Here is a 66,870-nt window from a genome sequence, read left to right on the forward strand (position 1 = left end):
ATATATATATATATATATATATATCAAGGTTGTAAAAATCGTTTGACGGTAGCTCAACGATCGACTGGTGTTAAGGGATTAATCGGTCTTGGCGGGGATTAATCGAGGATTAATCGGGGACCATAGATTATTAATAAAATATTAAAATTAATTAAATATTAATATATCTTAAGAAAAACAAGTACTTCAAAAATTAGAAAATAAGAAAAATTGTAATTTGGAAATTTAGAAATACGAAAATATAAACATTTTGGTATAATATTTGAAAATTTGAAAATTTTGGAGTAAAAAAAAGAAAGTTGGTTTTTTGTATTTTTTTCACTTTTTTGTTACATTTTTTTTTTTACTTTTTTTCGATTTTTTGACTTTTGTTGACCGATTAATCCCGCCAAGGCCGATTAATCCCATCAAACCCGATTAATCCTAAATTTCTGATTAATGCCCTAATCCTCGACGGTTGGAGAACGCCAAGCGATTAATCCACGATTAATCGTCGGTTAATCCCGATTTCTGCAACCATGATAAATATATATATATATATATATATATATATATATATATATATATATATATATATATATATATATATATATATATATATATACCCTAATAAATAAAACTCATTTTCTGCCACATGTCATGTCGTCATTGATTTGGACACATGGCATTTTAATAGATTTTTAGAATTTATTTATTTCCACATGTAATTTTTTGATTTGTTCAGATATCATAACTTATTTCGGTTATAATATTAAGAGAAATAAATGCTTCCTTGAAAAAGAATTGATATATTTATAATGTAATAAATGTCATAATTAATGAGAACTCTAAAATTGATATTGATATTAAATTTAATGTTTAAATATTGATATTAAATTTTTATTTTTAATAAACTCGTGTATTACACGAGTCTTACACTTAGTGTATATATATATATATATATATATATATATATATATATATATATATATATATATATATATATATATATATATATATATATATATATATATATATATATGAACACATATTGTGTGGATGTAGGGATTAATATGGTCAAGTATTATTTAATTTTAATAAATAATTAATTAAATCATCCACCCTTTAATTTAGGCAATTACTTTATTTAAAACCTTATTAGACCAAGAGTCGTATCCCTCCCGCTTCTATCGACCTTCTGCCCTATCAGACGACCTTAATTTATCATCGCCTTCCCAATGAGAGCTTCTCTGAGTTTAATTCTAATCGGCGATGAAATATGTTGGTAACACCAAGGAAGAACCGGTTAGCAACAATGGTTGCCAGGTTTCCTTTCCGGCGAGTTGCTAGCAACAAAGACGAGATTAATGGGTCCGTTGTTGCCGTTGTACGCCAATACCACTACTGCTGGACAACCCTAAACCTCCACAGCCGTCGTACACCACCACCACTTATGTAACAAACCCTATACCACATCAAAGTTGTTGTTTGCTGAGGTTTTACAAACCCTAAATATTTCCAGATTCTTGAGAATTCAATAAATCAAAGAGGTTCTGTGTTATCTCACTGTTAATTGGTATTTACATATGTTCTTAAATTGAAATTTCTTGGTTTTTGTATACTTTTTTTTTTCAGAATGATGAAAGTAGTGAATTATTGTCAATGGTATATGATCCTTCTAGCATCTCAACATATTGGGGTAAAAGGCCATGAACATTGTGACAGGTATCATTCAATTGCGATTTGTTTCAGGATGATTTATTTCATGTCTTGCTTGGGACGTGATAAATAAGAAGGTTAAAGAGGTAAGTATATATTTCATGTTGTTTGCTCATCTGTTTTGTGATTTTGATCTTTGTGAAATCCCAAAAACCATATAACTTCTAAAAGATTGATAGTTACTGTAAACCCATTTTGTTTTGCATTCTTAAAGAAGATATGGTCTTACCACTTCACTAGTAGTGGTAATCTGATTTGTGATTCTTATTGCTCCCTTTATTCTTACTAGTGTGTTGTATTTTTGTTATTTAGACCAGAATAAAGTTGTTTGGGCAATCGAGTTGAAGGAAATAGTAACCACTTTGGGTCCTACTTACATTAAATTATGCAAGCATTAGTCCAAATATTGTCCCCTGTTACAATCACTAAGTTGCAAAAGCATTGTGATAAGGTCCCATTATATTCAGAAGACATTGTAATATCTTTAGAAAAATGAAATTTTGGATGCAGTTTGATTGTAATATCTTTAAATAGTTGCAAAAGCTTATTCTGCATTGTTGTTGTAGGCTCTTGTAAAGAGAATTGGTCCACCTTACAAAAACAACATCATTCTTTCATAATATCAAGGTTCATTTTACAAAAGCAACATTATTCTTTCAGAATAGAAGGGTCCACCTTACATAAACAGCAATATTCTTTCAGAATAAAAGGGTCCACCTTACAAAAACAACACCATTCCTTCTTTAAGGAGAAATCTGGTAGCATGCATTCTTAAATTTTATGTTTTTGTACTTTCAAAAATTGCATATATCTTTTTCATATGAATGGTTGACATTACTTAGAGAATGAATGAAATTTGGTATTATTCTTTTAGAATGTATTTATATTTTTCATGTTTGTTATAAGTCATTAAAGAATGTATATTGTTGTTTGTCAGAATGAATATTATTATTCTTCAACTCATGATTCAAAAATTTGTTATTCTTCAAAATGTTCATTCAATCAGAATATGTATTTTATTAGAATATGTATTTTAAAATTTTGGTCCACATTCATTCTTACATCCACATAATACTTACCATCCACGTTATAACCTAGCCTAGCCCTATATATATATATATATATATATATATATATATATATATATATATATATATATATATATATATATATATATATATATATATATATATATATATATATTAAGGTGCAACTTTAATGCCAAACACCTTATGTATATTTTTGCCCAGTACTGTACAACCACCAAACTCCACCTTAAAGAACTAGAAAATCTAATAGCTTTAACTCAAATTTTCTACACAATCGGTGAGAGCTAGAATGCAATCACATTAAAACATTACCAAATTTTCTACATCCTACCATTTCAGCTGCAACACTAATTAAGTTTCCTACATATTTAAAAGCTGCGAACCGCAAAAATTTACTCACACCCATTTCTCTTTGGTGCGGATACATCAAATTCATCATAAAATGGAAAAACAAATTGACATAAAATCTTATCAAGTTCTTGATAAAATTTCGATAATCAAAACTAACCTTCAGTCTGGTGATGCTCCTGCAGGGGCAGGGCTATCAGTTGCAGAAAAAACTGTGGTATTATACGACTTTACATTGCAGAAATTCACCATGAAAACCCTTCTTCTTCAAAACCACTTTCTATTAGGAGTTTTATTTCTTATCAGTTCCGACTCCATTTTGATGTGATTCTGCACTTAGAACTTGCTGTGCCGCCTTTTTCTCCGCCTCTATTTGCTTGCAGTTGTCCTCACGGGCTTGATTAAAATTTCTCACAAACAAAAGCAAAGTTGTAACAACTGTAAACATTATCATAAAACAGAAGTTGGAGATCAACTAGTGATCACGTGAAGATAATATCACGAAAGTAGGTCGTTTTGATGATTGATTACCTTTTTCATATGGGCAACGAACAGGATCTTCTCCAAAGTAAATAATTAATGTATCCACAGTTTTATGCTATAAAAAATAAAGTTTCAAAAATTGGGGAAATGTATAGCAATCTTTGTATTTACAGGAATTTGAGATACATACCACCCCAGAGTAAAGTGTGACCAGGGACTTTACGTCAGGTTCCGCAAAAGCAAGAAACTGTTGAAGAGACTGAACATGGAAAACAAAAATAAAATAGTTAGCAGTCACTTAAACGTGAAGTTAAAGTCACAGGTACAAAAAGTCCAATAACCTGTGGATTAACTTATAACCATGGTGGAAGTTAATGGTTTTTTATTTTTTTTTGAGAAAGAGGGAGCACCCTAAGGAGAATTATTATCAGTGGAAGTTAATGGTAGCCCATGATATAAGAAAAGCAAGTTTGGTTGGAAGTTCAGATGTATGATTTGAGATTCCATTCCATTACGTGTTTGGTTGCCAAATAGATGGAATACAATTCCATTCCATTATTTTTTCTTATTGAAGGACCAAAATATCCTCATCATCATCATCATCATCATCATCATCATCATATATAAAGGTTATAAATGAAATAGATATTCAATATTTAATATTGAATTCCATTCTATTTCCTGCCAACAAATTGCATGAAAAACTGCAATTCCTTGGGATCACAATCCCCTCAAATTCCAATTCCTTCCACATATTCCATTTATGGCTCTTATCAACTTTATGTGCATACCTGCCGAAAACGATTAGACACATGTCCATCCTTTTTACACAATTTCTTTTCTTGGACTACTTTGTCTAGTCCTTTTGTAATCGCCTGCATCCCTTCTGCCATGATTTTTAACTGTATCTGGAATAGATATATCATTTTAATCAGCAAAAACAAAACTAACATAACTTCAATTTAAGGAAAAATGTAAATCCCAGAAGGATCACCTTTGATGCAGGTTCCAAACTGCCAAGTTCCTTGGAAAAGTCTAGGACTTCAGGCAGTTTGTCTGCAAGCACCTAAACATATATATCCAACACAGATACCATAAACAAAATGAAAGAAACACAAACAAATAAATAAAAAAATCTTACCTTACAAAGATAATGCATGAGAGTTGTTTTATTACTCCAGGCACACGTTGTGTTGAGTTTTAGGAAGCTGTCCAGTCTGAACTTAACAGCAGCTCCTAAAACCAAAACAATTTTCTGTAACTCCAAATAATAATAATAAAAAAAAAAGTAGTAGCAGTAACTCACCTCTTGTAGTTCCCTGGTTCAAAGCATTTCCAAGAGAAAGAATTGTCTGCATGACTCTCCTCAACTTTACAGAACTAATAAGCTGATATAACCACCATCAACATATATGAAAGAAGTAAAATTTAATCTGATCTTATTGTCACTAAATAAGTGCAAAATTAAAGTGACAGATGACTAACAACTTGCCTGTTCTACTGATAAATATACAACGTTTACACAATTCCTAAGATCTGAAACCTAAATTTGCAAAAAGGAACAGTAAAGTTAAAATACAGTAAATATGAGAAAGCAGGAAATGCAAAGAATAATATCTCCTTACCAATTTACTAAACTGTAACTTATAAGAGAAAACTGTGAGCTTAGCTTCTGCACGTGGAATTCTCATTAGCTCTATAAAGAACTGTTACAAGAAATCAGAAATTTAAGTTTTTAAATTTCGGTCCCCGAGTTCATTAACATACTAATGATATAAATCCAGAAAATGAGTACTATATACCTGTTCACATTTGCCCAATTTTTCCCTTTCTCCTTTATAGCCCTAAGCATAGAAAATATTAGTTATTTTACAAAATAAATATGGATATAAAATATAATGTAAAATATTAATTGTTAATACACCTTAAGTAGTTCCATTTCCTCCTTTGTAGGACATAACTTTATAAGGCTATCCACCTGATCAACATCCATTGCTAATTCATCCAAATTAAGGACTTGTTCCTGTTAAGTTTCAAAACTAGAGCATTAAAAATATATATCACAAAATCTAATTTTCGAGTAAATACATAATGTTTTGAGCTTACCATCAATTCAGGGAATGGTGTCTTCACCTTTGAAAGCATGATTTCACAGGTATATGCCCTGCTATGCGAAATCTGGAACAAGCGTGAAATATCAACATATGCTACATACAAAGATGTGTGAAGTCAACCACAAGTACACTTGAAGATTTTGCACACAATCAAGAAGGAGAATAAATTATTACCAGTTGTACTTTTTTGGTTTTCTTAGCTGCTTTAAATTTTCCTTTTGAGGCCTTGTCAGAATTTGGATTTGATGCTGAAAAGAGTGTTTCAAGTTTCGACATATCAATCTCTGGTGCCCTAATGAGGAAATGAAGAAAGAAAAACTTAGTAGGAGATGGATGTCAATATATCAAATAAACAGATGTAGGTATATTAAAGAACCATATAGACTCCGCCTTTATTTGCTTGCAGTTTTCTTGATGGGCTAAATCAAACATTCTCACAAACTTCAGCAAAGTTTCAACAACTGTAAACATTATAATAAAAGTAGAAGTTGGAGATCAATGAGTGATCACGTGAAGATATTATCATGAACATAAGTTGTTCTGAAGTTTGATTACCATTTTCATATAGGCATTTTTTAGGGTCTTCTCCAAAGTAAATAATTAATGAATACTCACTTTTACCCTATTAAAAAGTGCAATTTTAAGAACTGAGAAACATATGGCCATATTTGTATTTAATGGAATTTTTTGATACATACCATCCGAGAGTAAAGTGAAGCCAGGGACCTTACTTCAGGTTCCGCAAAAGCAAGAAACTCTTTCAGAATCTGAACACGGAAAAATAAAACAGTCACCTGAAGGACCAAAATACCCACATAATATATATATATATATATATATATATATATATATATATATATATATATATATATATAAGTGAAAATGAAAAAAGGTATTCGATATTTATTATTTAATTTAATTTTTTTCCTGCCAACTAAACGCATGATAAACCGCAATCCCTTGGGATTCCAATTCGGTTGAAAGGTTACATTAATGGCTCTTATCAACTTTATGTGGATACCTTCCAAAAACGGTTAGACACTTGTCCATCTTTTTTACACAATTTCTTTTCTCGGACTACTTGGTCTAGTCCTTTTGTAATCGCCATCATCTCTTCTGCCATGATTTTTAGCTGTATCTGGAATACATATATCATTTTAATCAGCAAAAACGAAACTAACATAACTTTCATTTAAGGAAAAACGTAAATCCCACAGGGATATATCACCTTTGATGCAGGTTCTAAACTGCCAAGTTCCTTGGAAAAGTCTAGGACTTCAGGCAGTTTGTCTGCAATCACCTAACATATCCCACACAACAGTTACCATAAACAAAGTGAAAGAAACACACACAAAATAAATAAATAAAAATCTTACTTTACAAAGATAGTGCAGGGGAGTCATTTTATTGCTCCTCACATGTGTTTCGTTAAGTTTTAGGAGAGTATGCAATCTGAACCCAACGGCAAAACCTAAAACCAAAACCATGTTATTCTAATTTCTGTAACTCCAAAAAGAAGGAACAGTAGTAACTCACCTATTTTAGTTCCCTCATTCAAAGCATTTCCAAGAGAAAGAATTGTCTGCATGACTCTCTTTAACTTTACAGAACTCCTTATCTGATATAACCACCAGCAACATACATGAAAAAAGTAAAATGTAATCAAATCTTATTGTCACTGAAGAACTGCATTATTAAAGTGACAGATAACTAAAAACTTGCCTGTTCTACTGATAAATACAAAACGTTTAGCTTATCTCTAAGTTCTGTAACCTAAATTTGAAAAAAAAAAGTGAAGTTAAAATATGCTGAAAGTAAGAAAGCAAGAAATGCAAAGAATAATATCTCCTGACCAGTGTACTATACTGTAACTTATAAGAGAAAACTGTGAGCTTAGCTTCTGCACGTGGAACTCTCATTAGCTCTATAAAGAACTGTTACAAAAACTCAGAAATTAATTTTTTAGATCTCCATCCCAAGTTCATTAACATGCTAATGATATGAATCCAGAAAATGGGTATTTTATACCAGTTCACATTTGCCCAATTTTTCCATTTCTCCTTTATAGCCCTAAGCATACAAATTACAAAATGTTAGTTATATTATGAAAAAAAATGTGGATATATAAGTTAATGTAAAATGTAAATTATAAATACACCTTAAGTAGTTCCATCTCCTTCTTTGTAGGACAGAACTTTATAAGTCTATCCACCTGATCAACATCCATTGGTAATTCATCCAAATTAAGGACATGTTCCTGTTACGTTTCAAAACTAAAGCAATAAAAATGTTTATCAGAAAACCTAAGTTTAGAATTAATACATAATGTTGTTGGAATGGAAAATCAAATCAGAATCATGATTGATCCCTAAAAATCTGTCAAAAGGAATCTTTATTTTTAATGTGAATATTTGTATAGCTAGCTTGCCTAGATTAGGAGTTCTTTCCATGTTTATTCTTGTCTATAAATTGTAGCCTTGAATGTAATATAGTGGCAGTTTTTAGTTTAATTTTCAAATTCTCTTTGTTTCATGGTATAAGAGCTGTGCAACCTCTGCCGGCTAAAGTTGTTGATGCCAAATAACCATTTGTGATCATCTTATTCTTGATTTTTCTTTTCCCACCATAATGACGGGCTATGTTTAATCATCTACCACCCATCCGTCTTCAAATCCAAATTCATCTCTTTTTCCACCATCTGATATCAATCCCTCTCTTCAAATTACCCAACATAAACTTAATGGATTGAATTTCCGTTAATGGTTTCAATCGGTTCTTCTTGTCATCAGAGGGAAAGGGAAGACCGGGTACCATACCAATGAAACTAAAGCCCCGGACCAAAAGGATGCTGCTCACTACAAAGTATGGGAGGCAGAAAACTCCATTGTTATGGCGTGGTTGGTTAATTCTATGAACCCGAATATTGGAAGAACCTATCTCTATTATAACACAGCTCATTAAATCTGGATAGTTGTCCAAGAAATGTATTCCGATCTTGAAAACACCTCACAGTGTTTTGAGATTCGTTCAGCTCTTCGGAATACCAACCAAGGAGGACGATCGGTTACTAAATACTACAATGTTCTAACAGAATTGTGGCAGGAGATAGATGTGTTTTACAACATAAACTGGTCATGTCCTCAAGACGATGCTCTTCATGCAAAAATGCTTGAAAAAGATAGAATCTTTGATTTCCTTCAAGATCTCAACAAAAAACTAGACGAGGTTAGGGGCAGAATCCTTGGCACCAAACCACTTCCCTCTCTTTGAGAAGTATTTGCAGAAGTTCGACGAGAAGAAATTTGCAAGAAGGTGATGCTACATACCCCCAACAAGTATCGATATTGAAGGTTCTGCCCTTGCTGCCTACATATCAGAAGGACAAAAGAATTCTAAGTCTTCAAACGCCAAAGTCTAGTGTGAACACTAAAAGAAGCTGTATCATACAAAGGACCAATGTTGGGGCCTTCACAGAAAGCCCGCAAACTGGACTCCTCGAAGGGTACAATCCAAAACCGCATCTGCACATGTTGCAAAGACTTCATAAGAAAATAATGTTTCTCCCAACCCTTTTACAGCAGATCAAATGGAAGTACTCAGGTCACTCTTACAATCCACTAGTTCATCCTCCACTCCATTAGGTAATGGGGCACAACAAGGTAAACAAATACCTTCTTTTCTACTAAAAAATGGATCCTTTGAAGCATGGATTGTTGATACTGGTGCTTCTGATCATATGACTGGGAGTAAGAATTTACTAAAAGACTTTAAACCAAGCACCAATTACATTACTGTAACAGTTGCTGATGGAAAAGTCTCTCGTGTTACCGGAATAGGTAGTGCTATCTATGATGATGTAAAACTAAATTCAGTTTTATATGTGCCAAACCTCCGGTTTAATTTAATGTCAGTCATTAAACTTCTTAAAGATCAGAACTGTATAGTAACTTGTTTTCCTACACATTGTTAATTTCAGGAGCATTCTTCGGGGAAGATGATTGGCATAGCTAAAGAATACAACAGTCTCTACTACTTCACAGGCTCTTCATTCATGTCACATTACCCTAAACACCTTTCTCTTTCTGTTACTTCTAAGTCTAATGTTTTGTTATGGCATCAACGTTTAGGTTATCCTAGTTTTGATTACTTGCGTCGTTTGAATCCAAAATTATTCATCAATAAAGATTGTTCTGGGTTTCAATGTGAAAGTTGTGTTCTTTGCTAAACAAACTAGAAATACATACCCAAGCCATGCATATCAACCATCCCAACTATTCAGTATTGTTTATAGTGATATGTGGGGCCCATCCCATACTCTTAACATAAATGGATCCCGATGGTTCATCACATTCATCGATGGCCATACACATGCTTGTTGGGTGTATGTATTAATAAACAAATCTGATTGTGGTGAAATTTTTAAAAAATTCCACAAGCATGTAGAAAATGTGTTCCAATCCAGAATCCATGCCCTTCGATCTGGCAATAGCGAAGAGTCTTTTGCTAATGATCTCAAAGCTTATCTAACTGAACATGGCATTCTCCACCAATCTTATTGTACAAAAACTCCACAACAAAATGGAGTGGCTGAGAGAAAAAACCGTCATCTTCTTGAAGTGTCTAGGGCTATCATGATAAACTGTTATGTCCCTCACTCTTTCTGGGGTGAAGCTGTGCTTACTGCTGCCTATTTAATTAATAGGCTCCCTTCAAAAGTTCTTGATTTCTCAACCCCAATACAAAGTCTTCAAAAATGTTTCCCTAAACTGAGAGTTCTAAACTCTCTTTTGCCATGTGTCTTTGGGTGTAAAACCTTTGTTTACAATACAAGTCCATCTCGAGGGAAATTAGATCCTAAAGCTATCAAATGCATTTTTTTGGGATACTCGTCAACTAAAAAAGGATATAAGTGTTATTGTCCATCTTTAAAAAGGATGTTTGTAACTTGTGATGTCACATTTTGTGAAACACAAAGTTTTTATCCCACTACATCTCTTGGGGGGGCAAACCTTAGTGAAGAAATCCATTGGGATCCCTCAATTTCCATTCCAACAGTCTAGTGATGGTAAGAAGTCGATATTACTTGTGTATGTAGACAATGTGATCATCACTGGGGATGATATTCACGGGATTGAGAACTTGAAAAGAAGGTTACAATCCTTGTTTAAGGTTAAGGACCTTGGAAAGTTACAATATTTTCTTGGAATGCAAGTTGCTCGAAGCAAGCAAGGAATATCTGTGTCCCAACGAAGATATGTTCTCGACCTTTTGAAAGAAACAGGAAAACTTGGATGTAAACCAGCAAGTACTCCTCAAGAGCAAAACTGGACATCTAAAATCAGCAATAATGACCCTCCAGTTGATCGAGAGCAGTACCAACGCCTTGTAGGTAAGTTAATTTACCTATGAAGCTGTTCAACAAATTCTACGGTATTTGAAAGGCACACCTGAAGGGAATATTTTTTTAAGAAAAATGAACAACGAAACATTGAAGGGTTTGCTGATGCAGATTGGGGAGGCTCAACTGATGCCAAAGTATGGGTAAACATAGTAACTTGGAGAAGTATGAAACAAACTGTGGTAGCTAGAAGCAGTGCTGAAGCAAAGTATAGGGCAGTATCTCAAGGGATTTGTGAGCTAATCTGGATTAAAAGGCTGCTAGAAGATCTTAAAATAGATGTTGATGGTCTATGAAGTTGAATAGTGATAGTAAACCCACAATTGCAATTGTCCATAATCCTATTCAACACGACAGAATGAAGCATGTTCGAATAGACAGAAATTTCATCAAGACCGAAGTAGAGAATGGTACCATCAGTCTCAACTATGTACCAGCAAAGCAGCAGGAAGCTGACATGTTCACTAAAGCATTGCTGAAAACAGATTTCAAATGCAATGTTTCCAAGTTGGGAATGTGGGATATACATTCACCAACTTGAGGGGAGTGTTGGAATGGAAAGTCAAATCAGAATCATGATTGATCCCTAAAAATCTATCAAAGGGAATCTTTATTTTTAATGTGAATATTTGTATAGCTAGCTTGCCTAGATTAGGAGTTCTTTCAATGTTTATTCTTGTCTATAAATTGTAGCCCTGAATGTAATATAGTGGCAGTTTTTAGTTTAATTTTCAAATTCTCTTTGTTTCAAATGTTTTGAGCTTACCATCAATTCAGGCAATGGTGTCTTCACCTTTGAAAGCATGATTTCACAGTTATATGCCCGGGTATGCGAAATCTGCGACAAGTGTGAAATATCAACGAATGTTCCAGACAAAGATGAGTGAAGTCAACCACAAGTACAGTGAAAGATTTTGCACACAATCAAGAAGGAAAATAATTTATTACCAGTTGTACTTTTTTGGGTTTATTAGCTGCTTTAGATTTTCCTTTTGAGGCCTTGTCAGAATTTGGATTTGATTCCAAAAACAGCGTTTCAAGTTCCGACATATCGATCTCTGGTGCCCTAATGAGAAAATTATGAAAGAAAAACTTAGTAGGAGATCGATGTCAATATATCAAATGAAGAGAAATAGGAATATATATTAAAGAACCATATAGACTCCGCCTCTATTTGCTTGCAGTTTTCTTCATGGGCTTGATTAAACATTCTCACAAACAAAAGCAAAGTTTCAACAACTGTAAACATTATCATAAAAGTAGAAGTTGGAGATCAATTAGTGATAACATGAAGATATTATCATGAAAGTGGTTGTTCGATGATTGATTACCTTTTTCGTATGGGCAACGATTAGGGTCTTCTCCAAAGTAAATAATTAATGCATCCACAGTTTTACACTATAAAAAGTGCAGTTTTAAAAATTGGGAAACATATAGCAATCTACAGGATTTTTTGATACATACCACCATAGAGTAAATTGAAGTCAGGGCCATTACTTCAGGTTTCGCAGAAGCAAGAAACTTTTTCAGAGTCTGAACAAGGAAAAGAAAAACAAAGCAGTCACTTAAACATAAAGTTCAAGTCATGGTTACAAACTAGTCCAATAACAAATGGATCAACTTAAAACCATGGTGGAAGTTAATATTTTTTTCAGAAAGAGGGAGCACCCTCAGGGAAATGGAAGTTAATATTCAATATTTATTAGTATTTAATTTCATTCCATTTCCTGCCAACCATATGCATGATAAACCGCAATTCCTTAGGATTCCAATTCCCTCAGATTCCAATTCCATTGACAGGTTACATTTATGGCTCTTATCAACTTTATGTGCATACCTTTCTAAATCTTTTAGACATATGTCCATCTTTTTTACACAATTTCTTTTCTTGGACTGCTTTCTCTAGTCCTTTTGTAATCGCTAGCATCTCTTCTGCCAAGTTTTTTAGCTGTATCTGGAATAGATATACCATTTTAATCAACAAAAACAAAACTATCATAACTTTAATTAAAAAAATGTGAATGCCACAAAAATCACCTTTGATGCAGGTTCCAAGCTGCCAATTTCCATGGAAAAGTCTAGGACTTCAGGCAGTTTGTCTGCAAGCACCTAAACATATCCAACAAGATATCATAAACAAAGTGAAAGAAACACAAACAAATAAATAAATAAAATGTCTTACCTTACAAAGATAATGCATGAGAGTCATTTTATTGTTCCTGCCACGCGTTTCATTAAGTTTCAAGAGGCTGTCCAATCTGAACCCAACAGCAGCACCTAAAACCAAAACCATCTTGTTCTAATTTCTGTAACTTCAAAAAAAAAAAAAAAAAAAAAAAAAAAAAAAAAAAGACAAGCATTAGTAACTCACCTTTTGTAGTTCCTTGATTCAAAGCATTTCCAAGAGAAAGAATCGTCTGCATGACTCTCTTTAGCTTTACAGAACTCCTAATCTGATATAACCACCATCAACATACATATAAAAGTAAAATTTAATCAAATATTATTGTTACTGAATAACTGCATAACTAAATTGACAGATAACTAATAACTTGCCTGTTCTACTGATAAATATACAACGTTTAGGCTATCGCTGAGTTTTGAAATCTAAATTTGCAAAAACAACAGTAATGTTAAAATAAGGTAAATATAAGAACGCAGGAAATGAAAAGAATATTATCTACTGACCAGTGTATTAAAATGTAACTTATAAGAGAAAGCTGAGAGCTTAGCATCTGAACGTGGAATTCTCATTAGCTCTATAAAGAACTGTTACAAGAAATCAGAATTTTTATTTTTTAAATTTTGGTCTACAAGTTCATTAACATGCTAATGATATAAATCCAGAAAATGAGTATTATATACCTGTTCACAATTACCCAAATTTTCCCTTTCCTCTTTATATAAATACACCTTAATTAGTTCGATCTCCTCCTTTGTAGGGAAGAACTTTAGAATATTATCCACCTTATCAACATCCATTGCTGAATCGTTAAAATCAAGGACATAACACTGTTCAGTTTTAAAATGAAAATCATTAAAAACATTTATCAGAAAACCTAATTTTTTAGGGGTGTTTGGATAGGAAAAAAAGAGCTGCTTATTGCTTATTCCCACAATAAGCTAATTTAAATGTTTGGATAAAATCCAGCTTATTAGGCTAAATAAACTAATTTTAATAAGCATTCCTCCCCATGCTTATTGCTTATTGCTTATTCCCACCACAAATAAGCTATAAGCAATAAGCTAAAAATCTAATCCAAACACCCAATGCGTAATGTTTTTAGCTTACCATCAATTCAGGCAATGGTATCTTCACCTTTGAAAGCATGGTTTCACAGTTATATGCCCGCCTATGCTCAATCTGCAAAAAGCGTGAAATATCAACTAATCTTCCATACAAAGATGTGTGAAGTACAGTTAAAGATTTTGCATGCAATCAAGAAGGAAAATAAATTAATACCAGTTGTATTTTTACGGGTTCATTAGTTGCTTTAGATTTTGCTTTTGAGGGCTTTTCAGAATTTGGATTTGATGCTGAGAAGGGTGTTTCAAGTTCCGCCATATCAATCTCTGGTGCGCTATTGAGAAAATTAAGAAAGGAGATCGATGTCAATATGTCAAATAAAAAGAAATATGAAAATTAAAAGAACCATAAAGACTACGGATCTCCACCTTTCACGTTTTATAGTTCCTAGTTGTTGATTGATGGCATACACGATATCGTGATTAATACTTGGGATAATAATTCCTTTAATTTGATGGTTTTCCAGATATGATCTTTCTCAAAAAGCTCAAAGACGTGAAAAATGCAATCAAAAGATGGAGATTGGATGTTATGGAGAACGAAAACAAGGAAACAAATGAGTTCACAAAAAAAAATGAAGATTTGGAAAGCTTAGCCGAGTTTCGTGCTCTTTCACCACCGGAAAGAGAAAATCGGATCACCTTGAAGATAGATTTCATTGTTTTTGAATTACCGTAAGAAATTAGATTTAAAACGAAAATCGCGGCTTGAAAAAAAGGGGAAAAAAGCATTATTATTTGCAAAAATCTACTCTAATAAATAATATAAATAATGGTTTTTTTTTTTTTTTTTTTTTTTTTTTTTTTTTTTTTTTTTTTGCGCTACGTGTCACGGTTTCATTTAATCTGCCAAATTTGATTTTGTGGTTATTTCGAATTAATTTCTTTTCTACATGGCATTTTATAGGTTTTTTTATTTTGATAAATTTCACATAATACTTTAATGTTATAATTACAATAAATTTAGTAATAAATAAATATCAATTTTATTAATAGACTTATATTCTTATTTCAAAATTTATAAATTAAAGCTCATTAATTAATTTGTTTATTTATTTAAATTTAAAAGATAAAAAACAATTTTAATAATTCATTATTTTTCTTATTTTCTTAAAAATCCAAAGTTCTTAAATATTTAGACATTTATATATATATATATATATATATATATATATATATATATATATATATTAACCCATGTAATACATGAGTCTCACAACTACTAAATAAATAAATAACTCTGCATCAATGGCTTGCATGCAAGTTCTCACATGATTCACTTCAAACCTATAAGAATTGAAGTTTTTACACAAAATATTATCTTTTAGAAAAGTATTTACCATATACTTATACTTTCAAATCTATTTAACCAAATAATTGTATTTTTTATATAAAAAATTAAAGTCTCAGTATTCCTTTCCCGGTTTTCCTCATCTGTTTCACTACTTGCCTAATGCTCGTTGTTGCCACCCACCTCCCGCGTTGACTCATATGTCGCCTCCTTCTCTTGCCTCTGCCTCATCTTCGTCAAAGCCAAGATCTTGTTTTTTTGTGTCGTTGGCCATGTCTTTCCGTTTCCATGGTCGATTGTTTCTGAAAATCTGGTGTTTGTACCATTATTAATCTTAGAGCTTGTAGACAGGTTCTTCAATTCTTAACTTGTTAGAATATGGTGACAAGTCTGGGAACTTTCAAATTGTTACTATAAGATGGAAGAAGCTAGTTGATAGTATAATAAAAGATGAGTTAATTACTTGCTTCCTTGATTCATGCCAACAACCTCTATTGTAATCTGCGAGTAGGCCCGAACTTACATAGTTTTAAACTAAGCCCTTGCTTAGGGATTGATGGTTCGATTCTCGACAGAATGTAGGCACGCAAAAACCATTCTCGGACGCTGAAATAGAATGTGACTCAGGACTCAACGATTGTTCTTCTTCATCTTTGTCCTATTATTTCATTCTTCAACCGCAACAGAAACCATTACCACTACTAGTCTACGTCTGATTCTTGGTTCTTTCTTCCTGGCTTTGATGATCTGAAAGGCTGAATTCTATAAAGTTAAAAGGTATGTTCTTCTTCGGTTCTTCCTCTAATTCTCTATTTCTTCATAATGGATAATTTTTCATTTTTTAATGTTGATTATCTATGATTGTGAATTTGTGTCTTCTGAATTGTGATAATCTAATAGTCTATGATAATTTTGTTATTTTGATTAATCATTAAGTTGAATATGTTTAAACTTTGATGTAGAAAGTAGAATAGTCTTGACTGATTATTCTTTCTCGATTAGGGTTAAATTTTTTATCAGATTTTTTGTATTATGAATTGTGTATCAAAATTTTGAGTTATATTTTCTAAAATGTTTGGATTATTGCCCTTATTTTGACAACGGAAAAAGACAATTATTGGATTTATTTGAAAGACTTAACATATCTTCTCAACTTTGAAAGCTAAATGCATAAATGTTTCCCCATATCCCCCCCATCTTCTTTAACCATTTGGCATAATTGTAATACATAGTGATGTTAGGGTTAACTTTATTTCTTAAATATATTCAAAAAGAACATATACATAAAGAAATTAACTACGACATTTTTAAACTTTTTAGTTTATTATTGCCGATTTCAAACCCGGATAAAGGAGGAGGGTTTATAACATTAATTATAGTAAATGCTAAAGGGCCCCAAATTTTTGCTTCACTTAGAGCCCTGAAACTGGTTGAGCCACCCCTGTCTGCGAGTCACCTCTTTTTCTGTTTCCACTCTCAAAACTTCAATCTTAATTTGAGAGTAATCGTTGCAATTCAATTACAAGTTCAAGAATTATATGTTCTACTTACGTTACTAGGCCACTTTTTTCATGGGTTCTGCATTACATGTGTAGAGAGGTTATATCCACTCACAATTTCTTAAAAAGTGTGAGAAATTAATAGTTAAATTCGAAAAACACCCAAGTATTCCTAGTGATGATCATTGAAGCTTTTAAGTGCATTTCATCAACATAACTTCATTTAATTTTCATTTATGTAATGTTGTGTAATTAATATTTTTCTTTGTAGTTTTCATTTTCGTTTTGTAGCCAAAGAAAAGATGGTGGCTCGAAAAAAGTTTGTGTTTGCCAGAAACAATGATGGAAGGGGTGGAAAGTTGACAATAACTAATTATTTTAAAAGAACTAATAAAACCTAACAAAAAGAAGTTTACAATCTTATGGTAATTAAGTTGTAAACAACTCTATTTTGGTAAATACTTTTTAAAAGTGCCATAGCTTGGTATAAAAGTATAAGAATTTTATGTGTTTGGATCTTATTTTTCGATTCATCCGTTTGTGACCCATATCTGTTTACCCTTTTCTTAAATGGGTTGGGTATGGATCATTGTCTATTCGCTCCATGTATAACCCACTAGATAGATAGATAGATAGATAGATAGATAGACAGATAGATAGATAGAGAGAGAGAGAGAGAGAGAGAGAGAGAGAGAGAGAGAGAAAGAGAGGGAGATCAAATGAGAACCAAAAAAGATAAAGAACCATAAGAACTATCATTTTTAGCTTATAATTAAAGTGTATATTAGTCATATAGCTTACAATTAAAGTGTATATTAGTCATATCTCACATACATGCTTACAAATGTTTTAAAGGGCATTTATGTCTATCACTTGTGTAAAAAAAAGAATGGCATTATTGTAAATTACATAAAATTCTAGTCTAAATTCATAAACAAACAATTACCTGATGGGTCTAAGATCTAGTAACTTCAATTTCTTCCCTTTCAACATTTAAAGCAAAAAACTTCATTTATATCCTTCAACCACCAATCTGATGAACACCATCACTGGCATCGCTTGTTGCACCACCGCCACAACCAGTGACGACGACTGCACTACCACCACCACCAGTAACGACATATCCACCACCGCTAGCATCTCCGATATGGTGTGTTTTCTCATATTCTGATCAGAATATCTTCCTCCTACCATCGATGTCACGTTATCACTACCCCTTCATGTCTAAACATCCATTGTCACCGCTTCCACACACTCTGTTCTGCAGAACTATGAGATTCGGTAGATATATGATTTTTTTATGCTAGATCTACATTTCCTCCTTCATGTCTACAACTTTTTCAGCTAGATCTCGTGATGTGGAAGGAGTTCCGATGAGATCTCGAGATATGAAAGGATTTCCGAGGAAATCTAATGTTCAGACAAAGGAGTTTTGGTGGAATCCAAGCCATGCTGGCATCTAGATGTGCGATTTCCGCTCCAGATCTAAGAGATCCACCACCATTAAACCACTATAGAACCACCAGTAGCGTCTTCCTCCTCCAGATCTGTAAGTTCTACCACTAATTGCCACCAGAAACGACAACTACAATGTCACTGACGACTGACGAGGCCAGATACACGAGCACCAACAACCGGCGAGACCAGATCTATGAGATCCTTCAAGTGGCAAAGCTAGATCGATAAGATTTGGTGGTGTTGTTACAACCGATGTGCCATAATGTGTCACTCATCATCTTCTCCACAGCAAGTACATTATGATGAGACTCATATGAGTGTTTTTTAACATTTGTACAATTATTTTCATGTTTATTTAGTGTGTTTTACATCTTACTCCATCTTTGCTACCTATTATGTGTTAAAGGCTTAGTAAAAATCAAAATCAAAAGTCATTTCATGATGCACACAATGTGTTTGATGATTTGCCTGAATGATGTATTTTGTACTGTGAATAATGTATTTTGTACATTAATTTATGTATAAGTGTATAAATTTATGTATTAATATACGAATAACCTAAATCCTACTTTGATTTTTTTTTGTATTTATGAATAATATGAGTTGTAAAAATATTGTTAATGGTTTTTTTGATGCACACAAGGTGTTTGATCATTTGTGTGAATGAAAATTATAAAATTTGAAAAGTGTCTTTGAGTTGTGAACATTGTAAATGAGTGTCATAAACTTCTTTATTAAACTGTGAATTAAAGTCTTGAAATGTGAGTTTAAGTAGAGAATATAGTTATGAATGTATAATTTTTGTGTATTAAACTGCAAATTTATTATACTAAGTTGTGAATTTGTGTATTAAACTGTGAACTGACTATATTTGTAACATCCCAGAATAGCAAGAGTAAAGTTGAAGGGCTAAAAGAGTAAATTGGGAAGGGGAACTCGGCGAGTCCATGGGGGGGACTCGGCGAGTAGGGTCGCGACTTTGGTCGTGTGTTAAGTAGCCGACTCGGCGAGTCAGAGGATGGACTCGGCAAGTAGGCGCTGAGTGGAGAAAACCCTAAATTCAGAGGTTTATCCCTATATAAAGAAAATCATATCGTCTCCCCAGCCTCCTTATCATTCCTTGAGTTCCAGAAGCCCTAAATTCGTGAGGAGACCCCATTGTTGAGTGAATTAGAGCTTCGAGAAGGATATTTGGTGCTTTAAGCTTGAAGATTGGAGGCTTGTATCAGGAAGCTTAGGGGAATCAGGAATCTACAGTTGGTTGGGCTCATTCTAAGGGTAAGGAACCATCTCCTTAAGCTATTTTCTTCATGGGTTCATGTGTGGTGGTTGATATGACATCTAATTTGAGATAGAAGCTTGGATCTGAGGATGCTACCTCAGATCTAAGCTTGGGTTGGTCTTGTATGTAATAAAGTCCCTGTTGATGAGTGATTGAAGGAGCTATCTTGTCCCAAACCCAAACCCTAGAGTGAAAATTCCTAGATCTCCTTGGATTCACGTAAAGTTTGCCACTTTACGTGATGGATGGCCTTAGGAAAGGTAGATCTATGGTTTGGATCATCTACATGGCTTGGAAAGCCTCTATATGGATTCAGACCCGGTGGGACTCGGCGAGTCACATGGATGGACTCGGCGAGTTGCTTGAAGATAGGCTGGAACTCGACGAGTTGGAAGAACAACTCGGCGAGTTGGATGAAGATGGCCTGGAACTCGACAAGTTGGAAGAACAACTCGGCGAGTAGGTTGAAGATAGCCTTAGACACGACGAGTCTGTTCTTAGACTCGGCGAGTCTTGTCGAAGAGTCCCAACCTTTTCTGGTTGAGCCGAGAATCGGTGAGTCAAGGGATGATTCGGTGAGTTGTGTGTGAGTGGACTCAGAGTTGTTGAACTCGGCGAGTCTCGGGGTGACTCGGCGATTTGGGTCGCGGATTGAAGGAAATGCTGAGCATGGGGACTCGGCGAGTCACCGAGTTGACTCGGCGAGTAGAGTCAGTCAGGGGTTGACTTTGACTTTGACCAAGGGTTGACCAGTTGGTTTCCAGGGGCATTTTGGTAATTGTTGAATATTGTTTTGAGTTCAGTGCCTTGGTGGTTGTCCAGTGGTGGAGACCTTATCAGTGATCGGAGCAGCTTGGGTTATCTGTTCAGTCGGCAGTTTCGAGGTGAGTTATCCTCACTATATCAACAGGGTCTAAGGCACCAAGGCCGTCCCTTTATCGGATTGAGATCCGGGTATTTGTTGTATGTTATTGCTTTGATATGCTGCATCCTGGTAGCTAGGATGGTATATGTTAGAGACCTGGTTGAGATCGGTATCCTGAGATGTAGGGTGATGCTATGCTAGTGACCTGTTAGGTCGGTATCCTGGCTAGGATAATGATGATATGTTATGTGATCTGTTTGATCGGTTTGTTGACTGTGAATTGTTATATGATTGTATGCTTATGTGCACATGGTTGTTTGGAATGGAGTTGGGTTGAGGCGGGTCCTGCTTTGTGATGTAGGCCAAGATACCCAGGGCGGACCGGTTGTCCCGAAGGCCCAGCGAGCGGTCCAAATAGGTTGTAGGCCCCAAGAGGGCGGACCAGACGTGCCGAGGCTCGGAGAGTGGACCAGGCCGACTGAAGGCCCGGTGCGGGCGGACCAGTCATACTGTAGACTCAGAGAGTGGACCAGGTGGATTGAAGGCCCGGTGCGGGCGGACCAATCACACTGCAGACTCGATGTATATGGCTAGACTCGGAGGGTGGACCAGGTGGATTGTTGGCTGGTGCGGCGGACCAGTCACACAGTAGACCCAAAGTGCATGGCTGTTCTGTGATCGGATATGATATGGCATGTTAAGTGTGTATGGTATATGTGGTTGGTATTTTGGGGATATCTCACTAAGTTTTCGGGCTTACAGTTGTGGTTTTATGTTTTTCAGGTTCTTTAGGAGACCGTGGCAAGGCAAAGGCATGATCGTACCGCTCCTCATGCTTTTGGTTGTGATGTGATTCTAGGAATACTTTAAATAAATTGTATTGAAAACCTTTTTGTAATAACTTTAATGGAATCGGGTTGTTTTTGAAAAATTTAAATTGGTTGGAATTTTTCGGTCGTTACAAGTTGGTATCAGAGCCTTGGTTTGAGTGAATTGGAGGAACACTCGTGTGACTCCAGTCTCAAATTGAGGAGAGTTTTCAAAAGAGAATTAAAAATGGTTTTCAAAATGAGTAAAGGAGGACGCGGAGGTACGATCAGCCGGAGCCAGTAAGTAACCCCAAAATACCATACATGATATTTGTTTTTGAGCTTGATAGAACAACATGCTAGTGCTAGGCTAGGGATTTTCAGGATTTCATGATAATGCTGCCTGATTTGTGATGCCTGTAGCCTAGGGTTTCCTTGTAGGAGATTTCCAGTGTTACTCTAGTAGTGAGGGTTGAGCGTTTGTTATGCATGTTTTCACTAGGGTGTTGTGGTAGTACTTCATACAAATATGGGTAGGTGTGGAAGGTCGTATAGGCCTGTACTACTGAAAGCACAGGACCCATACGCGTATCAGGGAAACCATGACCTCTAGGGTTGGGTTGAGAGAGTTGGTTCCCGGGATAGTAGGAAGAGTCTGAGATTTTGTGGTGTTTTTCAGTACGGAGATTCTGAGGCATGTTGGGAGTGGATCGGGAGCAGGATCGGGAGCAGGAGAGGGAGTTCTGGGCGGGTCTATGCCGCCCGAGGTTATTGGTCAGATGAGCACGTGCGAGTTGGATGCGAGGATTCGTAAGATCCCGCGTGATGAGATTGCTGTGTTGTTTCGGGCTGAGTTGTCGGAACTGTTTGGGTCGATCAAGACCGCCATGGTTGAGTATTTTGATGAGCGCTATGCAACCCTCACAGAGACGGCTGTCGCGACGGCTACAGCGAATGTAGCAGCGGCAGGGGGAGGAGCTGGTCGGGGTTTTCAGTATCGGGACTTCGATAATACGAAGCTTCCCACCTTTGATGGAGTTCAGGACCCGATTATTGCTATGAGGTGGTTATCGGACGTGGAAGGGTGTTTCTTCACGTGTTCATGCCCTGCTGATCAGAGGGTGAGGTGTGCTCTGAACCTGTTGAGGCTCGGGGCGAAGGATTAGTGGAGATTGACCACGGGGTCATATTCGGATGCACAGAGGGCTGCGGTTTCATGGGATCAGTTCAGAGAGATGTTCAACACTCGTTATGTTCCGCGAGTTGAGAGGGAGAGATTGGCTTAGGAGTTCCTTGAGTTGAAGCAGGATTCGGAGTCGGTGACTGAGATCACTAGGATGTTCACTGAGAGGGCGATGTTTTGCCCTGAGTTCGCTTCGGAGCAGGCTCAGATGTCCCGATATCTGAGCATGCTCAAGAGGGATATCAGACAGTTTGTGTCTACGCAGAGGTGCGAGACTTTGTTGGAGTTGCAGGAGGCCGCCAGGCTGTGCGAGTTAGAGATTGAGTTGCAGATGCGTGAGTTGAGGCAGGCTCCGGTGCAGCTGCAGTCAGCGCCAAAACGGTCCAAGACCGTTGATTCTAGAGGGGGGGATCTGAGTAGCCACACTTGTGGGAAGTGTGGGAGGAGTCACACCGGAGTTTGTAGGTCCGGTGGTGCATGCCGCAAGTGCGGAAAGGAGGGGCACTATGCGAGGGATTGTCGGCAGTCAGCGCCGGTTCGGGATTTGAGGATTTGTTATCATTGTCATCAGGTTGGACACTTGAGGGTCAACTGTCCGCAGATTGCTGCAGGACCGGTGCAGGCTCCAGCACCGGCCACTTTGAGGATCACGGGGGGAGGTCAGGGTGGAGCGGAGCCCCCAAGGGCTCAGGGTCGTGCTTTTCAGCTTACAGTAGAGGAGGTCAGAGCAGTGCCGGATGCAGCTGCGGGTATGTTTCTTTATTGATGTCTTGTTATCTTGTGATTATTGTGGAGTATTGTTTATGTGCTAGTATCTTTGTGTGGTTTTCGGTGTGGTATTCGTTGTTCTTGAGAGTTGTAGTATGGTTATCATTCATGAGGGTTATTAGTGGAAATCTGGCGTTGGTCTGAATGTCGGGTAGCATCTGTTTTCTGAGGAGTGGTTAGCTGCAGATTGAGTTTCTTTCGAGCGGGATGATCAGTGTGGAAATGTGATTTTTGGTGAAGGTTGTTAGTGCTAGTGGGAATCAGTCCGCGTGTCAGTGATGGTTTTGTGCAGGGTTGTTTTGGGTGGTCGGTGATAACGACCAGTGGTTGATAATCAGTGCTATAAGTGGGGGAGAATTGGAAAATTCTCCGGAAGATCGATGAGCATGTGAGGTTGCTTAGCTGTTTGGGATTCAACAGTGTTTTGTCAGTCCAGAGTGTAGGCTGGTAGGAGTAAGTGTCGGGCATGCGGGGCGGGATACAGACCTAGTGCATTTGATTGTGAAAGGCCTGGGATTAGGCCGGGATCAATTATGTGTGATGGAGATAGAGTTCGGAACCCCTAGAGGGCTAGAACAGTATGCATGGGAGGGTTTCCCGGAGAGATAGCTCGGAATGATGAATGTTAGTTGAGCGTTTCCGGATAGACTGAAGGCCGGTAGGCGTACCAGTCAGGCCGAAGGCTCGGAGAACGGTTCAGCCAGACTGAAGGCACTGGAGGGCGGTCCAGATTGGCTGAAGGTTCTGAGAATGGTCCAGATTGGCTGAAGGCCTGTTAAGGCGGTCCAGTCATGCTGAAGACTCTGCAGGTATTGATAGATCGGTTCGAGGAAATGGATTGAGTATGTTGCGATGTGTTAGCATTAGAAGGTCTGGCCCCGAGTATTGATCTTGATTAGTGGAGATGGTGCATGGACTCGAGAGTCCTTGCGAGCAGAGTCAGAGCATGTGTTTTGGATGGATAGCGGATACGCTATGAAGGAGTGGTGTAGCATTGGGCGAGCGCCGTGGCACTTGTGGTAGTGTCAAGGCAGCCAAGTGGTTTTCCTTGGTAAGGAAAGAGAGAGGAGTGTAACTCCGAGAGGGAGTGCAAATTCACGGAAGTGAAAGCGGCAGAGCAGAGTTATGATTAGAGTGATCCAAGTATGGTCATTAAGCAGCGTGTTTGCGGCAGTGGAATGGAATCACATCCGGTTTGGGATGTCTACTGAGGTCGCGGAAGGAATTCTGCGGGTGTAGAGCCAAGAGGCTCGGAAGGGATGCAGGGAGGGAGTCTTGGGCTCTCAGTGTGATTCTGATCAGGGAATTGTGTATATAGTAGTGGTTCATTCTGGGGGATGTTTGGAAATGTCATCAGTGTAACGGGTTTTCCCAACCCGAGGGTGCTAGAGCTAGTTCAGCATGTGTATGTGATTGCAAGAGGAGAACTCATGGGAGTTGCTCTGAAGAATGTGTCTTTCTGTCAGCGGAATGGTTAGAGTTGGACTCGGATCGGGAATCCGATGGTGCATGGTTATTTTCTAGCTCATATAGGTTGAGTGATGGTTGCGATTTGGAGCAGTGTTGCTTCATGAGTAGTACTCAGTTGTTAAGTGGGGTTATCAGTGGGTAAAACCGGTGGCCGGCTTGAGACGGTGGTCAGGACACCGTAAGGAAGGAGAAAGTGAGTTTCTGGTTCTATGGTTGTGTTTCGAGGAATCTGGTTGGGTTAATGCCAGGTGGCGCATTGCGGGAATATTTCTAAGAGTTGAGTTGTTGCAGGCTTCGAGGACGAAGCCTAATTTAAGTGGGGGAGAATTGTAACATCCCGGAATATCAAGAGTAAAGTTGAAGGGCTAAAAGAGTAAATTGGGAAGGGGAAATCGGCGAGTCCATGGGGGGGACTCGGCGAGTAGGGTCGCGACCTTGGTCGCGTGTTAAGTAGCCGACTCGGCGAGTCAGAGGATGGACTCGGCGAGTAGGCGCTGAGTGGAGAAAACCCTAAATTCGGAGGTTTAGCCCTATATAAAGAACATCATATCTTCTCCCCAGCCTCCTTATCATTCCTTGGGTTCCAGAAGCCCTAAATTCGTGAGGAGACCCCATTGTTGAGTGAATTAGAGTTGGAGAAGGATATTTGGTGCTTTAAGCTTGAAGATTGGAGGCTTGTATCAGGAAGCTTGGGGGAATCAGGAATCTACAGTTGGTTGGGCTCATTCTAAGGGTAAGGAACCATCTCCTTAAGCTATTTTCTTCATGGGTTCATGTGTGGTGGTTGATATGACATCTAATTTGAGATAGAAGCTTGGATCTGAGGATGCTACCTCAGATCTAAGCTTGGGTTGGTCTTGTATGTCATAAAGTCCCTGTTGATGAGTGATTGAAGGAGCTATCTTGTCCCAAACCCAAACCCTAGAGTGAAAATTCCTAGATCTCCTTGGATTCACGTAAAGTTTGCCACTTTACGTGATGGATGGCCTTAGGAAAGGTAGATCTATGGTTTGGATCATCTACATGGCTTGGAAAGCCTCTATATGGATTCAGACCCGGTGGGACTCGGCGAGTCACATGGATGGACTCGGCGAGTTGCTTGAAGATAGGCTGGAACTCGACGAGTTGGAAGAACAACTCGGCGAGTTGGATGAAGATGGCCTGGAACTCGACAAGTTGGAAGAACAACTCGGCGAGTAGGTTGAAGATAGCCTTAGACACGACGAGTCTGTTCTTAGACTCGGCGAGTCTTGTCAAAGAGTCCCAACCTTTTCTGGTTGAGCCGAGAATCGGTGAGTCAAGGGATGATTCAGTGAGTTGTGTGTGAGTGGACTCAGAGTTGTTGAACTCGGCGAGTCTCGGGGTGACTTGGCGATTTGGGTCGCGGATTGAAGGAAATGCTGAGCATGGGGACTCGGCGAGTCACCGAGTTGACTCGGCGAGTAGAGTCAGTCAGGGGTTGACTTTGACTTTGACCAAGGGTTGACCAGTTGGTTTCCAGGGGCATTTTGGTAATTGTTGAATATTGTTTTGAGTTCAGTGCCTTGGTGGTTGTCCAGTGGTGGAGACCTTATCAGTGATCGGAGCAGCTTGGGTTATCTGTTCAGTCGGCAGTTTCGAGGTGAGTTATCCTCACTATATCAACAGGGTCTAAGGCACCAAGGCCGTCCCTTTATCGGATTGAGATCTGGGTATTTGTTGTATGTTATTGCTTTGATATGCTGCATCCTGGTAGCTAGGATGGTATATGTTAGAGACCTGGTTGAGATCGGTATCCTGAGATGTAGGGTGATGCTATGCTAGTGACCTGTTAGGTCGGTATCCTAGCTAGGATAATGATGATATGTTATGTGATCTGTTTGATCGGTTTGTTGACTGTGAATTGTTATATGATTGTATGCTTATGTGCACATGGTTGTTTGGAATGGAGTTGGGTTGAGGCGGGTCCTGCTTTGTGCTGTAGGCCAAGATACCCAGGGCGGACCGGTTGTCCCGAAGGCCCAGCGAGCGGTCCGGATAGGCTGTAGGCCCCAAGAAGGCGGACCTGACGTGCCGAGGCTCGGAGAGTGGACCAGGCCGACTGAAGGCCCGGTGCAGGCGGACCAGTCATACTGTAGACTCAGAGAGTGGACCAGGTGGATTGAAGGCCCGGTGCGGGTGGACCAATCACACTGCAGACTCGATGTATATGGCTAGACTCGGAGGGTGGACCAGGTGGACTGTTGGCCGGTGCGGCGGACCAGTCACACAGTAGACCCGAAGTGCGTGGCTGTTCTGTGATCGGATATGATATGGAATGTTAAGCGTGTATGGTATATGTGGTTGGTATTTTGGGGATAGCTCACTAAGCTTTCGGGCTTACAGTTGTGGTTTTATGTTTTTCAAGTTCTTCAGGAGACCATGGCAAGGCAAAGGCGTGATTGTACCGCTCCTCATGCTTTTGGTCGTGATGTGATTCTGGGAATACTTTAAATAAATTGTATTGAAAACCTTTTTGTAATAACTTTAATGGAATCAGGTTGTTTTTGAAAAATTTAAATTGGTTGGAATTTTACGGTCGTTACAATATTAAGCTATGAATTTTTTGTATTAAGCTGTGAATTGATTGTATTAAGAGTTTTAAATTGATAATATGGTTGTGAATTTATACTTTTGTGTATTAAATTATGAATTTATTGTAATAAGTTGTGAATTTTATGTATTAAACTATGATTTTTATGCTTTAAAGTATGAATTAACTGCATTATCTGTGATTTCTTTTAACTATGAATTAACTATATTAAGTTGTGCATTTTGTGTATTAAATTGTTATTTTGTGTTTAAAAATGTGAATTAACTGCATTAAGCTGTGAATTGTTTGTTTAAACTGTTAATTCACTGTATTATGCTGTGAATTTTTAATGAATTTTATGTTAAAATATAAATCATTTACGTGTGGATTTTTTGTTTTAGTTTTCTTGTGAATATATTTATTTTTTGTGTTGTATAAATATGTAAGAATGTATTAGTTTTATAATTATTTTGCAGTAAACTCATAATAAGTGAATTAATTGGTTTATTAAATTGTGAATATAGTATCTTAAGCTACTAATTAACGATTTTATATGCATATTTGATTTAGAATGAATGATGATTGCGATGGCGCCAAGTGTAGCTGGTGATGTCGTATTGTAGTCCGTGGTGATGGTAGAGTTTGAGTTTATCTTTTTTGGATTTTTGAATTATTGTAAAATGGATTGTATGAAGTTGTGAATTTTATGTATTAAACTGTAAATGGGTTGTATTAAGTTGTATATTTTATATAAAATTTGACCTAAAATATGAATGAATGTATGCATGAAAATATGAAACTGTGTATTAGTGAATTAATATATTTATTAAACTGTGAATATGCATTATCACTCCAAGTATATGTAGCTCCTTATGGGTCAAGGCTGTCAGTGGAGCAGCTATCGAAGAAAAGCCTTGGATAAACCTTCGTTAATATCCGGCTAATCCCTATAGTCTATGCACATCCTCATGCTTCCATCTTTCTTCTTTACGAATAACACTGGAGCTCCCCAGGGTGATGAACTTGGTCTAATGAAACCGTTATCCAACAACTCCTGAACTTGCGTCATAAGCTCCTTCATCTCCATTGGTGCTAATCAGTATGGTGTTTTTGCTATTGGTGTCGTTCCTGGTAACAAGTCTATTCGAAACTCGACTTGTCTATCAGGAGGTAATCCAGGAAGATCTTCGGGAAAGAGTTCCAGATACTCCCACACCACTGGTATACCTTGCATTTCCTTTTTCTCCTTCTTAGCATCGATCACAAATGCCAAGTATGATGTGCATCCTTGGGACAAACATTTTCTGGATTTCATTAGGGAAATGATTCCATAATTCACTCTGTGTTTGTCCCCATACACCATACATGACTCTTTTCCAGGCGGGTTTACCCTTACTATCTTCTTCTTGCACAATATCTCTGCATCATTGTCACCAAGTCAATCCATTCCCAGTACGATGTCGAAACCATTCAGCTCAATAGGTAATAGCTCCTTGTGGAATTCGTTTCCGTTCACGTTGATGACTATATTCTTAATGCAATCGCTAACAAGTATGAATTTGTCACTGGCAACTTCTACAACTAGAGCATTATCAAGTTTTTCTATAGGCAATGCTAGTCTTTCACCAAATTTATGTGATATAAATGAGTAATTTGCTCTGGAATCAAACAATATATTGGCAGGCAATCCATTTACAAGAAAGGTACCCAAAGTGACGTCCGCTGCATCCTTCACGGCTTCGAGTGTCATCTGGAAAGCTCTGGTGTTTAGCTTCAGTGGGACATTAAGCCTTGTTGCCTCCTTCTTCTTCGGGCAGTCCCTCGAGACGTGCCCTTCCTCATTACACCCGTAACAAATTTCTTGTTGAATGTGCACTCATTGGCATAGTGCCCATGCTTTCGACACTTAAAACAAGCGACCTCCCCGTTACATTTCCCATGGTGCTTCTTTTTGCACTTTTCGCACCATTTCGCTTCGCCTCCTCCTCCTCTTGAACCACACTTCGAGGATTTACTTTTATTGCTGGATCTCGAAGATCCATCGAACTTTCTCTTCTCACCCACCTCAGTTCTTTCCAAACCCCTTTCTTTTAACTGGGTTTCAACATTCTTGGCTGCTCTAACGGCTACCTTCAACGTGCTTGCCATTTTGACTGTTCGGCCAAAGTCTGATGGAAATCTGTTAGCAAATTTCTCTATCTTGGCGAGTTCAGTCGGCACCAAGTAAGGAAATAGCTTCATTTTCTCATTAAACGCAATATCATAGTCATCAATGCTTATTTTCCCCTATGACCCCATGCGGTCCGTGCAAAATGTTCTGAGACCCCCCACTTTTGAAGAATGACATGGTCGATTTTAGGGGCCACACGCGGACCATTTGTTTATTAACACGGACAAATCCTTGAGTACACACTAAGGGGATTCCTCATCCATAAGGGTCCGTAAGGCAACCATGGGGGGATGGAGTACACAGGTGAACACATCGTTCACAAACACCTACAGGTTGTGAGCCTGCTAGCATTACACTGGACTTCTTAAAAAAGTCTGTGGTCGTCATCTATACTCCGTTAGATGATTGGATCTTTGTCAACACTGAGGCCTCTCATCATTTTATTTCATCACACACCAACTATTTCATCTACCCATGTTTTACCCAACATATTTGTAGATATAAAATACATATACAGCTCAGATATGAAAACAAAGTTTAAATCTTTCATACAACATAGATCTCAAGTATAAATTATTCATGTATAAGGTTTAGATTGGAAAAGTTCAGATCTGAAGTGGGAAAGTCTAGATCTGAAAGAAAAAGTTCAGACTTTGAAGAAAAGTTTAGATCTAAAAGAAAAAGTTTAGATCAGAAGGAAAAAGGTCAGATCTGAAAAGAAAGAGGTTCAGATCTTTCATCTAGCATAGATATCAAGTAAACAGGTAATATATATATATATATATATATATATATATATATATATACACACATATCACGTAATTTATATAAAATACTTCATATCTATGTGTAAGATGAAAGTGAGTATACACTCACCTGATAAGGAGGTGATTCGGATAGCGCTGCTCTTCATAAAATAATCTTTTTTCACAAAACCGAGAGGTTTGCTTGAAAATCGGGCTCTGTGGGGGCAGAGTTTCAAACTGAAAAACTCTTTTTCTCGGAGCCTTCGGGCGCTCCGGGGCTTTCTTCTATTGCTAGGGAGGTTTCCTAGGATTCAGGGGTGTTTTGGAAGGCTAAAGAGAGAGTAGAGAGTGAAAGAGAGTTGAAAAAGTGTGAGAAATGGTGCTGCACCTCACACCTTTATATAGGCGCGAGGACTTGCAGGTATGCGGGGAGTAGAGACACGTGTCGTAATTCGGATGGAGGTTCGTGGCCGCTTTGGAATCGCAGAAAATGTCAAACCGCGGGGCGTTTGCTTCTCGTACGCAGGGCATACTCCAAAACGCTTGGCGTCCGAGGATACGCTGGACGTACCCCCCTCGGACAGTCTCGCAAATTGTCATCCCGAGTTCTAAAATTCATAACTTTTGCATACGAGCTCCGTTTTCGATGTTCTTTATATCCACGGGTAGGCGGGACCGTACTCTATAACTTTCGTTTAGACCCTATCGGCTAATTTTGATACTATTTTTAAAGTTATATTTTTAATAGGCCGGGACAGGAAAATTACGTTAAAAATTCATAATTCCTTCATCCGACGTTCGTTTTCGTCTGTCTTTTTACCATTGAACAACTATTAACGAGACCTTCGATTCTCTTTTAGATTGTGTTGGCCAGAAATCGTTCGATCTAATATTCGAACTCCGAGTTGCATACTGCTAAGTCGAAACTTAGAAAAATCATAACTTCCTTATACGAAGTCAGATTTGGGCGTTCTTTTGATGCACGTTCTTGGTTTGACGAACACTACAACTTACGTTTAGATCGCCAAGGGTAAAAAGTCCTATATTGCAAATTCACTATTTACGTATCACAGCGTCGTGCCGGTTCTATCGCGAAACTTCGACATGTCATAACTTATTCATTATAATTCGAGTTTCAGCGTTCTTCATATGTCCGAAATCCTTGTCATGATCACTACAACTTTCTTCATAGACATTGAGTTACCTAACGTTTTATTTTTTATGCTTATTTTTATTATATCTTTATAAACAAATATATAATCACATAAAAGCACATAATTCACATAATATTCAAGTAATTCGTCTTTATTACTTTAAAATAGGTTACAACGGTTGACCTAGACTATTATGTCATCGCATCAATGCTTAGTCTCGAAACACGGGCGTTACAGTAAAGATAACTTATGTTGATACTTAATTAAATTTGTATCTCCAAAAGTCAACAATGGTCGTGTTAATATTTATAAGCGGTGACATTAAGTAAACATCTATCACCCTATAAGAAAAAAACCCATCAGTATAAGTGTATTATTAATGACGATTATCAAAATAAGATAAATACATGTTCAAACACTCCCTGCCATATAATGATAGATTTTTCCTGTGATTATGAGTTTTCATGGGTTATTCTCACCATAAATAAACGACATCGTAACTTATCATCAATGACATGACATTTCCATACACATTGAATGAAAAAAAAAAAAAACACAACATAATATGTCTATAATGACATGTTTTTCGCATGAACATAGCCCAATTTTGTATTAGTGAAACAATCATAGTACATCAAAATCAAGTGATGTCCAACTTAGCTGGGTTGATGCACCGGGTTTTATACCCATGTGGGACGTGAGGTTGGGAGTTCAATTCCTTTAAACTACCTCTTGTCGTGCCACACGAGAGGAATTTTTCCCTAGAAATTTCCGTGGGGGCTGGGTTTGTAAAGTAAAGAAGCTCGAACTCGGGGTTCTTGTTTAAATATTGCGAGTAGACTTCCTCTTAATTCATTTATAGTTTCCAAAAAAAAAAATAGAAACTAACTTCTTTTCTTCTTCTCCCGTGAAATGAGAGACTGAACCTTAAAGGCTTAAGACATTCACTATTATCCCACTTATATCCAAATGGTCTCTCAACTTAGAGTATTTGCTAAACTCATCGAAGTTACGGAATTTATAATATTAGAAGTCTAACAATTAGAGGATAAGAAACCTTTGCACTTTCAAAACCAAAATACAAAACATTTCACATTTTTTAGCATACAACTTATAACTAACGTAATTTTCATCATGTACTTCAGCATACTTACATACATATTTATAAGAGTAACCAATATGTGTCCACTTACTAATAATATTCAATCATCAAGTCCTCAAGATCTTTGATGTTACATAAGGGATGGGGTTATCACATAAAAATGTATTGGCATCCACAACTTGACAAAAAAGAAAAAAATGACAGCCTCAGTCAAAGCATTGTCAGAATTTGGCCATCATAATGATGACAACGGATCCCATACAAATTCAACAATTAATCATGCTCACGAGGCGAGAGTAGTGAGAGTAGTGCTACATGCATTGAACCCTATGAAGTATTCATGGCGAGTAGCTTAAATCGGACAATATTTTAATACATGCATATGAAACATTAAAAAATATATCAAAGTGAAGTTCTATTTGTCTAATACTAGCATGATAGTTTGTACTTGGTTAACATTTACAAAGATGATATAAAAGCTTTTTGAAACATGCTACTTTAGGCCATAATAGAATGTTACAAACTTGGTATCATTAAGAGGGCTAGCCAGAATGTTGGGTTCCATATGGGGGTGAATGAGAGTGTAAAACCATTCCCACATCGGCTAAAGTGGAAAACCAAGCATTCCTTATAATATTGTCGATACATCCCCTACCAAGACACATTTTAAAAGGAAGGGGCAATAGATCACATAAAGGCTCTATAATTTAAGCGTGTTACCTGGTCCTGAAGAACTACAAAATCTAATATATATAAGTCACTGCATCTAACTTGAAATAACTCAAATATGTAATAATGTGTGGTCATTTATCATCCGAAGTCTCATGTTCCATAAAAGAACTACAAAATCTAAGAGAATTTAACTTTAATTGTCTGCAAAATCAGTGAGACCTAGGACGCTATCACACTAAATTATTACAAAATTTTCTACATCTTACTGTCTCAACTGCAACACTAATACATCAAATTCATCATAAAATTAAATGGAAGAAAAATCTTCTCAAGTTATTGATAAAAGTTTGATAAAGAAGACTAACCTTCTGGTGATCCTCCGGAACTATAGAACTATCAGTTGCAGCAAAAAACTCTACATTGCAGAAATTCACCATGGGAACCCTTCTTCTTCATCAATCAACACCAGATCATTACCCTTTTTTTCATCAAAGAAGGCTGGAACACATGCACTGGCTGCTGCAACCAGAACGCCGCTTCTATTTTTCCACCATTTTTTAATTATATAGAAAGGGAAAAATAAAAAACAGTATTCAGCACTTTCTATAGGAGTTTTATTTCTTATTAGTTCGGACTCCATTTTTGAATGATTTTGTACTTTTGACTTTTCGTTTTCTTCTGCCTTTAATCTTTCTTGTTCGGCTGCTTTTTGTGCTGCCTTTTTCTCCGCCTCTATTTGCTTGCAGTTTTCATCACGGGCTTGATTAAACATTCTCACAAACTTAAACAAAGTTTCAACAACTGAAAACAATATCACAACTTAGAAACTGGAAATCAATTTGTAACAAATGAATATTTTATCATGTACGTAAATTGTTCTGATGATTGATTACCTTTTTCATATGGACATTTCATAGGGTCTTCTCCAAAGTAAATAATTAAACCATCCAATCTTTTACCCTGTGTAGAGTGCAGTGTTAGAAACTGGGATACTTATAGCTAATAGCAATCTCTATATTTACAAGAACCTTTTACCTACCACTTGAGAGAAGAGTGAGGCCATGGACTTCATGTCAGGTTCCGCAGAAGCAAGAAATGTTTTCAGAGACTGAAGATGGAAAAAAAAAAAAACAGTATTACCGATAAGTTAAAGTGAGTGTTAGAGTCCCCGTTCTATCTAAGACTGCTCTCTTTCACAACCAAATCCAACCCAATTTTTTTTTTTAATTTTATTTTAAACATACTCCATCAACATTATCATTTTGTAGAAAATATATATACGTATCTGAGCATATTTTATTTATTTATTTTTTAAATATAAAACCAAATTATTTATTAGAAAAAACTAATAAACGAAATAAACCAAAAGGAAAAATAAGAAAATTGCATGACATGTTTGGTTGCCAAATAAATGGCATACAATTCGGTATTCCATTCAGTGCCAAGTAACCTCATTATATATCTATATAAAAAACTATATTTTAAGTAAAAACGTAAAAGATAATCATTTTTATCATTGAATTTCATAACATTTCCTACCAATGCATACATAGACTGCAATTCCTTGCAATTCCAATTCCCTCAAATTCTAATTCCTTTGACAGGTTCCATATATGGCTCTTATCAACTTTATGTGCATGCATACCTTCCGAAATTTTTTAGACCCATGTCCATCATTTTTACACAATTTCTTTTCTTGGATTACTCTCTCAAATCCTTTTGTAATCAATTGCATATTTTCTGCCAAGTTTTTTAACTGTATCTGAAATAAATATAACATATTAATCAACATAAAAGAAACTAACATAATTTTAACTAAAATAAATAAATGTGAATGTCACAAAACCTTTGATGCGGGCTCCAAGCTGCCAAGATCCTTGGAAAAGTCTAGGAGTTCAGGCAGTTTGTCTGCAAGCACCTAACATATATAGCAAAGATATGTAACACAAACAAAGTTAAAGAAATACAAACAAATGAATAAAAAGTCTTACCTTACAAAGATAATGCATGAGAGTCATTTTATTGCTACTGCCACATGTTTCATTAAGTATTAAGAGGCTGTCCAATCTGAACCCAACAGCAGCGCCTAAAACAAAAACAATTTTCTGTAACTCCAAATAAAATAAACAAAATAAAACTAATAGTAGTAACTCACCTCTCGTAGTTCCCAGGTTCAAAGCATTTCTAAGAGAAAGAACTTTCTGCAAGACTCTTCTCAGCTTTACAGAACTCATAAGCTGATCATATAACGTATATACATAAAAAGGTAAAATTCAATCCAATCCTTTTGTCTCTGAGTAACTGAATAATTAAAGTAACAGATAACAAATAACTTGCCTGTTCTACTGATAAATATAAATCATTTAGGTTTTTCATCTGATCTGCAACCTAACTTTGCAAAGAGAAGTGTTAAGATAAAATACAGTAAATATAAGAAAGCAGGAAACGCATAGAATAATATATATCTCCTGACCAGTGTAGTAAACTTTAACTTATAAAAGAAAACTCTGAGTTTAGATTCCCAACGTGGAACTTTCATTAACTCTAAGAAGAACTGTTACAAGAAATCAGATATTAAAATTTTATATTTTGGTCCTCAAATTATTGACATACTAATGATATAAATCAAGAAAAAAAGGTACTATGTACCTGTTCACATTTGCCCAACGCCTCAGGTTCTCCTTTATAGCCCTAAGCATATAAAATATAAGTTATATTATAAATAAAAGATGTGGGTATACAATGTAATGTAGATCGTAAATACACCTTAAGTAGTTCCATCTCCTCCTTTGTAGGACAGAACTTTATAAGGTTATCCACCTGATCAGCATCCATTGCTAATTCATCCAAATTAAGGACATGTTGCTGTTAAGTTTCACAACTAAAGCATTAAAATTATTTATTATAAAAATTATTTTTGAAAGAAATGCATCATATTTTGTGCTTACCATCAATCCAGGCAATGGTGTCTTCACCTTTGAAAGAATGATTTCACAGTTGAATGCCCGCCTATGCTCAATCTGCAAATGTGTGAAATAACAACTAATGTTCCATACAAAGATGTGTGTGAAGTCAACCATAAGTACATGCAGTTAAAGATTTCGTATGCAATAAAGAAGGAAAATAAATTATTACCAGTAGTACTTTTTGGGGTTTATTAGCTGCTTTAGATTTTGGTTTTGAGGGCTTTTCAGAATGTGGATTTGTTGCTGAAAAGAGTGTTTTAAGTTCCGACGCATCACTCTCTGGTGCCCTAATGAGAAAAATTAAGAAAGAAACTTAGTAGGAAATCGATGTCAATATGTCAAATAAAAAGAAATATGAAAACTAAAAGAACCATAAAGACTTCGGACCTCACCGTTTAAGTTTTATAGTTCCTGGTTGTTGATTGGTGGCATACATGATGTCGTGATTAATACTTGGGATACTAATTCCTTTAATTTGATGGCCCTCCGGATATGATATTACTCAGCATGCTCAAAGATGTGAAAAATGCAATCAAAGATGGAGATCGGATGTTATGGAGAAGGAAAGCACAAGGAAGTAAATGTAAATGAGTTAACAAAAGAAAATTGGAGATTTGGAAAGCTTAGCCGACTTTCGTGCTCTTTCATCTCCGGAATAAGCAACAAAATCGGATCACCTTGAAGAAAGATTTTATTGATTTGAATTACCGTAAGAAATTAGATTTAAAACAAAAATCGTGGCTTAAAATAAAAACGAAAGGATTATTAATGGTAACTAAAAAAAAAGTCGTATGTCTTAAAATAAAGTTTTTGGGCAAATTTCTGGAGCACAAGGTCTTAGACCAAAATTCAGCAGCAATTTTCCAAAATAATAATAATAATAATAATAATAATAATAATAATAATAATGGTTAGTGGAGATAGCGAGTTTCTTGATGTACCATTTTCTATCTTGGAAATCAAGCATGTGTTAGGAGTTGTTCTAACGACAAAGCTATCAGTCCGATGGCTTTCAAGTTTTTAATGAAGTTATGGAATAACATTCAATCGGAAATTCATAAGGCTATTAAACATTTTGGTGGTTCGGGAAATATAAATCGTGGATGTAACGCTTCTTTTATTTCACTTATTCTGAAAATTATAGACCCGACTACATTGAAACATTATCGTCCCACGAGTACCATTGGATGCCTTGCTAAAATTATCTCGAAGCTTCTGTTTATTGCTTACACTACAAGAAATGTTGGCATTACCGGCGACACCTTTAGCAGCGACATGTAATTGACGCGTTACATGTCGCCGCTATTTCCCGGAGTCCCCGCTAATAATGTCGCAGCTAATACTCACCTATAGCGATCCGCGTCAACTTAAAGTAATTTTAATTTAATTATAGAATAAAGCTAAATTAATTTAAAAAAACAATAAAAAATAATAAATTAATTATAAAATCAACTTAAAGTAGTTTTAAAATCAAGTTAATGTTAATATTAAAATAAAATAAAATTAGTTTAATAAATTAAGCTAATAACAAAAAAGAAAATATTAAATTAATTAGAAAATCAAATTAATTTACCTTTAGAATCAAATTAAGTTACCATTATAAAATCAAATTAAATCAATTATAAAACCAACTTAATAGCAACATACTTTTAGTGACTTAATGTTGGTCATTACAGCTTTAGCTTTAATTAGGTTATTAATAGCAACGTACTTCTAGTAATTTTAATTTAATTATAGAACAAAATTAAATTAATTTTAAAAAAATCAATAAAAAATAATAAATTAATTGTAAAATAAAATTAAATTATTTTTAAAATCAAGTTAATATTAATGTTAAAATAAAATAAAATTAGTTTAAAAAAATTAAACTAATAACAAAAAAGAAAATATTAAATTATTTAGAAAATCAAATTAATTTACCTTTAGAATCAAATTAAGTTACCTTTATAAAATCAAATTAAATCAATTATAAAACCAACTTAATAGCAACATACTTTTAGTGACTTAATGTTGGTGTTCCCGTGTTGGGATACTTTTTGAATCATCAACTTTATCAATACTCTACTTGATTTTTGTTTCCCGTAGAGTAAACCTTAAACAATAAATTATGTTTCAGTTGTGTCATGTATATTGATAAAAGCTAGACTACTAATCCACATCGTCAATCTCCTGAGTTCCAGCTAGGACTCGACACTTTTGTCGAGAGATCCATGCTACACCTAGATTGTAAAGGTGAAACCAGATATCCGTGTGAGAAATGTGATAATCGTTACTTCATGGATCTGAAAGCAATGAGACGTCATGTTTGTATATATATGGTTTCAGTAAATCATACAAAATGTGGATATATCACGGTGAACCTTTAATCCTTGCAGTTGTAGATGTCGTATCGCCAAGTAACGAGATGGCTGATGTTATTGACGATGTTATGTGGGAGTCGAGAGAAAATGATACAAACCTCGTTGAAGGAACCTCGAATATAGGGGGTAGCGGTGTCGATGATGATTTTGAAGAGTTGTTAGACGCATTCGAAACCAAGTTATATCCTGGTTGTACGTTTTCTTTCCTTGAGTTTTTAGCAAAGCTGATGCATATCAAGGTCAACAACAAATGGACTGATAGTTCATTTGATCAACTCCTTGAGTTGTTGCATTCAACATTTCCACCAAACAACAAGGTCCCTCGTTCATATTATTTAGCAAAAAAGAAACTGAAGAAGTTAGGTTTGGGGTACGAGTCAATACATGTGTGCAAAAATGATTGTTTTCTCTTCTGGAAGGAACACAAGTCATTGCAAGTTTGTCCCGTTTGTAAAGAGAGTCGGTGGATTGATAAAAACACCAAGGGTAAGAAAGTGGCTCATAAGGTGTTACGATACTTTCCAGTGGCCCCTAGACTACGCCGTTTGTATTATTCATGGTACACTTCCAAAAATATGATATGGCATAGTTTAGGGGGATCAAAAGATGGTATGATGCGTCATCCCGTTGATGGAGAGTCTTGGCAAAAATTTGATGTAGATTACCCTAACTTCTCGAGTGAACCTCGCAACGTACGTCTAGGGCTGGCAGCTGATGGCTTTAATCCATTTGGTAACATGTGTAATCCGCATAGTACGCGGCTGGTTGTACTCACCACATACAATCTGCCACCATGACTTTGTATGAAAGAGTCATCATTCATGTTGGCCTTATTGATTCCCGACCCTAAAGCGCCTGGAAAGGACATAGATGTTTTCCTTAGACCGTTAGTGGAAGAGCTTAAGTTTTTGTGGCAATCAAGCGTATGTATTAAAGACGCAGTGACAAACACATTCTTCACGATGAAAGCTATGTTGTTATGGACAATAAACGACTTTCCAGCTCATAGTAGTTCATCGGGCTGGAGCGAACAAGGGTATAGAGCATGCCCGACTTGCAATGAAGACACCCCCTCGTACCGTGCAGTAAATAAGAGTAAAGACACATCAAATGCACGTGAGGACTTGAGAAATCTGAATATCTGGTGTAATCAATGGTTGCAAAAAAAGGGTAACAAGTTCACTAGACCACATGCAAGGTACTCATTCAAGAAACTTGACTGCAAAATCTTTTGTCAATTTATAAGAGAGGTTAAATTGTCTGATGGGTTTGGATCTAACATCAGTAAGAAAGTGGTAGATAATGATACTAACATTATTGGGTTGAAATCTCATGACTATTACAGTCTTATGCAACGTTTGATACCGATTGAAGTTAGAGTGGTATTGGACAAAGAAACTTTTACACCAATTGTAGATCTTTGTATGTTTTTCAACCAAATTTGCTCCAGAACACTAAAGGTGGAGGATATGAGGAAAGACAATATTAGAATCTTGTGCAAGTTAGATTTGATTTATCCTCCAACGTTTTTCGACATTATGATTCATTTAGTTTTGCATTTACTTGATGAAGCGATTGTCGGAGGCCCGGTATGTATGAGATGGATGTATCCGTTCGAAAGGTATATGAAAAAACTAAAAAACTATGTCAGAAATAAGGCGAGGCCAGAAGGTTGTATAGCTAAAGGTTATGTTGCCGAAGAAGCTTTGTCATTTTGTTCGATGTACCTTCGAGATGTCAATCGCCTTGAAAGAAACGAAGACGTTGTCATTGAAAAAAACAAAGTTTTGGATGTTTGAGTCCAAGTGTCGACCGATGAGCGCAACGAAAATCAAACATCTTGATATAAGAGAGAAACGTCATATATAATGGTTTATATTGAATAGTTTTCAAGAATTCAGACAATACATCGAGTAAGTGTTCTTAATTTTAATTATCTTTCATTATTTATTGTTACTTTTTTCCATTCGTTATATATATATATATATATATATATATATATATATATATTCATCGATACAGAAAATTCAAATCTTAACATCCTAAAAGTGACGAAAAGACCGAATTTCTCAACTGGTTTCTTGAAAAGGTAATAATAATTAACAAATAAATATCTTTGATAAATATAACGAATCAAGAATACATAACACATCAACATATGTTTAATAGGTTTTTCAGATGGAAAAAGAAAACTCTCCAGAATTCCACAAAGAGTTGTCAGCCTTTTCAATGGGTTCACAAATGGATATTTATACTTACACCGCGTGCATAGTCAACGGTGTTAGGTTTATGGTACTTAGTCGTGATGCACAACGCAAAATGCAAAACTCTGGTGTTCTAGCAGTTGGTGAGAATGGAGAGAAATATTATGGCCAGTTAAAAGAGATTATGGAAGTGAAATATCCATATGATTATTCGACTGTAATATTTCGGTGCAAGTGGTTCGATACGGGAGATATTCCTGATGATAATTTCATCAGGATCGACACAGAAAAAGAAGCATACCAAGATGATCAACTCACATATATATATATATATATATATATATATATATATATATATATATATATATATATATATATATATATATGCTTTGCAAGCCAAACAAGTGTTCTATATCCGTGAGCCTGTTAATCATCGAAGAAACCAAAACAACAACCCTCGTTGTGTCGTCGAGCATGTTAATCATTGAAGTATTTGAGATCTACTATTCGAAAATGCTCATGTCCAAAATGCTTACAGTGACTCTGTCCAAGATGTCGACAATGTGGAGGCTGAAAATGTTGACATAGTTCAAAACAACTCTTCATCTGGAGCTAGACTTTTTATCGCGTTCTCAAAATACTTTCAAAACAATGTTGATGTAGCTCAAAACAATGTTGATTATGATGATGAAGACGAGACTGAAGTACCTCCGCCAACGGGTAGAATCGATAATGTTTCTGAGGAAGAGACTGATTATGATGATGACGATTCTGATTATGATACTAATGAAGAAGACATTGAAGTATATGATGAAGATTCTTATTAAAAAAATCAAATGTTTTTTTTTGTAATAGAAATTTTATGTGAAATGTACCTTTAATTCATATTGTTTGTCTAACTTATATTTATGTTGTTTGCCTATATTGTATATCTTACAATTTCGCAAGGTAACTAACTTTTATTCATATTGTATTTCTGTATTGTACATCTTGTAATTTACAGGCTACATATGAGGTTTACTTGGACGATACTCTTTGCCATGATGGCCGATGTTATGGGGCTTGGACATGGAGGTGATGGAGCCAGGGATCCACCACCTCCAGTAGGCTTTGGTCATGGTCAGCACGAACAAGATGGTAAGTTTTATTATGGCATATTTATTAACTATTATTTATTATTTTATTATAAGTTATCATGACTAAAATTTTTAATTGTATTTTTTCAGCCGAGCTTCCAAAAAAAATGGGCATGTCAAAAAATATCGACCTGGGAAAGTTGATACGGGCAAACAAGGGAAAGCCCGTGGATTTGGATTTCGACAGGTAGATCACATATTCCCCTGTCGGGAAGCGTGGTAATTGGTTCACACATGAAATTGGGAGGTATTTGTGGAACAACGTCCCTTTCAACGTATCTGGTTGGGACAATGTTTCCCCCGCCTTAAGGAATGCAACAGTTCTGCATCTAAAGGTAACTTGGATATAATTTTAAGTTTAGTTGTGATTGTTATTTAATTAACTAAATTTTTTGTATTTTGCAGAATAAATTTGATTTGGATAAGGTTAACATGGATCCGGAGCGTGTTCAATTGTTGCGGAGCATTGATTCTAGTCTTGCAAAAGTTTACAGAGGTCGAAAAAGTAAAGCTCATTCTTATTTTAAGGAAATCGGGGGGCCTGCAGATATCGCAGCCACATTAAACAACCCCCAATGGTATGTCACATGAAAATTGGTCGAAGGCAGTCGAACATTTTCAAACGCCAAAATTTTTAAGGCGCTCGGCATCAAACAGAGAATGTTGTGCAAAACAAGTAGTTGTAAACAGAGGGGGTCGAGCTCATACAACAATGCATGTTTCAAAGAAGTAAGTTATGATATTTTTTTAATATTTATTTGAAGTATAAGTAATCTAATTTTTAATGTTAAATAGGATATCAGTCGAATCGAAGTTTTTCGTAAGGCTAATTCCAATCGCCAAGGGTATTTTATAGTCCTGCAGTCGAGCAACAATACGTAAGTGGTTAATTTGTATTTTTCATATAAGTGTTTATATCGTCAAGGGTATTTAGTAATCTAATTTTTATGATTTTTATTATTTTTTGAAAATACAGATTGCTTTACTCGAGGAGATCAACCAACGAACCCAAGCTACTTCTGAAGCAAGGGGTCTAACACCTACTGATATAAAAAACTGTTTTGAAAGATTATTGGGTGTTCGACGGGACATATCAGAGGCATTGGGCGTAAACCCGCTACCGTTGTGTCCATGTACGATCAGGAACAACCAGTGACACAAGAACAACCACAATCACAGGTAATTGTTAGTTTAAGTTGAAAAATATAATGATATAATGGAAAGTAGATGTATGTTTAACTGTATTTGATATGTTGATATGTTGATATTGTTGGATTAGTGTCTAAGTCCATAACTATTTTGGTGTGTACTTGACCCGATGGTGCATGGTCCTTTTGGGTTGCCTTCACCAAAGCAACTTGATAGGATGAATTATGGAGAGAAAGGATTAAATATGATTTATTAATATATTATGAGAATAATATATTAAAGGAGAAATCATATTGTTTAATTAATATTAGTCAAGAATTAATAAGAATTAAGTTTGTGCTAAAAGAGATTAATTAAACTTAGGGGACTGGAATTGTAATTATAAGATAATTGCAATTGGGTTATGGATTACCTTATAATATAAGGTTGGACAAATTCTATGGGGAAACCCATTAGAAATCGTCCAAGGCTTATTAAAAAAAGGGTTCATGGGTTGCTTAGGGCCTAAGTATCCAAATTAGGGTTTCATTGTTAGATAACCCTAATAGCCTCACTATTTAAAGAATCCTTAAGCCCCAAAAACATGGTGAACTTGTTCACTAGGGTTTCCACACGTTTTGGGCAGCCACCTTCTCTTCTCCTCTTCATCCTCTTGCTCTTGGTGTTTGTGAACCATTAGAGGAGGGACATTTGTGACTCTAAGCTTTCTAAAGTCATTACAAGGAGGATTTGAGATTGTTATTACTACATAACAATCAAGGTATGATCTAAACCCTTATTCATATGTTATATTGATTATCATAAACTAGATCTAGGGTTTAAAGTCTTGGATGAATAGCATGTACAATAGAGAAACCTAAATCCAAGCATTAGGGTTGCATGAGCACATAGGATGTTCTGATGGCTAAAACCCATCAGATATTTTCTAGAATGGTATAATTTTTGGAAATTATAATGTTATTATGATATGTTGGTAATATATTTTGTTTTCATTGTAGTTGAAAATGCTGCAAACAATACTACAGGACCCGACCTGTTCTGTATCATTGGAAAAATGGTTTCGCTCATTACCGCCACCAAATAATGAAGGAAATGATGAGGACAAGTAGTTACTTTAGGATTTTATGAAAATGTTTTGTAATTTGGAAGAATACTTTAATTAGGTGGTATGGATTAATATTTTGGATTTTGTTGTGTATCGATTAATATTTTGGATTGTTTGTGTATGGATTAATATTTCTATAAAAAGTTATCAAATTTTATAAATGTTATATTGTTTTTTATAAATTTAATGTTAAATAAGAAAAAAAAAAAACAAAACATTTTTTGTAGCGACATTTTTTGTGGCGACAGCTGCGTATTAGCGACGATGCGTACAATAGCGGCGATGAGTAACCTTTAGCGGCGACTATATGTGTATTAGCGACGAAGCATTACCGGCGACGCATCTACAGTGACATGTCGCCGATAAAGGTATTAGCGTTTACAACCCCCACCATTAGCGATGATACGCGTCGCCGCTATTACCCAGACTTCTTGTAGTATTAGTGATCATCACGTGTTGTCGGTTGTGAGCAACCAGCTTACATTGAGGGGCAATACATTCTAGATGGCTTGTTTATCATTAGTGAACATTATAGGTGGGTGAATTAGTCCAACCTAAAATGATGATTTTCAAAATCGACCTTGACAAAGCTTTTGATTCGGTTTCGTGGGAATTTATAGATTCGGTTATAAAACCAATGGACTTTAGCCGTAAATAAAGGTCTTAGTTCTCGAAATTCTTAAATCCATTTGTACATTAGTGCTCACCAATGGGTCACGTAGCAACAAATTTGCCACTTCCAAATGGGTGAAGCAATGTCACCCCCTCTTATCCCTCTTTTTTGTTGTGGCCATAGTCTGAAATTACTAAAAGGATTTCATTCATGAAACAACAACATAATCTCATCATCAACCATCATTAAATGCAAAACTAAATATTGTTTTGTAACGAAAACACAATATATATCACTAACAGATGCCATGCCCCAGAGAATGTTGAAATATCTCAATCAAGTCAGTTCCTTGCCCTTCGAACCTGAATGAAATGCAACTAAAAACATAAACTAGCAATTATAAGCCTAAGGCTTAGTGAGTAATCACAACACTCGCCCATTATACATATCATATGAATTTCACATCATAACACATAACATCAAGCTACAACCACTTCTTTCTGAGAGGTCTGTCATGGTCTTGACCACTTCCCTCCAAGAGGTCTGTCATGGCCCCACATTCTTATAATTCAAGTAGATTTCCCTAAGGGCTGATCTCTAGTTAACATACATATAACACATAGCCTACATAATAAATAAGTTCGTGAAAAATCACTTAAGTGAATGATAAAGTAATCCACACACATTGAGTTGAGCGGGACCAATACTATCTCGAACCACTACACAAATAATGACCCTAACTAATATTTAAGGTATAAATCTAACAAACTTTTCACTTTAAACCTCCTTCTTTAGGGCATAAGACCATTTTTTCGTTAACCAACCGGTATAAGATACCATTTTACTAATAACTGAAAAAAAAGTCAAACTTGGTCAGAAGTCAACGGTAAATAGTTAACGTCCACCGTGCTGTGGTGAGACCTTGATTGAGCCATCGAACCATCATGATGAATCTGCCCACCATGGCATGGTTAGTCCTTGGCTACGCTATGGTTTGGTGGGTAGGTTCCAAACCTTATTCAATCCTTAATCCATTAAGACAAATCCTAATACTTTCCATCAAGCTACATGACACCCTAATGGTTAATAAAAAATTATAATTGTATGTTCATGCATGTCCTTCATCATAATAGGTCAAAATGACGTAAAATGGGGTCAGAACCCCATGCATGGCAGCAAACAAAGTTGTGAATTTATACCTGAAACATATAATACCCCCAAGGACTACATAGAGTAATAAAGTTTGCAACGAATCTCTCAAAACCTCATAAACATGGAGAAACTAGCTAAAAACCTAGATCTACTAAGAATAAACTAAAGTAAAAACCTTAAGGACTTATATACGTCCAGAAGACGACTAGCAACCAGATTCTAACAAGTTTCTTTCTTCCTTGCTTCTAAATGAGCACTTAAAAACCTTGAAGGAGAAAAACAAGCCCAAAAGTACTTAAAATAGAGGATAGAAGAGAGAGGAGGCTCAGAGTTGTGACAAGGAGGTTAGTGTTTGCTCCCAAGGAGCTCTTGATGTGATGGAGGCTGAAATATTAACTAAAACACAGAACAATGCCTTTAAATATGGAGCAAAACCCTAATTTTATGGCATTGGGATGCACACTCACCATGTCGTGGTGACCTTCTCACCATGTTGTAATGCCCATGATTTCATACCACGTACTCCCCAAAAATTTGATTTTTCATAAAGGAAATTACAACAATTTTGGTGTACATTATCACTCTGAAATACAAGTAGTTATCACAAGTATCGTACTTGCCTCAAGTGCAAGATCGAGTCGGGCCTCACAATAATATACCTGCAAAATAAATCATCACAACATAAGGCTCACTACTTAGTGAACAATAGCTACATTAACATAATCACACTGATTATATAAATCATAATCAAGTAATCATCATAAATAGGTAACAAATAAATTACTATAATTACGGGTATTCTCATGTCCTCCTGTCATCTCTAATAATAATAATCAATTTCTTAGTAGTAATCTCTTTTCTCTCTCTCTCTCTCTCTGTATCTCTCTCTCTCTCTGTGGTATATCTCTTAGTAGGGATCTCTCTCTCTCTCTCTCTAGATCTCTCTTTATCATAATTAATGTCTCAATCGAAATCAATCTCTCAATCGTGACCTGTCTCGATCATGATCGTTTTTTTATTCAAGATTTCTCTCTCTCTCTCTCTCTCTCTCTCTCTCATAATCTATTTATGTTAATATTAAATGTCTCGAGCAAGATCTATCTGTCACAACATAAATCACTCTCTCTATCAATATCTATCTCTCTTAATGGGAATTAATCTCTCAATCATGATTTATCTGTCGATCGTAATTAATCGATTAATTTAAATATATTTCTCTATAATAATACGATTCACAGTAATGATTAATTTCTCAAGAATAAATCAATTATTTAAATCTATATATAATTCACATATTGTATCTTACATATATCATAGATATCGCAAATATCATAAATATAATATCAACAATTACTTAGAAATGGTCTACCTTTTATTGTGATCTATCTCTTGGTTATAATCTATTTAAATCATAATTTGTTTCATCAATGATCTATTTATAAATTATCTTTGAATTAATAATTTATCTCTCAATTAAGATCAATCTTTCAATAAGATATAAACTCTCAGAATAATCAATCTTTCTAATATTCAATGGTTACACGATAATAATTAATCACATCAATCATTTAATGTATATCACAGATAACACATCAATGGATGCTAGAGTAGTATTACTCACTTGGTTATTCATCAGACTTATTCCAGTTTCCAATTTCAATCCTTCGTTGTCTATTAGCTCATCATATGGTAGCACCTAATCATCAAATAATAAGTTTTCTCAAACCTTGTCATTACTCACTACTAGGTACCATCTGGGACCTCTTGTCACCTAATTAATCAAATCTCCTAAAATAATCATAATAGGCTTAACTTGTAAGCCATTAGCTAAATCTCTCATGCCGACTATTTCTCAAATATTAGGGTTTATAACCCTCATAGTCTCGACTAAATCTTTAATTGTAAGATTCACTCACTGGTCTTACCAACAAGATCATAACAACATCGTATCACGAACACCCATAATACACTCAGGTCTATCAAATCTTAATAATAATGAAATATCGTAAATATATACAATTTAACAGGTAAAAGATATATCAATGTATCCCATAACTCGACCCTATATCATCCGTACAATGGTATAACTTCATCGTAGTAATCTCCTGCAAACGACTCTAGAGAAGCATCTACGATCTCGCGTGCCAAAACTCTTTCAGATGACACGGGTATTACACATTTCATGGTGACGATTTTTCCCATATTCCATTCCAGCTTCAAAGAGTCATAACTTCTTCGTTCTAAAACTATTTTTAGTGATCATTATATGCACACGTAGGTATTAACAAGCCTCACAATTCTACTGAATTATTTTTGACTTAAAGCATACCGAACTTAATTCATTAACACATTTGAAATTTAACCTATGTAGTCCGAGACTTGTACTTGATAAAATCATGGTCCACTATCCCGAAATAAGAAACATCCTGAAAAAGGATGTTATAGTTCTCCCCCACTTAACTGGATTTTGTCTTCGAAATCCATCTCGGTTAGCATCTCAGGAAACAACTTCGTACTCAATCCCTATGCTTCCTTGAACCACTTATTAAAGTCAATATAGCCTTTACAAACTGTGAGACCACTTAGAACCTAGCATATGCCATCAAAACAAGTCAGTCTCCTAAAATTACATAACTGCAAAAACCACCTTCCCTACTCGACAGTTTGCTCAACTTCGATGAAACTACATAGAGTGGGGAAACTCCTAATACTACAAACACAAATCAAGTCTAACAGTAGACTTCCCAAGATCTTAATCTATCAGTATGAAATCTCAGTAGTCATACCCAAGATTGATGTTCTACCCCCATATACACATCAACTAACCTCCACCCCTTTCGATGAGAATTACCACGACTATGAAGAAATAAGTTTCATAAAAAATATTACAAACAAACAACCTAAAACACTTCCAATTTTGAAACCATGTTCAAAAGAATTTCTAATTCTATCTTGACTTCATGACAAGTCGTCACTATGTTACTAGTTCTAAAAGTATAACAATAAGCGAACCATGACATCTTACATATCTAGATGTTTATCCCAGATTAGGTGTATGTCTATCCCAACCGATCAATAAAGGGCATTACCGTGAACCTCAGGGTTAAAAAATTTCCAGAATCAATATTCTACTCTGATAACCGATCTAGAAAGGAAATTATGTCGCACAACCATAACTTCCAACTCATTAATATCCATTAATGCAATACATTCCTCACACATCACATCTCCATACCAGCATACTGATTTTCCCAAAGGGACTTGTATCGTCCCAAAAATTACAAAGAGATTTTTCATTTTAAAATAGATTAACCGATTAAAACCTTTTACTTAAAAGCACTAAGTGACATTCATCTATGAAAAAACATAATGTTATCATAGTTGAGTTACAAAATGCGGAAATAAAATATTTAATGCGTGTGCATAGTCTTGCCAAGCTTTTCTCATGAACGACCTACAAGATGTTTAATCGACAACTATAGTATAAAGCTTAGTGAGTTCCCCGGTATACCATATATTCCACCATATATATAATGCATAAAATAAAAGTCATCGATTGTAGCGCTGAACATCCAAATCTCTTATCTATGTACATGTATCATACATAATGGGTCCAGTCCAAGAGTATAATAGCCCCCACCCATAAACATAACGGGACCCACCCACAAAATAGAACCCGCCCTCGTCTCGAGCCCTGCCCACATAACGGGCCTAGCCGATAGAGTATAACGGGCCCAAACCAAACTCATGGAACAAGCCCATCCTAACATACACAATAAGTCAATGCCAGGGGCTGATCCTAGTCTTCCATAGAATACATAAAATCATATGCGGTCCACAAGCAAGACCCTACCAGTCTAGCATACCATGACACCAAGTGTCCTAAAATACACATGCATAACAAGGATTGTAAAGTCAAACCTTAGAATCTGGTGAGGCAAAACCATGACACACTGACTTTAATAAGTTCCAGCCTCTTACCAACGCCAATGTGAAGACTTTTTCTATGAAGCCGTGCCAGCATGTTAATGTATTACATTGTATTTATGGTTATACGCGTAGTCAGGTAGCATATCCGTTATCTTATGGATATTGGATATTCTTTACATGCACATAGATTAGGTAGGATCCATGAATTGTAGGGATTATCACAAGCTTGCTTTACTATAAAACAATATATTAGGGTTTGTAACATTATTTGATTTACGAACCCTAAATCTTAGTGCTTGTTCTCTTTGTGATAACGTTTTCTTTCTGAAAAACCATTGTGATAAAATCTTTTGACTCTTTTTATTTATCTTTTCTATTAATCAATCATGATCCAGGAACCTACAACTGATATCACAGCATGTTACTGTTCTCGATTAATAGCGTCTTTTATTCTTCATGTAATCTCTCTAAAACCACTTCTAGTCACATGATCACTCAGTTCAATGAGACAAATTTCAGTATGTGGAAGTCAAAAGCCAAGAGGGTTCGTGAAACCAAGGACTGTTCCATGTTGAGCATTATCAATTATGGTCCTCACATTCCTATGTACCAGACCATGAAGGAAAATGTCAAGAATAGTGATCCAATAGAAAAACTTGTTCATGAATTCAATGTTGAAGATAAGCATCTTGTTGCTCTTGATGTCAAAGCTCATGCCACCATAGGAAACACTCTTCCATACAATATCTATCATTATGTTCGAAACTGTAGATCTACCAAGGAGATAATGAATAAACTGAGGGTTGCATATGAAGGAAATGATAAATTTAAGTTTACCAAGAAAGACAGCTTAAATAGTCGTTATGATTATTTCTTTGAACAAAAAATGAACCTTTTAGTCAATTCTTCAATCATTTAAACTGTTTATTGAATAATATGTGTCGTCTTAGTATGCACAAAACTAGAAACTCTTTGATTCTCAAGTTTCTTGACATACTGAATGATAGTTGGGAACATCACGTTGATGTTTTAAAAAATAGTGAGAATATTGCAACCATGGATTTGTCTCTATTGTTTGGCAGTTTTTGTAATCATGAAGAAATAAAGATCATGTGCAAGGAAATCACGTGATACACTCAAAGGGTCAAATATATGGCACACTATTCAAAGAAGTCAACTCTAAATAGCGACATAGACTTCTTTGATGAATCTGAAGGCGAAGCCATAATTTTCGAATGCTACGTTAGTCGCAGTGGCAAGAAATCATTTAGACCTAGAAGGTTTAAATCAAAGCTTGACTCATCAGCATCTAAGGATTATAACGTCGGGAAAAAATCTACAAAAGAGGGTTCATAGTGCTTCAACTATGGAGGTGTTGATCACTTTCTTAAGGAATGCAAGTCCAAAAGAGTGAACACTAGTGAATATTATAAAGTGACATATAAAAAGTTACTAGCCTTTCTGAAAAGGAAGAACATTGATGTGAAAATCTTGGTTGCTGAAGTGGAGAATTGGGTGGATGATGAAGAATCATCCAATGAAGATAAATGTAATGATAATTGTTTGATGGAACGCACTGATGCAACAATCATTGATGAAGGAAGCAGCAAAATTGAGCTCTTTTAAGGCACCAAGGCCGGCCCATTGGTTTAATAACCTGATATTGTATGTTGAGTACGAAGTAAATATGCATGCTAGTTTGGTAGATCTGTAGGACTACCTGTGATACTACCTGTTATCTGAATATGATATTATCTGTTATATATCGACATATGATGTGGGTTGGGTTGAGGTTGTACTGCTCCGTGCTGTAGCCAACAAACCCTAGAGCATACCTGATATGAAAATATGAGATGTGGGAAAGATAGGGCATGCCAGACTCATACTAAGGGCTAACGAGCGTTACAAATACGAGCTGAGGGTCAGATAAAGCATGCCAAACTCGTACAGAGGCTCGGTGAGCAAGCCAGACATAAGTTGTGGGCCCATGGGGCAAGCCATACTTATGATGTGGGCTTAATGGTAATCTAGTCTGTTAATTGTTGACCCATTACATGTTGTTATTATAGTTGTGCTATTTGCTATGTGTTGGTATTTTGGGGGAACTCACTAAGCTTTGGGCTTGTGGTTTTGGATTATGTTTCAGGTACTTCAGAGGATCGCGGGAAGGCGAAGGCGTGATCGTGCGCCTCCTAATGTTTTTATTTCATGATTTTGGGGTTTCTCTGATGTTGAACCTATTTTGAAAACAATTTGTAAATAATGATGGTTTTAAGTAAATTTTAAAACTTGAATTTTTTTTTTTAGAATTTTAGGAATGTTACATTACCTAAACTATAAATAGGACCCCTTAGCTTGCAAATTTCGTTCACCACATTACCTATAAGCATATGAATGAATTTTCCCTAATATCTCCTATCCCCTCGTTAATCTAGGGTTTATGGTCTTAGGTGCGAGCTATTAGAGGTAGCATCCTTTTGGTGCTAGCTTTCCAAGACCAACAAACATAAGGGATTGAAGTGATTTATTTACTACAACAAATCAAATGTATGTAACCCTAACCCCATGTATATTTTGATTATAATTGGTTTCCATTAAGATTGTTGATGTTCATAAGGGGATGCGGTTATCGAATAGAAATGTATTGGCATCCACAACGTGGCAAAAAAGAAAAAAAAAAAAGACAACCTTAGTCGAAACTTTGCCGCAATTTGGCTATCATAATTGTCACACCCCGAAAACCAAAGGCGGAAACATTTCCGGGGTTGACTCCACGTTGAGTATCAAATCCAATGTACATAGTAATCACAGTAAACAACCATTACATTACATATATTTGAAAGTTTACATTGGTTTCAAAAGTAAATTGTACAAGTGTTATACATATATCATATGAACAAAAGTTGAGACGAGTCTTCTGAGCACTCCGTCTTCTCCAAAAGATATTGCCGGGTAGCTGTCTAACATGGACCTGAGAATACAAGCGGTTTGAAAATCAGCATAAAGCTGGTGAGTTCATAAGCGGTTTTGTTTTGTGAAAATGTACCAGTTTCCTTTAGTTTTCTGAAAAGGTTTGTTATCCAAGAAAATCACATATTTTCTTATGTAAAACAGTTTAGTTATCTTTCATTACAGTTCGATTACGTGTTATATGTTACCCCAGGAAAATCCCATATTTTCCTAAATACAAGACAAATTGAATATTACAGAGTATAGTTTAATACACAAAACTATATATTGAGAATCATGAGATTACTATCTCGAATTAAGTATAAAATACTTTAACTATACGAACTGTAGATGGAAAGTAATTTGAAAACCTTGGGACTAACATCCCGTACTACAAATAGATTTAATATCATAGGACTATCATCCCGAACTAGATACAAGATAGTTTGATATACTTAAAAATATAGACTAAAACCATGGGACTACTATCCCGGACTAGATACAAAATAGTTTGATAAAACCATGGGATTACTATCCCAAAATAGATATAAGATAGTTTGATAAATTCATGGGGTTACTATCCCGAACTAGATATAAGATTGTTTGATAAAACCATGGGATCATTATCCCGAACTAGATATAGATTCTAACCATAGGAATAACATCCTGCAATCGATATGAACCCTATAGACTATAAACCATGGGATTACTGTCCCGAACTAGATATAAGATCTGAAGATAGAAGATTGATATAAAATCAAATCCAAAACCAAAGCCGTGAATAAACTTATATTAATACATATTGTGAGTCGGGTAACCATGCTGATACGACAACGAGACCTCCTTGACGCTTGTCAGACGTCAGACGATATCCATAATTTGTCACCCCAGGCGTGCCCGCCTAACTATAGCTAGCAGTTAAGGTGTGGGATTGTCAATCCTGAATAAATCTATTCACAAATTCCTCGCTCTCCCTCCAGGAGACTCTGGTTACACTTCCGGGGAGGATTTACTGATCATCCATAAAGGGTAGTGACTAACTCACAAACTAGTACTAAATTATTCACAGGGTTCTCATACGATATCAAACATACGAAAGACTATGAAACATAATACAGTGAATATAGATACATACAATGAAATTATCTGGCAATACATTCAAATGATACAGAGATAAACTGAATCAGACATAGTTTATCTAATAACTTTATACACATATCAGTACATGATAAAACGAGAACTAAAGAACCCCCAAATTATTCCCATAATAATTTGATTAGTTTGGTTATTTTCTTAACTAAAATCCATTTAGTTGTAGTTGATAGATCATCCCTTATGCTCAGCATAATACATAAGGAGTAAAAGTGTTTATAAATTTGCCAGATGTTATTTCAAACACATCAATGTTATGTTTTGTAAAACAGTTATAGTTTGCTTGTATTCCCCCCTGAAAACATTGAAAAACACGGAAAAAACGTAGGGGTATGAGCTCACCGGACGAGAAACGTGACGATTTCGGACGCTAAACGATGGTTCGGGACTTGCAAACGCACGAGGTTCCTATGTATAATGAAAAGATACACATTTGTATCTAATTAGGACTTAGATTAATTAATTGTCAGGGACCAATACTTCTAGTCGCGAAAACACTCCATTACAAGTGTTTGGAGGGACCCGGGTGGCGTTTAAGGACTTGAATGACTAGGAATTGGAGTTTACTCTTGAAGAGTAAACTTATATATGAGTTTTCGGCCTAGAACACCCATTCCCCATGAGTTTACGACCGTAAACTCATGGTGGGGTGGTTTATGGTGCAACTTGGCTTGAAACACTTAGGGGAAAATTTCTAGGTTTGGTTTAAGGGCTTGGAATGAATTTTAAACACCAATGAACATAATTAAGGGAATTTACGGCCTAGCATGGGACTCATGGCCGTAAACTCCTATATACTCATGAATAATTGTGTTATTGATTCCAAACAAATCACATGTGATTGCTAAAATTGTTCCAAGGCCTTACATGAATTTTTATGGAACTTTTGAGGTGTTTTTGGAGTTTACGGCCCATGAGACCCCCCTCATGGCCGTAAACTCTCCTAGAGTGTGATTCATTATGTTTTAAGGCCAAAAACTTGTTTGTATACACTTCTAAAAATTATTCTAAGGCTTTAGGGGTGTTAAAGTGGCTTTTAACACCTTTAAAGGAGTTTACACCCCAAAATGAAGGGTTTACGGCCCAAGCATAAGTCTTGTCCGTAAACTCTCAATTGTCCCTCAAATAATATGTTTAAGGTGTCCCAAGGCTAAAACCAATTATTCTAAAATTCATATCTAAGCCTTATTAGTGTTTTGGAAGGGTTTAAGGTCATAAAAACCCCATATATATGAGTTTACGGCCCAAGCATGTGCCTTGGCCGTAAACTCCTTCAAGTCCCTCAAAATCCATGTCTAAAATGTTTTAAGTCTATTCCATGAAGTCATTTAGCCATATCTAAAGTCTAGTTGCGGTTTGGAAGGGTTTTAGGGCTTAAAAACACCTTAACTATGTGTTTACGGCCTAAGCTTCAATCAAGGTTGTAAACTCACATTCAAGGCCTTAAATCATGATTAAATCCCGAATTTGGAAGCCAAATATGCTATACATTAAGGTTAGGAAGGTACCTTAGGGATTTGAGGCCTTAAAATTGAGTTTTGGACCCTTAAATTTGGATTTAGGAGAGAGGTTAGAGAGAGAGTAGTGAGAGAGAGAAAAAGCTTCAAATGAAAGGTTTAACACGTTTATATAGGTTGCAAAACTTGGACACGGTGGAATTCTACCCGATACCGGCATTAAACGGGGCTTTTGGTCGCACCCGATTAAGTTTCCGTAATCCGGCGAGGACATTTCTAAAATTTATGAAATAAACATTTTGGGCTAAATTCATGAGTTCCTAAGAGGTTTGGACACTCATTAGCATCAATTAAACATATAAGTTTGATTAACTTAACCCAAAATTGATATCGGAACGTTTCGATATACGGCGAGTTATACGGGTAGAATGGGTTTTTGGCGATGAACAACTTCGGGTTGTTACAATAATGTTGACAACGGATCCCATAAGAATTCAACAGTTAATCGCGCTCATTAGGTGAGAGTAGTGCTAGATGTATTGAACCCTAGGAAGTACTCATGGGGAGTCGCCTAAAACAGACAATATCGTGATACATGCATCTGACACATTAAAAATTATATCATAGTTAAGTTTTACTTATCTGAAACCAGCATGATAGTTTATACTTTTCATTACTTTTCCAACAATCACTCTTTTTTACAATGCAACTATATACTTGGTTAACATGTATATTGATGATACTATTTTTTTTAAATGCTACTTTAGGCCAGAATAGAATGATACAAAATCGATATCATTAAGCGTGTTAGCGAGTTGGGTTCCATATGGGGGTAGATGATAATGTAAAACCATTCCCACATAGGCTTCAGTGGGGTGCCTAGCATTCCTAATAATGTTGTAGATACATCTCCTTAACAGGACACATTTTAAAAGCAAGTGGCAATAAATCACATAAAAACTCTATAATTAAGCTTGTTAGATGTAAATGGTCCCATGCATGGGCCTCTGATTCATAGATAACCCAATGCGTGCAAAATGAAATAACTCAAATTTCTAAAAATGTCAGTGGTGGTCGTTTATCATCCAAAATCTCATGTTCCATAAAAGAATTAACAATCTAAGAGATTTAAGTGTAGTCTATACTATAATTTTCTGCAAACTCAGTGAGACCTAGGATGCTATCACACTAAATTAATACAAAATTTTCTACATCTTACTGTCTCAGCTACAATGCTATATATTACATCAAATTCATCATAAAACTAAATGGAAAAAAAATCGAAATAAAATATTCTCAAGTTCTTGATAAAAGGTTCATAATCAAGAATAACCTTTAGTCTGGTGATCCTCCAGCACTATCAGTCGGAACCCTTCTTCTTCCTCAATAAAGACCAGATCATTATCATTTTTTTCATCAAAAAAGGCTGGAACACATGCACCGGAAGCTGCAACCAGTAAGCTGCTTCCACCAATTTTTAATTACAGAGAAAAGGAAAAAGCAAAAAAGTATTCGGCACTTTCTATAGGAGTTTTATATCTTATTAGTTCTGACTCCATTTTTTAATGATTTTGTGCTTTTGACTTTTTTTCCCTTCTGCCTTTAAAATCTTTCTTGTTCAGTTGCTTTTTGTGCCGCCTTTTTCTCTACCTCTATTTGCTTGAAGTATTCAACAACTGAAAACAATATCACATCTTAAAAACTGGATATCAATTTATTACAAATGAATATTTTTTCATCAACGTAAATTGTTCTGATAATTGATTACCTTTTTCATATGGGCACTAGGCGAATGCCCGCGCGTTGCGCAGTGGGATAATTATGTAGTTTAATATGGTTATATATGGTTTAATGTATTGTGAATAAGCCATACAAACTTATATGCGATTAAATAACATGTATGTTTTTTGATTTACAGATTTTTTATCATAATAAATAATGCAATTTTTTTACTATTAGTTTAAAATTTTAACTGTAATTTTTATGTACACATTAGTATCTAATGTAATTAGTTGATGATTGATTAGATATGGATTCTCATTTGTGGTCATCTATTTATGTTGAACCTCATAAAAATACATATTTAACGACTTTTGTTAGTTTTACTATTGAATACAAAATGATGCTGTATTTTAAGTAAATATTAAAAATCTCATTCTCAATCTATTTTAAGATAGTGACATATTTTAAGTTAATATAAAATATCATATTCTAGAACTAATTCCAATTAGAAGATAATATCATTCAATAAACATCATAAGATATTACGTTATATTCAAATTACAAACATTATTTTTGTAAGAGTCATTCAAAATATATGTGACTATAGTGCCTAATACAACAATGTAATAACCAAATGACCCTAACATATTTTAAATGAAATATAATTATAATATATTATCTATGCAACTAAATTTCTGCACAACATGTGGGATTCGTCTACTATATAGTATTCTTCTAATATATTATATTATAGTATAAACATTATATTTGGAAAAGCACTTGAGTTTTATTGTAGTTTATAACATTAACTTTGTGATGGACTGTATTTGACACACATTTGTGTATTTATATCTATATTATATATTTAAAACAAATCTTATATAAACATCCAACCTAAATATTCATCTTCAAGTTTTCTTTCTTCGCCACGTAAACAAACTTTTGTTATAAAGCCAAAAATGGAATAAAAGACACTTAATTGTATGATCATGATATATTGTATTTTGATTGGGGCTTGTACAAAACATGCATGAGCATATATTATTAATTTATCTCTTGTTTTGGGTAATTCGAATAAGATAGCTTCAAATCCATAGTATCAAACGGATTACCAATTTACTAAAGTCTAAAACCCAAAAACTCAAACATGTTCTAATACCATACAAATGCATGAGGTTTTAGCAAATTATTATCTCATATGAATTACCATTGATTATGTGTGATTAATTATTAAGAAGGTGAAAAGGTTTGGGGGTTTCAAATGCATGAGGTTTTAGCAAATTATTGTGGGGGGTTTCTAATGCATGACAATCAAGGAAAAATGCAAGCTTTATAAGTATATAAGATTTTCTAGGGTCTTCTCCAAAGTAAATAATAAAAGCATCCACACTTTTACCCTGTGTAAAGTGCAGTGTTAAACTGGGATAGTTATAGCAATCTTAATTTATATTTATAGGATTTTATTATACCTACCACACTAGCGTAGAGTGAGTATAGGGACGTAACGCCAGGTTCCACAGAAGCAAGAAATCTTTTCATAGACTGAACATGAAAAACAAAAAATAAAACACTTACCGCTAAAGTTACAGTAAGAGTCTGCATCCCGGTCAGTCTAGGACTACTCTCATTCTAAATCCAACCCAACTCTTTTATATATAAAAAAAAATCTACTATAATAAATCTGAAATTTTTTTGCCACACATCAATCTTTCATGAGTCTTAACACTTGTTATTTTATAGTATTTTTGAAATAAATAATATCCACATGTTAATTTATGGGTTTTTTTTTTCAATTTTAAAAATCAAAAAGCCACATAACAGTTATACTTATATATGTAAAGTATAAGTATAACAAATTTGATAGTAAATTGCAATAAGTACTTTTCTTCCTTCTTTATTTTGAAATTTAACTTTAAAAAAACTTATTATATACAATTAAACATTTTTTTTAAATCAACATGTACAGTAGTACACAGGTCTCACACCTACCATACCAACCACATCTGATTATATTTATATAAAAAACTACATTTTATGTAAAAATACAAAATATAATAATTTTTATCATTGAATTCCATTTCATTTCCTACCGACGCATTATAGACTGCGAGTCATTGCGATTCCAATTCCCTTAAATTCTAAATCCTTTGACAGGTTCCATTTATGGCTCTTATTAACTTTATGTGCATACCTTACGAAATTTTTTAGACACATGTCCATCTTTTTTACACAATTATTTTCTTCGACTACTTTCTCTAGTCCTGTTCTAATCGTTGCCATCTCTTCTGCCAAGATTTTTAGTTGTATCTAAAATAAATATATCATTTTAATCGAAAAAAAAAGAAACTAACATAACTTTAATTAAAAATAAATAAATGTACGTGAATGTCACAAAACCTTTGATGCAGGCTCCAAGCTGCAAAGTTCCTTGGAAAAGTCTAGCAGTTCAGGTAGTTTGTCTGCAAGGAGCTAACATATACAACACAACAGATAAAATAAACAAAGTGAAAGAAATGCAAACAAATAAATAAGAAATCTTACCTGACAAAGATAATGCATGAGAGTCATTTTATTTCTCCTGGCACGCGTTTCATTTAGTTTTAAGAGGCTGTCCAGTCTGAACCCAACTGCAACACCTAAAACCAAAACATTTTTCCTCTAACTCCAAATAATATATAAAAAAGATAAACGTAGTAGCAATAACTCACCTCTTGTAGTTCCCTGGTTTAAATCATTTGCAAGAGAAAGAATTGTTTGTATGAATCTCCTCAACTTTATAGAACTAATAAGCTTATATAACCACGCCTTCAACATATATAAAAAAAGTAAAATTTAATCCAATCTTATTATTACTGAATAACTGCATAATTAGAGTGACAGATAACTAATAACTTGCTTGTTCTACTGATAAATATACAATGCTTAAATTATCCCTAAGTTGTGTAACCTAAATTTGCAAAGGAATAGTGAAGTTAAAATAAGCTAAATGTAATAAAGCAAGAAATGCAAAGAATAATATCTACCGACCTGTGTACTAAAATGTAACTTATAAGAGAAAGTAGTGAGCTTAGCATTGAGAGTTTGTCAGACATAAAATAAAATTGAAAAGCAGTCAAAGGCTTCGTAAGAATATCGACAATCTGCATAGTAGAAGGAACATAAGGAGGGAAATAGTGCCCTTATGGAGATGATGTCTTGTGAAATGACAATCAATCTCAAATTGTTTTGTGCACTAATGAAGCACTAAATTCTTGGATATCATTATCGCACTTTTGTTGTCACAATACAAAGGGGTTGGATGAGAGATGTGAATGCCTATATCTGCAAGAAGCCATCTCAAACAAACAATCTCATAAGTGGCTGTAGCCATGGCTCGATACTCAGATTTTGTAGAGTATCGAGAGACAACATCTTGTTTATTACTCTTCCATGATATCAATGAATCTCCAAGAAAACACAATACCCAATAGTAGACTTACGATCATAACTATCATTATCCTAATTAGCATCACTATAGGCATGCAACTCAAGAGAAGATGTAGATGGAAACACAAGGGTACGAAACTAAGTACCACGAAGATATCTCAAATTACATGAGCAATATCTGGTCTAGTGACAACTAGGTAAACCAAACTCCCTGAAATGGTTTTATAAAGGCTTAGATCTGATAAGGGGCACTATCAGTTCGAGAATACTTTGCATTACCCTTTATAGGCATATCAACTGTCTGATTATTTGTGAGTCGTGTGCATTCAAACAAATCTGAAATATACTTCACTTAAGATAAAAGATAACCCTTTGGAGACTGAGCAATTTCAATCCTTAATAAACAACGTAGCAAAACCAATTCTTTCATAGCAAAAAGGTGAGCATAATAACGTTTTAAAGACTCTATACCATCATGATCATCACTAGTAATAATCATGTCATCGACATATAAGAAAAAAATAATCTAAAGTGCACTCGCACATTGAACAAATAGAGTCGAGTCATGGTTACTTGCTTGAAAACCAAGCAAAGTAATCACCATAGAAAATTTATCGAACTAAGCCCAAGGCATTTGTTTGACGCCATATAGTGCCTTCCAAAGTCGAAAAACTTCACATGGTTGGCGAGTAACACTAGGGGGAGGAGACATGTATACTTACTCATGAAGATCACCAATCAAGAACGCATTCTTGACATACATCTAATAAATTTTCAATTTGTGACATCCCCAAAATCTCAGCCAGAAAAGACCGGTTTCGTTTATGCTTTTGAAACATTTTCAGAGTCAATCCTTTTGATTTTAAAAGAGATGCGGAATTTGTTCCCAAAAACAAAACATGATGAAATAGATTTTTATCAAAACATTTCATGAAGAAATATAATTTCATTTCATAATCAAAAATCGGGATGTCATGTTCCGATACAGACCATAAAGCATAAACGATAACATTACAAGTCATTCAACAAATATATACATATATAAAAACTTGTAAACAAAACAACTTGATGATTATCCATCTTATGCCCTCGCGCCACTTCCTGTAATACAAAGAAACTGAGTGGTCAGGCTTGGGAGCCTGGTGCGCATATAGGGTTTTCAACCCACAATAAATAATTATATTTAATTCCACCAACCAACAATAACCCAATTACCCATTCCTGTTATTCTCACTTTACGTCCCTAAAACAACTAACACAAGGGACCTAATCTTAGAATATTTCATCGGGGCGACAACACATGCATTCGGGGGTTTCCCGGCAATATATGTCAAATAAGGCAACCATGGGGGGGGGATGGAGTATAGCGAATGAACACCCAAGTTCATTAACACCTACAGGTGGCGAGCCTGCTAGTGTTCCACAGGACTGTCTTGAAAAGTTTGTGGTCGACATCTAAATTCCGCTAGATGACTGAATCAAAACAACATCGAGGCCTCTCATCTGTTTATCACACGTCAACTATCTACCAATGTTCTACCCAACATATTAGTATATAAAAATATATATTTTATATACATAGTTTAAAACCAGTATAGCATGTTCAATCAATACATATTGCACATAACAGATGAGGCACACACACATAACACATATTTCATAGAGAATAAATCAGATCTATGAGATAGAAGAAAGTGAATATACATTCACACATATAACAACAAAATATACACATAACACGTATTTTATATAAAATACTTCATAATTATGCGTTAAAAGAAAGTAACTACACACTCACTTGATCAGAAGATGATCGGACAAAACTACGGCTTGCAGAAGTAGTATACTTCGATAGATCTGGAAGATCTTCACAAAAATCGGACTCCTCGCGGGCAGAGCTTCGGCTCGGGAATAACGCTCTTCGGGATCGGATCTTGCTTCGGGGCTCGGGAATGATACCGGGCTTCAGGATATGATTGGCACGCAAATCGAGGCAAAAACTAGAGAGAAGAAAGAGTTTGAACAAGAGAAAATGGCTGATCTCGGTTTCTATTTATGTGCTGCTAGGTCTGGGATTACGCTGGGCGTAATTTCCAATTACGTTGGGCGTAACTTGGTTACGCTGGGCATACTTCAACGTCACTGCATGTGTCATTTGGTGGCACTCGAGTATTGGTCAGGCAACTTGCACCCTTCTGAGTACGCTGGGCGTACTCAAATTACGCTCGGCGTAATTTGACTCGTCAAACTTCTAAATTGCGTAACTTTCGCATACGAGCTCCGTTTTCGACGTTCTTTATATCCACGCGTAGGTGAGACCATACTCTACAACTTTCATTTAGACTCCATCAGCTAATTTTTACTTTTATTTTTTATTATTTTATTTTTAGTAGGCCCGGACAGAAAAACTTCGTTATAAATTCATAACTTCTTCGTCCGACGTTCGTTCTTGCCTAACTTTTCATCGTTTCGCCACTAAAAATGAGATCTTCGATTCTCGTTTAGATTGTTTCGGCTAAAAACCGCTCGATCTCAAATCGAGTATTCGGGTTGCATACTGCCAATTCGAAACTTCAGAAAATCATAACTTCCTCATACGAAGTCAGATTTGGGCGTTATATATATATATATATATATATATATATATATATATATATATATATATATATATATATATATATATATATATATATATATATACGGAAGCCTCGTTTCGGCCACTACAACCTTATGCAAAGATATCGAGTTTATTTTACACTTAAATTATGACGCTCATTTTATTCTTAATTCATTAAATTATAATAATTAAGAAAATAAACACATAATTCACATAATTCACAAATAATACATTTTTTTATTATTTCAAATTGGGTTACATAGGTTAACCTAGACTATTACATCAAGGATAATGCCTAGCCTGGAAACGCGGGCGTTACACAATTCGCGAATGGAAGAAACATCAATCAAGGTGCGAACAGTCGTTATTTTTGTAGCAAGAGCAAAAGTCCCCTCATAATCCGTCCCTTACTTTTGCAAGTACCTTTCGCAACAAGTCTAGATTTATAAGGCTCAATCGATCCATCCAACTTTGTTTTGATTTTATATACCCAACAACAACCAATCGTGTGCTTTCTGGGCGAGAGCGGAACCAGATCCCATGTATGAGTTTAATAAAGAGTTGTAAGTTCCTCGGCCATAGCAGCCCACCACAGAGGATAAGAAATGTCCTCTTAATAGGATGTTGTGTCAGAGATATGATGTATATTAGCAACAAAGGAGGAAAACTGAGAAATAGAAAAAGTCAGGAAGCTTTGTAGAATTCTTATTACGATAACGCCTCAATGGTGGGGGGGTGTCTTGAGGATCTGTAGGCAGAGGATCAGCAACAGGTGGTGGATCAGCAGCAAAAGGTGTATCAGTCGTAGGTGGCGGATCAGTGGCAGGTGGTGGATCATGAATGTCAATGCTAAACAAATCAATAGTATGAAGATCCACTCGGGTTACATCATGTGACCAAAAGGAATGTTATAGAATGGAACGTGCTCCAAAAATGTGACATTACAAGAAACACACAGTTCCTAAAAATGATGGTTCATAACACCAATAACTTTTCTGACCAATATCATATCCCATAAATACACAAAGGGCTAATTTTAAAGAGAGCCTATCTCTCTTTGCATGAGGTTTCAAGACAAAACAGGTACCCCAAACACTCGTAACGAAGAATAATCTAGAAGTTGCTCAAAGAATATTTCATAAGGAGACTTCCCCTAGGTGTGCGGAGTAGGAATGAGATTAATAATGTAAGTGGCGATATGAACAACTTCTCCCCAAAACACATTGGGAACTTTAGTAGAAAGTAGCAAGGATCTTGGAGTTTCTAGGAGATGTCGATGCTTTCTTTTTGCAACACCATTCTGTTAAGGGGTGTCTGTACAAGATGACAGATGTATAGTGTCATCAGATGCCAATAACTATTTAAAATCATTGGAGGTAAATTCCCCTCCCAAATCACACGAAAAACATTTTATGATAGCAGAATGTTGAGTCTTAAAAAGAGCTCTAAAGTCATTATATATGTTGAAAAAAGTCATATATGTGCTTCATAAAATAAACTCATGTATAACGAGTGTAATCATCAATGAATGAAACATAATAGTTAGCTCCCAATTTAGAGGTGATCGGAGATAGACCCCACATATCAAAATGCACAATATTAAAGGGAGCAATAGAACGAGTGACACTTTTATTAAATCATATAGCTGGAAATTTTCCTAACTTACAACCAGAACAATCAGAAATATCATCGGTTTTCAAAGAAAGTAACACACTAGTGAAAACGAAAAGTATAAAAGAGACACTAACACATGTCCGAAACAAGAATGCTAAAGATAAAAAAAGATAAAAAAGCAAAAGACAAAGGGTTTAAATGAAAAGAGGACAAATCGACACTAGATGCAACAACATCAACAACATGTAGCTGCTCCAAAACATAAAGAACCCAAGTCTACAACTTATCCCAATTACCCTCTGAGACCGAATGTCCTATACACAACATAATGATGCATAATAAAAGACCTAATAGCCAGACTTACACAACTGACTGGCCGAAGCAAGATTCAACTCAAGTATGGGAATATAATAGACATCTGTTAAAGACATATAAGTGTTAGATTAGTGTGTAAGTCCATAACTATTTTGGTATGTACTTGACCCGATTATGAGCATGGTCCTTTTGGGTTGCATTCACCATAGCAATATGTAGAATGAATTAAGGAGAGAAAAGTTTAATTATGATTTATTAATATATTATGAGAATAATATATTAAAGGAGAAATCATATTGTTTAATTAATATTAGTCAAGAATTAATTAAGAATTAATTTTGTGGCTAAAAGAGATTAATTAAACTTAAGGGACTTATTGTGTAATTATAAGATAACCATATAGATAGGCTAATGGACTCCATAGAAGTTGGAGTGGACAAATTCTATGGGGAAACCCATTAGAAATCGTCCAAGGCTTCTAAAAAGGAAGTCTATGGGCTGCTTAGGGCTTAAGCAGTCAGATTAGGGTTTCCTACCTGTAAACCCTAAGAGCCAGCATATATAAGGAACCCTTATGACCCCAAAAACGTGGTGGATACTTCCTTTACCGTTTCCAGCCATTTTTGGTGCCTCCTCTCTCCTCCCTCTTCATCCAAGTTGGTTAGTGGTGTTTGTGACTCCATTAGAGGTGCAACACTTGAGACACTAAGCTTTCTAAAGCCAAGGATTGATTATTATTGCTATATAACAATCAAAGGTAAGATCTAAACCCTAATTTTTGTTATAGTTTATTAGATGTAGGGTTCATGGCTTTGGAATATCAATTGCATGTTCGTTAGACAAACTAGATCCGAAGCTATTATGGTTTGCATGTACACCATTGGATTGATGTATTCCTCAAGACCCATCAGTGGTATCAGAGACTAGGGCTGTTTGTTAGTGAATTTGATGCTTATTTGATCAAATTTTGGCTAAAAATTGATTTTTTAAAGGTTTTTCGACTTGACTCGTCGAGTCACTAGGTGACTTGCCGAGTTCATAGTGAACTCGATGAGTCCAAGCCAGACTCGACGAGTCAGATGGTCAGATGGAGCAGATTTCGGGATTTTGTGTCTGTTTTGTTGTGGGATAATTACCAAAACATATTTTTATTGATAAAAATCGGATTTTTATGATATTGGGTGAATATCCTTGCCAAAACAAAAGATATTTTCATATTAATTGAATAATTACTTCCTTATATGATAAAATTTAATTATTTGAAGTATTTGGTGAATTATCTTGCATGAAATTGGACTATGTCAAAATTAGATAATTGCCTTATTTGAATTGTTGATCTAGAATGCTCTTGACAAAGGTTGAATAGTTTCAAATTACTTCCTTTAGGTTTTATAGTTTAAATTTGAACTTAAAAGTATTGTTTTTGAAATTTAAATAGTTAAACCCTATGTTTTGAAAAGTTTCAAAACTTTCCCTCAAGTTTTGGAATTTAAATTTTTTGATTAAAAGTTTAATTTTGAAATATTTAAATTCTAAACCCTAATGTTTTGAAAATGTTTCAAAACTTGCCCTCAAGTTTTGGAATTT

At 35.5% G+C, this 66,870-nt stretch overlaps 3 protein-coding genes across 3 annotated transcripts; all 3 read right to left on the reverse strand.

Moving 5' to 3' along the window:
• Positions 1-3,019: 3,019 nt before the first annotated feature.
• LOC145067177 (putative formin-like protein 15b) lies at positions 3,020-7,312 on the reverse strand. Its single transcript, XM_079014374.1, has 20 exons — positions 7,229-7,312; positions 7,069-7,163; positions 6,921-6,992; positions 6,714-6,830; positions 6,391-6,459; positions 6,248-6,314; positions 6,069-6,153; positions 5,867-5,984; positions 5,685-5,756; positions 5,503-5,601; positions 5,381-5,422; positions 5,204-5,284; positions 5,071-5,121; positions 4,885-4,981; positions 4,720-4,814; positions 4,573-4,644; positions 4,370-4,486; positions 3,769-3,837; positions 3,627-3,693; positions 3,020-3,533 (listed from the first exon to the last, which is right to left on the reverse strand). Exons 1-20 carry the CDS (start codon positions 7,278-7,280, stop codon positions 3,388-3,390), a joined length of 1,683 nt encoding a protein of 560 aa, XP_078870500.1. The 5' UTR covers positions 7,281-7,312; the 3' UTR covers positions 3,020-3,387.
• Positions 7,313-7,323: 11 nt separating this feature from the next.
• Positions 7,324-15,017, reverse strand: LOC145067178 (putative formin-like protein 15b). Its single transcript, XM_079014375.1, has 19 exons — positions 14,766-15,017; positions 14,554-14,671; positions 14,383-14,454; positions 13,956-14,102; positions 13,779-13,859; positions 13,647-13,697; positions 13,462-13,543; positions 13,273-13,367; positions 13,128-13,199; positions 12,928-13,044; positions 12,555-12,623; positions 12,422-12,488; positions 12,245-12,329; positions 12,039-12,156; positions 11,857-11,928; positions 7,851-7,949; positions 7,721-7,762; positions 7,546-7,626; positions 7,324-7,465 (listed from the first exon to the last, which is right to left on the reverse strand). Exons 2-19 carry the CDS (start codon positions 14,653-14,655, stop codon positions 7,403-7,405), a joined length of 1,515 nt encoding a protein of 504 aa, XP_078870501.1. The 5' UTR covers positions 14,656-14,671; positions 14,766-15,017; the 3' UTR covers positions 7,324-7,402.
• An 18,534-nt stretch (positions 15,018-33,551) lies between these two features.
• LOC145067179 (putative formin-like protein 15b) lies at positions 33,552-36,938 on the reverse strand. The gene is made up of 14 exons (XM_079014376.1): positions 36,775-36,938; positions 36,552-36,669; positions 36,365-36,436; positions 36,183-36,281; positions 36,066-36,107; positions 35,890-35,970; positions 35,754-35,804; positions 35,572-35,674; positions 35,408-35,502; positions 35,263-35,334; positions 35,062-35,178; positions 34,456-34,524; positions 34,310-34,376; positions 33,552-34,217 (listed from the first exon to the last, which is right to left on the reverse strand). Exons 1-14 carry the CDS (start codon positions 36,816-36,818, stop codon positions 33,847-33,849), a joined length of 1,401 nt encoding a protein of 466 aa, XP_078870502.1. The 5' UTR covers positions 36,819-36,938; the 3' UTR covers positions 33,552-33,846.
• Positions 36,939-66,870: the final 29,932 nt, after the last annotated feature.

The sequence above is a fragment of the Lactuca serriola genome, chromosome 8 (genome assembly GCF_051521515.1).
Source record: "Lactuca serriola cultivar US96UC23 chromosome 8, Lser_US96UC23_V15, whole genome shotgun sequence".
NCBI classification, from domain to species: domain Eukaryota; kingdom Viridiplantae; phylum Streptophyta; class Magnoliopsida; order Asterales; family Asteraceae; genus Lactuca; species Lactuca serriola.

Bases quoted from the DNA above. Each gene is read 5' to 3' on its own strand.
- LOC145067177 (XM_079014374.1), bottom strand. From the start codon at position 7,280: ATGCAGACAATTCTTTCTCTTGGAAATGCTTTGAATGAGGGAACTAAA. The intron at 6,154-6,247 runs GTAATCAAACTT...TAATGTTTACAG, and splicing joins AAAATGCCTATATGAAAATG to TTGTTGAAACTTTGCTGAAG. The intron at 5,122-5,203 runs GTAAGGAGATAT...TTGCAAATTTAG, and splicing joins AGTTACAGTTTAGTAAATTG to GTTTCAGATCTTAGGAATTG.
- LOC145067178 (XM_079014375.1), bottom strand. From the start codon at position 14,655: ATGGCGGAACTTGAAACACCCTTCTCAGCATCAAATCCAAATTCTGAA. The intron at 7,950-11,856 runs GTAAGCTCAAAA...GAAACGTAACAG, and splicing joins CACCATTGCCTGAATTGATG to GAACATGTCCTTAATTTGGA. The intron at 7,627-7,720 runs GTATAAAATACC...TTTTTGTAACAG, and splicing joins AATTGGGCAAATGTGAACTG to TTCTTTATAGAGCTAATGAG.
- LOC145067179 (XM_079014376.1), bottom strand. From the start codon at position 36,818: ATGTATGCCACCAATCAACAACCAGGAACTATAAAACTTAAACG. The intron at 34,525-35,061 runs GTATGCATGCAC...TTCCATCTTCAG, and splicing joins GGTCTAAAAAATTTCGGAAG to TCTCTGAAAACATTTCTTGC. The intron at 34,218-34,309 runs GTAATCAATCAT...TATTGTTTTCAG, and splicing joins GAAATGTCCATATGAAAAAG to TTGTTGAAACTTTGTTTAAG.